Consider the following 72,089-nt stretch of genomic DNA (forward strand, 5'->3'; position numbering starts at 1 on the left):
ATATCACTGCTACTGTCCCCCATGTTGGTGAACCATCTATATCAATTGTTCATTGCAGAAACCCATCAGTTACAGCACTCTCGAACCTACATCAATGCATTGATGCATTCTTTTTTATGCATGAAAGATGCAAAATACAGGAATGGTGCAGGCAGAGTGAAATGCAAAATGTTTCTCATCAATGGAATGAAGCTGTTTGACTTCCCCCTGAAAACAATGTCTAACTTTTAATTCCCTGTATATTCTGAACACATACATTGATGACAATGTAATCACCTCTCAGTCAAATCCAGACATACTTGTCACAGGTAAGGCTTGCCTTTATTGAGACTAATAATAGATATTAAGATGTTTTGGATTGCGGAAAGTGAGGGGAAGGCTGAGATTTAAACTCAGGATTCCACTGACATTACACAAGCTATATTCTCAGGTTTTACGATGCTATCCGATCCCACAGAATAAATTGCAACCAGATTCCCTCTCACATTCCAATGGCAGCTTTTTATTGTGAATGGGTCACCGGCTTTGTGGTTAGTAAGATTCACAATGGGTCTGGGTGGATAGAAAAACAGAAAAAGCCTGTGGACATGTTTTCGTCACCTCCACTGTAGGGCTTTGCCACTCTCCAATCAGGGCAGAGGTCAAAGCTGCTTGGATGAAGATTGCGGAGAAAGGAATTTCCTCATTTTTACAAATCGAAGAACAAATGAGGAAACACTATATTGGTGTCAGGTTAGTCCACAGTGGTCAAAGCAAACTGGAAGAAGGTAGTATACGTAGCATAGCGATAATCCACTGCCTTTCTCTATGTATTCCTTAACTGCAGAGTAGCTGTAGGCAGCTGATTCTTCAGGACAAACTCAGGGTCCGCAGAGGACTAGAATCGTGAAAGGGAGGGAAATAGGAAAAGTCCATATCAGCCCAGAGGTCAGACTTGTTCCTACCTCTGGGCGTTTTTGCGAAGGCAGGTGCACAATAATGGAAATGGCTACCCGTGTGGTAGCAGCAGGTAGCCAATAACAAGGCACTGGGAGGATAGTGACAGGGGTGGCTCAACAGGAAACAGCCTCCTGCTGAAGGCTAAACACAGCAGCTCAGTTGAGGTAATCTTCCCAGCAGCAGGCTGAGTGATCATCGGATCCAAAGGCTCCATCCCTTAAAGTTGGGATGGCAGGAAAGGCCTCACTCATGGACCAAAATGGATCCACCAGAGGGCATCCCCTCAACTACCGACTTATCTCTTCAACATTTTAATTTTCTGCACACCTCCAAGGGCGCCTGCATTTTGCTGTCCTTGCTGCCTGAGGATCGCCCACCTCCTCCAGTGGGGCAGACAGCCTTCCAAAGCTGTGGGATCTCCAATTGGGCCTGCAGTCTCAGGAACCTACGCCCCTCATCCCTATTTGAATGGGGCACACAGCACCAGTTTTCTAACTGACAGCCTCCTGGAAGATCATGCAGGTTGGTGGGTCTCACAAACCATTGGGGACATGGCCTGCATTTGTTCCAGATGGAAGAATATTTTGAAAAGCATTAAGATATGAGTGGCACGGTGGTACAGTGGTTAGCACTGCTGCCTCACAGCGCCAGGGACCCAGGTTTGATTCCCAGCTTGGATCACTGTCTGTGCAGAGTCTGCACATTCTCCCCGTGTCTGCGTGGGTTTCCTCCGGGTGCTCCGGTTTCCTCCCACAGTCTGAAAGACATGCTGGTTAGTTGCATTGGCCGTGCTAAATTCTCCCTCAGTGTACCCGAACAGGCGCCGGAGTGTGGCAACTAGGGGATTTTCACAGTAACTTCATTGCAGTTTTAATGTAAGCCTACTTGTGGCGAATAAATAAACTTTAACTTTAATACTGTAGTAATCACTCTTGGGACATTTTATTGTGTTGACGATGCTATATAACTGAATACAGTTTGAAGCAGCAGTCACCAGAATTGGTATGCAGGCTACACTGGAATATACTGCAGCAATTCACCAAAGATCCTTAGACAGCATCTTCCAAACCCACCACCATCTAGAAGGACACGGGCAGCAGATACATGGGAACACCACCACCTGCAAGTTCACCTCCAAGCCACTCACCATCCTGACTTGGAAATATATCGTCATTCCTTCGCAGTCGCTGAGTCAAAATCTTGGAATTCCCTCCTGAATGGCATTGTGGGTCAGCCCACAGCATGTGGACTGCAGCATTTCAAGAAGGCAGCTCACCACCACCTTCTCAACGGCAAGCAGGGATGGGCAATAAATGCTGGCCAGCCAGCGACACCCATGTCCTATGAATGAATGAAAAAAAATACTGCCCTGATAATGAATACTGGAAAGGAATATTGGATTACTCGAAAATACAGCTGGCACATGTGTGACTGGCCGAATGGCCACCTTTGGTGCTGTATTATTCTACGATCCAATGATGAGTAAAATACCACAATGAAATCTTTTTTTGGGGTGGAGTCGACATTCTACAAGAATTCTGTGGAAATGTGTAGGAGAACCTTCTGCAAAGGCTGTGGGAGAGAGTGGAGAAGAGCACCCTGCAAAGGTTAGGAACAGGAAGGGGTCGGTAACGTTGCTGGGTGTTTTCTATAGGCCGCCCAATAGTAACAGAGATGTTGAGGAGCAGATGGGGAAACAGATCCTGGAGAGATGTAGGAATAACAGAGTTGTCATGATGGGAGATTTTAATTTCCCAAACATAGATTGGAATATCCCTAGGGCTAGGGGTTTGGATGGAGAGGAGTTTGTTAGGTGTGTCCAGGAGAGTTTCCTGACACAGTATGTGGATAAGCCTACTAGAGGAGAGGCTGTACTTGATCTGGTGCTGGCTAATGAACCTGGACAGGTGGAGGATCTCTCGGTGGGTGAGCATCTTGGGGATAGCGATCATAATTCTATCTCCTTCACGATAGCATTGGAAAGAGATAGGATCAGGCAGGCTAGGAAAGTGTTTCTCTGGAGTAAAGGGAAATACAGTGTCATCAGGGAGGAAATTAGACGGGTAAATTGGAAGGAGGCATTCTTGGGGAAAAGTACCGAAGGAAAGTGGAGGATTTTCAAGGAATGTTTGTCTGGAGCTCTGCATGACAACGTTCCGATGAGACAGGGGGGTGTTGGTAGGGTACGGGAACCGTGGTGCACGAAGGTTGTGATGAACCTGGTGAATAAGAAAAGAGAGGCGTACAGAAGGTTCAGAGAGCTAGGAGGTGTTAAGGATTTAGAGGAGTATACGGGATGTAGGAAGGAGCTTAAGAAGGAAATTAGGAGAGCGAGAAGGGGTCATGAGAAGGCCTTGGCGGGTAAGATTAAGGAGAATCCCAAGGCTTTCTACAAATATGTCAAGAGTAAAAGGATGAGATGTGAAGGCATAGGACCCTTAAAAGGTGAAGGGAGAAAAGTTTGTGCGGAACCGTTAGAAATGGCGGAGCTGCTTAATGAATACTTTACCTCGGTATTCACGGTGGAAAGGGATCTGGGTGGTTGTACTGCTGGTTTGCGGTGGACAGAAAGGATCGAGCATGTGGACATAAAGAAAGAGGATGTGTTGGAACTATTGAATGGCATCAAGGTTGGTAAGTCGCCGGGACCGGATGGGATGTACCCCAGGTTACTGTGGGAGGCGAGGGAGGAGATTGCGGAGCCTTTGGCGATGATCTTTGCATCGTCGATGGAGACGGGAGAGGTTCCGGAGGATTGGAGGATTGCAGATGTGGTCCCTATATTCAAGAAAGGGAACAGGGACAGCCCGGGAAATTACCGACCGGTGAGTCTAACCTCAGTGGTTGGTAAGTTGATGGAGAGGATCCTGAGAGACAGGATTTATGATCATCTAGAGAAGTTTAGTATGATCAAAAGTAGTCAGCACGGCTTTGTCAAGGGCAGGTCGTGCCTTACGAGCCTGGTTGAGTTCTTTGAAAATGTGACCAAACACATTGACGAAGGAAGAGCGGTGGATGTGGTCTATATGGACTTCAGCAAGGCGTTCGATAAGGTCCCCCATGCAAGACTTCTTGAGAAAGTGAGAGGGCATGGGATCCAAGGGGCTGTTGCCTTGTGGATCCAGAACTGGCTTGCCTGCAGAAGGCAGAGAGTGGCTGTGGAGGGGTCTTTCTCTGCATGGAGGTCAGTGACCAGTGGAGTGCCCCAGGGATCTGTTCTGGGACCCTTGCTGTTTGTCATTTTCATAAATGACCTGGATGAGGAAGTGGAGGGATGGGTTGGTAAGTTTGCTGACGACACCAAGGTAGGTGGTGTTGTGGATAGTTTGGAGGGATGTCAGAAGTTGCAGCGAGACATAGATAGAATGCAAGACTGGGCGGAGAAGTGGCAGATGGACTTCAACCCGGATAAGTGTGTGGTGATCCATTTTGGCAGATCCAATGGGATGAAGCAGCAGTATAATATGAAGGGTACCATTCTTAGCAGTGTAGAGGATCAGAAGGACCTTGGGGTCCGGGTCCATAGGACTCTTAAATCGGCCTCGCAGGTGGAGGATGCGGTCAAGAAGGCGTACGGCGTACTGGCCTTCATTAATCGAGGGATTGAGTTTAGGAGTCGGGAGATAATGCTGCAGCTTTATAGGACCCTGGTTAGACCCCACTTGGAGTACTGCGCGCAGTTCTGGTCACCTCATTACAGGAAAGATGTTGAAGCCATTGAAAGGGTGCAGAGGAGATTTACAAGGATGTTGCCTGGATTGGGGGGCATGCCTTATGAGGATAGGTTGAGGGAGCTTGGTCTCTTCTCCCTGGAGAGACGAAGGATGAGAGGTGACCTGATAGAGGTTTACAAGATGTTGAGAGGTCTGGATAGGGTAGACTCTCAGAGGCTATTTCCAAGGGCTGAAATGGTTGCTACGAGAGGACACAGGTTTAAGGTGCTGGGGGGTAGGTACAGAGGAGATGTCAGGGGTAAGTTTTTCACTCAGAGGGTGGTGGGTGAGTGGAATCGGCTGACGTCGGTGGTGGTGGAGGCAAACTCGTTGGGGTCTTTTAAGAGACTTCTGGATGAGTACATGGGATTTAATGGGATTGAGGGCTATAGATAGGCCTAGAGGTGGGGATGTGATCGGCGCAACTTGTGGGCCGAAGGGCCTGTTTGTGCTGTGGCTTTCTATGTTCTATGTTCAAAGAGATACAACACTTCACCAAGGATTGCAGCTCTGACCCCCTCAGCAGCAATGCACCAAGAATTCTGACATTAGTGCACAGCAGAGCACGTGATAACTTCACAACCATATGCAGGGAGCCTCAAGGAACAGGGATCAATATGCTTCCGGAGTAACAGGTATACTGCTAGGTTGGGGTTTGTCAAAGTGACTGAAGCAAGCACCAGAGTTAGCAGCTGCTTAGGTCCTGAAGCCATAACAGTGAACAGTTGTCAAGCACACTGATAGAAAAATGTGCAGTGACAATGTTTTTGCTACACTGACAGCATTTTCAGCTGACCTATGGAATCCTGTACCAAAAAACAATTATATGGTTCTGTTTCATGAAAATGTGTATGCAAAAATATGAAATCAAATGTCTTCGATAAGACTACTTCAACTTCTATATGTATGCGAGTCGTTCAGTAGCACAGAAGCAAATATCAGTGAAAGTCCATTTTAAATAAAAACAAACAATTTAAAAATGACATATCAAAGAATCCCTAAAGTGGAGAAGGAGGCCATTTGACCCATCGTGCCTGCACTGACTACAATTCCTGCTAATCCCCTGCCACAAAGGACAATTTAGCATGGCCAATCAACTTAACGCACACATCTTGGGAGTGTAGGAGGAAATCGGAGCAAACCCACACATAGACACGAGTCAACATGCAAACTCCACACCGACAGTCACCCAAGGTCGGAATTAAACCCAGGTCCCTGATGTTGTGAGGCAGCAGTGGTAACCACTGTGCTACCATGCCACCCGCTTTAATTGTTAAACTTTTTTGCCTGCCCCACTATAACATGGGTCTTTAAGCGTGTAAAAATATTGGTAATAAAATGGCACAGAACTCAAAATGTTCTCATTTATACTACATACATAATTCAGCTGTAATAATTGAATGTTTTATAACTTTATTATTCACAGCACAATAATCTGGCCGTCTTTGAACATTGCGAAGACACTCACAAGCTTTAAAGGTAGCTCCTGTCTATCAGACAGAATAGTACAAACTCTCGTGTTCATGTGGCATAACTCTTGCTGAAGCAGGTGATCTGATTTCTAACCCACAGTTACAAAAAATTACCAACTTGTTCCAAGATTTGATGGATGGATATCTTAGAGCTGGTTATCAGAGTAAGGTTGTCAATTCTCCAGGACTGACCCGGCGTCTCCCTGAATTGAAGATTAATCCATCTCCAGGACATTTGTATGAGTCACGGGGGAGGAAATCATTAATGGCTTTTTTTTAAGCATTCGTTGAACCTCTCCATTATTAAAGTATTGGTCATGGGGAAGGAAAAGCTGATTGAAGTGAGAGCCAGGAACCATCCAATCAGGTAACAAAGATTCTGATCCTTTTCCAATTGACAATGGAATGGGAGGGACCATGAAATGGTCATAATTTGATTTGATTTATTATTGTCACATATATTGAGATACAGTGAAAAGTATTGTTTCTTGCGTGCTGTACAGACAAAACATACTGATCATAGAGTACATGGAGAGAAGGAAAGGGGAGGGTGCTGAATATAGTGTTGCAGTTACATATAGGGTGAAGAGAAAGATCAACTTAATATGTAATAGGTCCATTTAAAAGTCTGATGGCACAGGGAAGAAGCTGCTCTTGAGTCGATTAATCCGTGTTCTCAGACTTTTGTATGTTTTTCCTGATGGGAGAAGGTGGAAGAGAGTATGACCAGGGTGTGTGGGAGCCTTGATTATGCTGGCTGCTTTTCTGAGGCAGCGGGAAGTGTAGACAGAGTCAATGGATGGGAGGCTGGTTTGTGTGATGGACTGGGCTACTTTCACAGTCCTCTGTAGTTTCTTGCGGTCTTGGTCAGAGCAGGTGCCATACCAAGCTGTGATACATCCGGGAAGTATGCATTCCATGATATTTCTATATAAATTGTTGAGAGTCATGGCAGACATGCCAAATTTCCTTAGCCTTCTGGAAAGTAGAGGCATTGGTGGGCTTTCTTAACTATAGGACTGGCATGGAGGGACCAGGACAGATTGTTGGTGATCTGAACACCTAGAAACTTGATGGGGAGCGATCGACAGTGGGAGAGTTGGCGTAGTGCAGTTAGAGACAGATCAGAGAAGGTTAAATGATGAAACCTCCAGGAATATGTCCAAACAGAATTAGCAATCTTAGCCTTAAGCCTTGGTAAGACCCTACCAAAAAAATTCTAATGAGCGTGAAAACAGGAGAGTTTTAGATTTATTTTTTGGGCGAGTATAAAAATGTAATAATACGCCGCTTTGTGGAAAAAATAATGTACATTCTGTTTCCCACCAGCAGAAGGAGGGGTCAGGGCCTATGTTCATCAGAAAGCCGGCTGCTTACATCAGAGGGCGCAATTTATTGATTTTTTCAACAACTTCATCACTCACATATAGACAAAGTCGGATGAGTCCAAAATTGCACCCGACCTTTCATATCTACTTAAATTAACTTATTTGTCATCATTGACTGCCAAAAACTCCATTATTTAACAATTTCACAACACATCAACAAGTGCCGTGCTCACTCTAAGTGCTATTTTCAGTTTACTTTGCATGCCCAGAGAGATCATTATGGATAACGGCCCACAATTTATCGGTAAGCTATTTCAGGATATGTGTGAGGAGTAGAATTTTGATCACTAACTTTCCTCCTCCTTACTCCAGATCTAATGATTTTACTGAACAAATGTTTTGCAGAGTGAAATCCCTCATTCCCAAATGTAGGTGGACCAAACAAGACCTACACATTGCAATGTTACATCTGAGAGCTAAACCTTTAAGTGCAACTGTTCCATCACTGGAGCTCATGTCTGGCAGACCAGTGTGTACCAATTTACCTACCATTCTACTCTCTCAGAAACTAGAGAGAAACTTTTAAAACTACAAAAGGTGAACAACGTGCACAGTAAGAAAATGCAGATGCAGAATTGCCAAGTTGGGACAAAAAATACAAATCTAGGATGCTATGAAAGATACACAGCAATCAACCGAGGTGACAAGGGTCTGTTCAGAACTAAGGTCCTTTGAAGTTATTACATGCAAAGGGATGGATGGGGGGGTGGTTATTGGCCTTTTATTGCAGGGAAGTGAAGCCACAATCATCAGAAGGTTTGTTTGTGGGATGGAAGAGTGAGAAGCACAGCACAATGGGAGACTGATTTAAACATTATAATGACAAGTTCCCCTTCTCAAGAGTGGGGTACGGCCATATCACATAATCCACCCACAAGCTTGTGTCATGTTTCATGAAGGTAGGGCACCCCAGTACAGTTTGGTTAATTACAGAAACTGTTTCCATTAGCCTCTCAGCATTGTGGTGGCAGGGGTGATGCCACACAGTAGAGAGATAGCTCATCAAATCACTCACAATTCTCAATTAAGTTTCTCTCACACATAATTGAATTACCACATAGACTTCATCAGATCAATGGAGGTGAAGAACTTGTTCCACTGGGAGCATTATACATGTAAAATGTAGCCTACCAGAAACCTTGGATACAAGATTAGTTGTGTATGGATGTAAATTAGAAAGGATTCTATGTAGTTAGAGCTACCTATCACTCAGCAGCATACATACTCCAGCATAGTACAACTCAAGAATAAATAGCCAACAAATATTTGCATCAGTGTCTAATACCACACTTTGATAAATATTTGTTACTCCAATGTGGGTCAAGGATATACAGTCAATGAAATGGGTGGCATAGTGGTTAGCACTGCTGCCTCACAGCGCCAGGGACCTGGGTTCAATTCCCCGCTTGGTCAGTGTCGATGTGGCGTTTGCACATTCTCCCCGTATCTGCGAGGGGTTTCCTCTGCGTGTTCCAGTTTCCTCCCACAGTCCATAGATGTGTTGGTTAGGTTGATTGGCCATGATAAATTGATCTTAGTGTCAGGGGGATTAGCAGGGTAAATATGTGGGGCTACAGGAATAGGGTCTGGGTGGGATTGGCCATGCTAAATTGCCCCTTGGTGTCAGGGGGTTAGTAGGACAATTAAGATAATTAGGTTATGTGGATAGGACCTGGGTGGGATTGTGGTCGGTGCAGACTCGATGGGCCAAATGGCCTCCTTCTGCACTGTAGGGATTCTATGAGTCCATGATTATATTAATCTATAGATCTTCAGCAGGCCAGTAATTATACAAAGTAGACAGTGCTAACTAACAGGCGACAGAACAGACAAGTTGGTAGAAGCTCACATTACACTGCTCTTGCTGTTTATGTGTAAGGATGCCAAGACACAGTTACATGATCAGTGTCTTATTGTCAATGGACAGATGACAGAGCAAGATACAAAACAAAATCAATGCCATCAGGAACAGAATCCTGCAGCTCGTGCCCACTGATTATCAAACAAATTCATGCTTCCCATTGGCCTGGACTGAGTTCTTTCAAACCAGCAAGTGATAGAAATCCAGAAAGCAATTATCTGAAATCTGTTTATTCAATACTGGATATCTAAAGAAAAGGCTTGTTGCTTTTAGAATCATAGAATCCTACAGTGCAGAAGGAGGCCATTCGGCCCATCGAGTCTGCACCAACCACAATCCCACCCAGGCCCTATTCCTGTAACCCCACATATTTACCCTGCTAATCCCCCTGACACTAAGGTCAATTTATCACGGCCAATCAACCTAATCCACACATCTTTGGACTGTGGGAGGAAACCGAGCACCCGGAGGAAACCCACGCAGACACGGGGAGAATGTGCAAACTCTACATAGACGGTGACCCGAGGCCGGAATTGAACCCGGGTTGCTGGCGCTGTGAAGCAGCAGTGCTAACTACTGTGCCACCGTGCTGCCCCATGCATTTCCTCTTGCTTTTTGTCGTTACTACTTAAATAAGTTATTCATGACTCATGGTTTTATACACTGATCATATTTTCCTTATTATCGGGTTGTGGGCACCACTGGCATTCATTATCATAGTTGTCATGAGAAGGTGGCTTGTTAAACCATTTCATAGAACAGTTAAAAGCCATTGGGGATTGGATTGCTACATAGGTCAAAGCAGCTGAGGATATAAGTTGGCTTTCTTTCCTTTTAAGGACATCAGAGAGGAGTTAGATTTTTATGACAATTCAACAGCTTCACAGCCATTTTATTTTTCAACTTGTGTCAACTTTTATTTTGGCATTTTTAAACACTCCTCTCAAACTGCCGTGGTGGCATTTGAACTCCCATTCTCTGGATTACTAGTTCATTAATATAAACAGGGCCAGGAAGAGAAATTAAGGACCTTGGTGCGTCCCTTGTTTCTGAGCCCCATTTTCCACACCATCACCCTCCACCCACCCTCATCCACCGTCCCTTTAACCCTCCCCTTTAATCATATCTGATGTTTTTTTCCCCTTTCCAGATTCGCCGAGCAGTTTACCAAACAATAACGAAAAGCTCCCAGTAGAATCATAATGTCTATCGTTCGCAGTCTGGTTGCAAATATTGGCCAATAAATATGCAACGGTGAGGAGAAACCTTAGACACAAGAGTAGTTGTGTATGGATGTAAATTAGAAAAGATGATATGTAATTAGAGGCCTTTTCTTGTATAAAAGCAAAATACAGTGAATGCTGGAAATTTCATGCCCAGTTTCCTATGTTCTTATAAATTAGTTGAATAACAGCAATGTTAACAACTTTTAATCGTTGGAATGAAAATTGCTGTTCAGCTTTGCACATTTAGTTATCATAGAATTATAGAATCTCTAAGTGCAGAAGGAGGTCATTTGGCCCATCGAGTCTCCACACACTCTCTGACAGAGTATCTTACCCAAGCCCTCACCCCCGCCCTATCCCCGTAACCCCACACATTTCCCATGTCTAATCCCCCTAACCTACACACCTTGAGACACTAAGGGGTAATTTAGCACGGCCAATCCACCTAATCTGCGCAAACTTGGATTGTGGGAGGAAACCGGAACACCCGGAGGAAACACACCCAGACACGGGGAGAACATGCAAACTCCACACAGTCACCCAAGGCCAGAATTGAACCCGGTCCCTGACGCTGTAAGGCAGAAGTGCTAACCACCATGCCGCCCGACTATGTAATGGAGCAGGTAGCTTCCACGACGTACCTGGGAGAGGATTTCTAATTTATATGGGCTTCTCCTAAAATCTCTGATGTTTGCCTAAAAGAATGTTCCATTTATATATTTTTTTCAATAAAGGGTATAGACGTCCTGCTGGGGTTGGCAGTATTCCAATGGCTGTAAAACACTGGGATATCCTGAGCTTGTGAATGGTGCTATATAAATACAGGCTCTATCTTTTATGTATTGGTGTTTCTTTTTGTTGCAATCCAATGTTCAGTCTCAATGAGGTGTCAGCTGGGAGCAACAACTGAAGCAATGAGGTATTGTTTTGTTCAGTTTGGGTTCAGTGCTATTCCTTTAAACCCAGTCGTAAACAGCTTTAATGTGCAAACAATTGCAGTTCAGGTTCCAGTACTAACAAGCTCCAGAAAGCACGACTGCAAGTGACTGACCATTGCCCTCTAACCTTTAGCAGCCACATTTTCAAAATCCCATTACACTTCTCTAGAATAGTTGCAGTTGTCTCATCAGCTTTTTAAAAATTTGATTTGATTTATTATTGTCACATGCATTAGTATATGGTGAAAAAGTATTGTTTCTTGCGCGCTATACAGACAAAGCATACCGTACATAGAGAAGGAAGGAGAGTCATAGAGTCATAGAGGTTTACAGCATGGAAACAAGCCTTTTGGCCCAACTTGTCCATGCCACCCTGCTTTTTCTAAACCTCTAAGCTAGTTCCAGTTGCCCGCATTTGGCCCATATCCCTCCAAACCCATTTTACCCAAGTAACTGTCTAAATGCTTTTTAAAAGACAAAATTGTATCCGCCTCTACTACTAACTCTGGCAGCTTGTTCCAGACACTTACCACCCTCTGTGTGAAATAATTGTCCCTCTGGACCTTTTGTATCTCTCCCCTCTCACCTTAAACCTATGCCCTCTAGTTTTAGACTCACCTACCTTTGGGAAAAGATATTGACTATCTAGCTGATCTATGCCCCTCATTATTTTATAGACCTCTATAAAGTCGCCCCTCAGCCTCCTACGCTTCAGAGAAAAAAGTCCCAGTCTATCGAGCCTCTCTTTATAACTCAAACTATCAAGTCCCGGTGGCATGTTAATAGAGGGTGCAGAATATAGTGTTACAGTTATAGCTAAGGTGTAGAGAAAGATCAACTTAGTACGGGGTAGGTCCATTCAAAAGTCTAATGGCAACAGGGAAGAAGCTGTTTTTGAGTTGGTTGGTACGTGACCTCAGACTTTTGTACCTTTTTCCTGACGGAAGAAGGTGGAAGAGAGTATGCCCGGGGTGTGTGGGGTAATTGATTATGCTGGCTGCTTTTCCGAGGCAGTGGGAAGTGTAGGCAGAGTCAATGGATGGGAGGCTGGTTTGTGTGATAGATTGGGCTATGTTCACAACCCTTTAGTTTCTTGCGTTGAGAATACCTAGGAGAAGAAAGCGTTCAACTTGGAGAATCTTTGAAAGAAGGAACCAATCAGTTTGAAATTTTTTGAAAGAAAAGAAAAATCAATTTGAAATTTCCAAGAAGCTGTTTAAATAACTAGAGTTTCCCACAGTGATAAGAAATTAAATACCAATCACTGTGTGTATTTGGGAGTTATTTGCAAAAGATTAGCTTCACTCTTAGAATTGTAATCGTTATAACAAGCGCAACAGTAGATATTTTACTGCAACAACATAAAAGCAAAATGATGCTGGAAATCTGAAATAAAATCACAAAGTGTTGGAAAAACTCAGCAGGTCTGGCAACATCTGTAGAGAGAGAAGCAGCGTCAACATTAAGAAGAATCCTGTTTCTCTCTCCACAGGTGCTGCCAGATCTGTTGCCTTTTTCCAACTGACTTTATTTGAGACTTCCTTCTGAAAATATTAACCACTATTTGTTTCTTCGCCTTTTGTTAAATACATTTGCATAATGGATTGAAACTAAGGGTGAACCTTACTGCAGATGTGATGGCTTGACCCCTAGCTTAAATGTTTGGGCTGAGTCGGCCTCTGTGTGGGGTCATGATGAGCCCAGGACAGGAGGGAAGGGAACACATGTAGCCAGGTGGGTGGGGGGAGGAGTAGGTGAGCAGAGATGGGAGAAGCATTGGGATGCCTGATCTGGAAAGGGGGCTGCCAAGGGTAGAAGGTTCAACCCCACCTCTTCCCAGCTAAGACCTGAGCTGGATAACCTTCCGGCCTTCCCCCACCCCAAGTGGCTGAACTTGTCCCACTGACCGGAAAACTGTGGCTCGACAATAACTGGTCATTAAAGGCCACAAATGGGACTGGCCTAGGACTTGCCAACCCCCATAAAACTGTGAAGAGGTCAGGGATGGGCAGGAGGGTGATGGGAAGGTTACTCAGGAGCTTTTACAGGCGCCTGTAAAATTCATAGTGCCCATGCATCAGCATATTTCCGTAGCTCACCCTATTAAATGTTCATTTGCCACAGCAGAACATGTGTGCAACTTTGCCCTCTGGTGAGCCAGCTCCTGTGCAACCCTTTCCACCTGTCATTCATGCCTGGTGTCTAACCAGGTGCCATTCCCATCTCTCAACTACCTCTCTATACTAAGGTTGGCACGGTGGTTAGCACTGCTGCCTTACAGTGCCAGGGACCTGGGTTCGATTCCTGGCTCGGGTCACTGTCTGTGTGGAATTTGCACGTTCTCCCCGCGTCTGCGTGGGTTTCCTCCGGGCGCTCCGGTTTCCTCCCACAGTCCGAAAAACGTGCCAGGTAAGTGAATTGACCTGAACAGGCACCGGAATGTGGCGACTAGGGGAATTTCACAGTAACTTCATTGCAGTGTTAATGTAAGCCGACTTGTGACGAATAAATTTAATTTAACTTTAACTTTACCCTGTAAATTACTTGCAGCAATTCATGCCCAGTGTCAGTATCTGGGCTGTGGGCTGCGGATGTGAAAACTAGCGGTGACATTTCTTGGTCATTAGTTTCTTCTTCCTCTTCTACCTGTTTCTTTTCTATGACTGCCTGGTCAGGTGGCCGGTCTTGAGTATCTGAAAGGAGGTATTCCCCGTCAGTCTGTCACTGGGGACCGCTGGCTGCCAATTAGCTCCTGCTGCCTTTGGGAGAATACCACAATGGCTCTATGAGATAGAGGGGAGTATGTGTCAGCGATTGTGGTACAATTCGTTTGGATGGTGTCATGATTGAATAGCTGGCAGTGTGTGCAAGCTGTGAGCTGTAGGTGTGAATTTGCAGCAGTGCTAAGTGTGTGTGAGGGTGATGGGAAGCTATAGAAGTTAGGTAAGAATCCTGACTGACAGGTTAGTGTGAGTGTGGCATATTAAGCAGTGTCTGAGGATAGTAGTGCAGTTGGGAAGGATAGAACATTTGAAGTTCAATTTACTCGCCTTGACTACTTGCGTGAGGTTGTTGAACTTTTTGTAGCACCATGTCCAGTTACTTGGGGATTAATTACTGCTGTATCCTCCCACTGCAATTGAGCGTTAGGGTGGGATTTTCTGGCTGCCAAGATCGGAAAATCCCACCCAACAAATCCCACCTTTGCATGGTCTGTGTCCCACCGGCATAACGGAAAATTCCACCCTAAATGTCTGCACAATCTTATGTCACCCTGTAAACACTGCACTTTTTTTCACCTCCTCCAACAAGGTCTCTGGTGCAGCATCTGAGAATCCATGGAGCATGCACTTTCCCATGTTGTGTCAATATTTAGACTTTTGCCACAGCAAAGCAAGGACTTCCACCGCTGCACCAGCCACAATGCACCTCCCTTTACGAGCTGTGGGCTGAGTAGTGCATGCTAGCTTTACCTCATGCTGGTTTTTAATGTTTCTGTGCTTTTTGATGAGTTATGCAGCCACTTAACAACACTCAATGTTGGCTGCACTCTACAATTATGGTAATGAAGAGGCAACGCAAAGTTGGTGTGCTACCGCATTACATTGAATGGAATCCCATTTTTGCTTCTATTTTCAGGGATTGTCCAATTTTTTTTTTTCATTCATGGGATCCGGGCATCACTGGGTGGGCCAGCATTTATTTTCCATCCCTTATTGCACTTGAACTTGTTTGGCCATTTCAGAGGGCATTTTAAGAGTCAACCACATTGCTGTGGCTCTGGAGTCACATAGAACATAGAACAGTACAGCACAGAACAGGCCCTTTGGCCCATGATGTTGTGCCGAGCTTTATCTGAAACCAAAATCAAGCTATCCCACTCCCTATCATCCTGGTGTGCTCCATGTGCCTATCCAATAACCGCTTAAATTTTCCTAAAGTGTCTGACTCCACTATCACTGCAGGCAGTCCATTCCACACCCCAACCACTCTCTGCGTAAAGAACCTACCTCTGATATCCTTCCTGTATCTCCCACGAACCCTATAGTTATGCCCCCTTGTAATAGCTCCATCCACCCGAGGAAATAGTCTTTGAACGTTCACTCTATCTATTCCCTTCATCATTTTATAAACCTCTATTAAGTCTCCCCTCAGCCTCCTCCGCTCCAGAGAGAACAGCCCTAGCTCCCTCAACCTTTCCTCATAAGACCTACCCTCCAAACCAGGCAGCATCCTGGTAAATCTCCTCTGCACTCTTTCCATCGCTTCCACATCCTTCTTATAGTGAGGTGACCAGAACTGCACACAATATTCCAAATGTGGTCTCACCAAGGTCCTGTACAGTTGCAGCATAACCCCACGGCTCTTAAACTCCAAACCCCTGTTAATAAAAGCTAACACACTCTAGGCCTTCTTCACAGCTCTATCCACTTGAGTGGCAACCTTCAGAGATCTGTGGATATGGACCCCAAGATCTCTCTGTTCCTCCACAGTCTTCAGAACCCTACCTTTGACCCTGTAATCCACATTTAAATTAGTCCTACCAAAATGAATCACCTCACATTTATCAGGGTTAAACTCCATTTGCCATTTTTCAGCCCAGCTTTGCATCCTATCTATGAATCTTTTCAGCCTACAACAGCCTTCCACCTCATCCACTACTCCACCAATCTTGGTGTCATCAGCAAATTTACTGATCCACCCTTCAGCCCCCTCCTCTAAGTCATTAATAAAAATCACAAAGAGCAGAGGACCAAGCACTGATCCCTGCAGCACTCCGCTAGCAACCTGCCTCCAATCTGAAAATTTTCCATCGACCACCACCCTCTGTCTTCGATCAGACAGCCAGTTACCTATCCAATCGGCCAACTTTCCCTCTATCCCACATGTAGGCCAAATCAGGTAAGGATGGCAGATTTCCTTCCCGAAAGCACATTAGTGAACCAGATGGGTTTTTATGACAATCAGCAATGGTTTCATGGTAATCATTTAGACTTTTAATTCCAGATTTTTATTGAATTCATATTCCCTCATCTGCCATGGTGAGATTCGAACCCAGAACATTACCTTGGGTGTCTGGATTACCCTTCCAGTGACAACACCATTGTATTAAACTTTGAACTGACTGTGCTGAAGCTAATCTAAATAGCAGAATTGAAACCTTCATAAATGATGCAAACAAAAATAAGTTACAAATACCGGAAAGGTGAAATCAAACACAAAATACTGGAAATACACAGCAGGGCCATCAGCACCTGAAAAGACAAAAAAGAGGTGAATGTTTTTGGGTGTAGGCTCCTTGTTAGCACGCACTGGGATCTGATGGTAAACAGGGGAGACTGCTGCAATCGATCATACTCTTTCCCTCTGTTCCATTGAGCTGGTGTTAATCAAAGCAGATAGCGGTGTATTGCTGAAAGAGATGTCAGTGAGCCAGGAGTTGTACACAGACAGAACAGGCAGGTGGTGAGGTAAGTGTCAGTCGACAGATGTTATGATCATTTGGTACTAAAGAAGCACTTCAGTAGCTGGCTTTATTTTCTTTGTAAAAAATACCAAAGGATTAGATAAGCAATTGATAAATGATTTAGGAGCGCTTCAAGAAATGACTCAAGGCTTTGATTTACTGAAGCCAACTAATCTTGCTTTCCCAGTGTTAATCTAAACAAAACTGGTCTACCACGTGTTTCCGTTTACTCCAGTTTCCATGCCTGGCATCATTTCCCACCTGAAAAACAGAGGAAAAGTACGAAAGAATGGCAGTGTCTGGGAATCTAAGGTAAGGTGGCATATTGGTTAAAACTGCTGCCTCACAGCGCCAGGGACCCGGGTTCGATTCCGGACTCAGGTGACTGTCTGTGTGGAGTCTGCACATTCTCCCCATGTCTGCGTGGGTTTCCTCCGGATGCTCCGGTTTCCTCCCACATTCCAAAGATGTGCGGGTGAGGTTAATTGAACGTGTTAAATTGCCCCTTAGTGTCAGGGGGAACGAGCAGGGGCGACGGGGATATGGCCTGGGTGGGATTGTAGTTGGTGCAGACTCAATGAACCAAAAGGCCTCCTTCTGCACTGTAGGGATTCTATGATTCCATGAATATAAAAACATCTCAGGATCAGATCCAAGGTATGGAAGTATAAACCTGAATAGATTTTGTGGAGGATAAGAGGTGACATAGTAGACACCTTTAACTGAAAATTTTAATAGGTTTGACATAGATTTTTATGCTTGTCGGGGAATCACAAAAAATAGGGACCAAGACTATAAGTTAGCTGTTAAGAAATCCACTGTAGAATTTAGAAAAAATGTCTTTACCCTTGGTTGTTAGAATGTGGAATTCGCCACCACAAGGAATAGTTCAGAAGATAAGTGTAGATACATTTACAGAGAAGCGAGCTGAATACCCGAGGGGAAACTAATAGAAAGTTATGCTGACAGGGTTAAATGATGTGGACGAGGCTTGTATGAAGCATAGACATCAATGTAGACTAGTTGGGCTGAATGGTCTGTTGCCGCACTGTAAATTCTATGGCCTGAATTTTTCGGATGACAAGGTCTCGCTTCCCACCATCGGAAGAGTCATGCATCACCACTAACTCCAAATGCCCTGCAGCCAGTTAACCCTCTAATTAACATTAAATGGCTGCAGGCAGAATTTCCACTCCTCACTTAGGAGGAAGTGGCAGCTGAGAGAGCAGCAGCAATCAGAAGAAGAAACGTAGGAGGAGACCTGAGCCTAATTCCGGGAACCCGAGGTCGAGGTAAGTTCAAGAGGTCCCATGGCGGGGGAGGATGGTGATGGTGCAAAAGGAGCGATCGGGGTCTCAGGGAAAATGCCAGGGGATGTGGGATGAGGGGTGGGAAGATGGTGTGGGGTGGGGAAAGAGGCCCAGAGGCCATCGGACCTTAAGGGGCATGCATGACTTCAGGAAGGGGCTTATGATGGAGGAACACTCAATTCCCACCTGAGATGTAACTTTGTTGTTTTTCGGCCTTCTCCCACAGAGATCAATTTTCCACCAGCCAAAAAATGAAGGCTGGGCAGGAAAGAACCCTCAAGTGCTCAATAAGTGGCCATTCAGAGGAGACAATGGCCTAGTAGCATTATCGCCAGACTATTAATCCAGAAACTCAACTAATGTTCTGGGGACCCAGGTTTAAATCCTGCCATGGCAGGTGGTGGAATTTGAATTCAATAAAAAATTTCCAGAAGAATCTACTGATGACCATGAAACCATTGTTGATTATCAGTAAAACCTATCGGGTTCACTAATGTCCTTTAGGGAAGGAAATCTGCCATCCTTACTTGATCTGGCCTACATGTGACTCCAGAGCCACACAGCAATGTGGTTGACTCTCAATTGTCCCTCTGGCAACGAGGGATGGGCAATAAATGCTGGCCAGTCAGCGACGCGCATGTCCCACGAATAAATAAAAGAAAGGAACTGAACTGGGATAAGGTCAGCCTTTCTATCCGGGTCCTTGCCCACCTCAGCTGTAAAATCATCTGTGTGTGTAGTGGCAGGCAAGTACCTAGAGAGAATCCCATCCCTTTAATTTCACACTCCCAGCCCCCTCCCCCCTAAAAACCCACTGTTGAAGAAAATAAAATTCTGGTCTATATGAATATATTCACCGCCCATCAACCAGTGGGATTCAACGATATCACTCCTTTCAATGGACTGGTTCACATCATGAGCTCACCGTCAGCCCACATGGATCTAATTGCCCCAGATGTCAGTGCCAAGGGTCCAATATGCAGCAAACGCCGGAGTAATACTTTTGTTTGAAGTTCCATTCATATAAACAATCATCTTTGTGACTGCACTAGAGCCAGATGTGGATGCCCTGGAGACTAAATCTGCCAACAGCGACAGTTCCCAAAAGGGTTCTGCTCACATTTTATAAGTGTTTTCTAATCTCTCCTTTGAGCCGATTTACAAACAATTGAATTCAGCTGGCTTTTCTCCCAGCCTGCATTTAATTTATGATGCGTTTGCTCCAATCTACCCAACAGAGATGGATAGGTAACAGGGCAAGGTCGCCATTTTATTTTTAATGCCGGCGTTTGGATTCCAGTTTCTCCAGGAGTAAAGATATTCATTTTCCCATTTCCCAACCGAGCCATCAATTTTAATTGGAAAAATAAAGGGGAAAAGAAAACATTAATAAATATAGATAAACATTTCTGGATAAAACTGAGAAATCCACTGCTCTAAAGTCTATGCCAATTGTTTCCATCTGTGCACCTAACATTATTGCAGAGGACATTAATCTCTTAACAGCTATGTACTGGATTTTCAAATGAGAAAGCACAATCTCTATTAACTTGCATCTGAAAAAAAAAACTATATATTCACATAGAAACTTAAGAACAGTAGGCTATTCAGCCCCTCAAGTTTCTTCCTTTTTTGATGAGTTCATGGCTAATTTTGTGGCATTATATCTCTTCATACCCTTGGGGAATTTCATTTGCTGAAGATAATTAAAACCCCTATTCCTCAAGGTACATTTAGAGTCTTGGATCATTAATTCATTCTTGAATATAAAGCGCAGTGGGCAGCAAGGTGGCACAGTGGATAGCACTGCTGCCTCACAGTGCCAGGGACCCAGGTTCCATTCCTGGCTTGAGTCACTGTCTGTGCGGAGTTTGCACGTTCTCCCCGTGTCTGCATGGGTTTCCTCTGGGTGCTCCGGTTTCCTCCCACAGTCCCAAAGATATGCTGGTTAGGTACATTGGCCATGTACTAAATTCTCTCTCAGTGTACCCGAACAGGCACTGGAGTGTGGCGACTGGGGGATTTTCACAGTAACTTCATTGCAGTGTTAATGTAAGCCTACCTGTGACACTAAGAAATAAACTTTAGACAATGGGTGAACCTGATGCACTATCAATAAGGCGAAAGACTACCGGTGTGCCAATACAAGTGTAGGCTTTTATTCACAACAGAATCAGGAGCAGATCCCAACAAATAACCGACCTGGACTGAACAAGGGGGAGGAGACAGCCACCTTTATACTAGGTGCCGAGGGGAGGAACCAAACTGGAAGGGGGTGTGTCCAGGTATGACAAGCACACACAACGGTGGTCCATATAGGACAAAGGCACAACTGAGGTCCACCACATTCACCCCTTCCTTTTAAAAAAAACAACACGGGGGTGAAGCGGAAACAATATTACAAGTCCAGACGAACTGGTGGCTTGATCCGCCGTCGCGATCATCGTAGTGCAGGTCGCAGAGTCGTCCGAGCAGGGAGCGATGTCGGCCCAGGCTCCGTACAGTGAGCGTCGAGAGAAGGCGCCAGATGGTGTGAAGTGGACCAATCCGTCGTCCCGTCCAGTCATCGGGTACTGCGTGGCGACGGCTCCGGCGACTCAAGCGAGCTGTACACAGGGGCGAGAGGAGCGAGCAGTGGCCCTGGTGGCGTATGGGGAACAGTGGGAACCGGAGCTAGGGGGTGGGGGGCCGCAACAGGCTCTGGGCGCACTACATTGGAGACAGGGATTGAGGGAGGAAGAGGCGCAGCAATCTCCGAGTGAACAACACCAGGGACCATGGGGCGGAAGGACGTTGTGACCTCAGGGGCACCCGCGGGTGCCAAGTCACGGACAGAAACTGTGTCCTCCCGCACATCAGGGTACGCTACATAAGCGTATTGAGGATTAGTGTGGAGCAATTGGACCTCCTCGACCAAGGGATCTGCCTTCTGGGTCCGGACATGCTTCCGAAGCAGGACGGGCCCTGGGGACATCAGCCAATCCGGGAGCGAAGTACCCGAGGAGGACTTCCTGGGAAACGAAAACATCCGCTCGTGAGGGGTTGTATTGGTCGCTGTGCACAAGAGTGACCTAATGGAATGTAATGCGTCCGGAAGGACGTCTTGCCAACGGCTGACTGGAAGGACCCTAGACCGCAGCGCTAATAGAATGGCCTTCCAGACGGTTGCGTTCTCCCACTCTACTTGACCATTTCCCCTGGGGTTATAGCTAGTGGTGCGGCTGGAGGCAACGCCTTTGGCGAGTAGGTACTGCCTCAGCTCATCACTCATGAAAGAGGACCCACAATCGCTATGGACATAGGCTGGGAAGCCGAACAGGGTGAAGAGCGAGGTCAGGGTCCAAATCACTGTAGCCGTGGTCATGTCCGAGCAGGGGAAGGCAAAAGGGAAACGTGAGTATTCATCAATGATATTCAGGAAATAAACATTGCAGTTAGAGGAGGGGAGAGGGCCTTTAAAGTCAATGCTAAGGCGCTCAAACGCGCGAGTGGCCTTTACAAGGTGCGCCCTACCTGGCCGGTAGAACTGCGGTTTGCACTCAACGCAGACCCTGCATTGCCTGGTAATCGTCCGAACTTCCTCGAGGAAGTAGGGCAGGTTACGGGACTTGACAAAGTGGAAAAATCTGGTGACACCCGGATGACAGAGGTCGTTATGGAGGGACTGTAGCTGGTCTAGTTGGGCGCTGGCACATGATCCAGAGGACAGGGCATCTGGGGGCTCATTGAGCTTCCCGGGCCTGTACATGATGTCATATCTGTAGGTGGAGAGCTCAATCCTCCACCGCAAGATCTTGTCATTCTTAATCTTGCCCTTTTGCCTGGTGTTAAACAAGAAGACAATGGACCGCTGGTCCGTAATTAAGGTGAATCGTTGGCCCGCAAGATAATGGCGCCAGTGCCGGACGGCTTCCACGATGGCCTGGGCCTCCTTCTCGACCGAGGAGTGTCGAATCTCAGGGCCTTGTAAGGTCTGGGAAAAGAAGGCCACCGGACGGCCCCTCTGGTTAAGGATGGCGGCTAGGGCAAAGTCAGACGCATCACTTTCCACTTGGAATGGGATGGATTCGTCCACAGCATGCATCGTGGCCTTCGCGATGTCCGCTTTGATGTCGTCGAAGGCCCGACGGGCCTCCTCCGCCAGGGGAAAAGAGGTCGATTTTAGGAGCGCACGGGCTTTATCCGTGTAACGGGGAACCCACTGGGCTTAGTAGGAGAAGAAGCCCAGGCATCTCCTCAGTGCTTTGAGGGTAGTAGGAAGGGGAAGCTGCATAAGGGGACGCATACGCGCTGGGTCGGGGCCAAGGACACCATTTTCTATCACGTACCCAAGGATGGCGAGGCAGCGTGTCCGGAAAACACACTTCGCCTCATTATATGTGAGGTTCAGGAGAGTGGCCGTACGAAGGAATTTTTGTAGGTTGGCATCGTGATCCTGCAGGTCATGGCCGCAGATGGTGACGTTATCCAGATACGGGAAAGTGGCCTGTAGTCCGTGCTGGTCTACCATTTGATCCATGGCCCGCTGGAAGACTGAGACCCCATTGGTGACACCAAAGGGGACTCGGAGGAACTGGTAGAGGCGGTCATCCGCCTCAAAGGCAGTATATGGGTGATCCTCCGAGCGGATAGGGAGCTGGTGGTAAGCCGATTTCAAATTGATCGTAGAGAAAACCCTATAGTGTGCGATGCAGTTGACTATGTCCAGGATACGCATCTAGTTGGGTATACCTGTTTATGGTCTGGCTGTAGTCAAACACCATGCGGTGTTTCTCCCCCGATTTAACTACGACCACTTGCGCCCTCCAGGGGCTGGTGCTGGCCTGGATAATCCCTTCCCGGAGCAAACGTTGTACCTCGGACCGAATGAAGGCCCGGTCATCCGCACTATAGCGCCTACTCTTGGTGGCTATAGGCCTACAATCCGGGGTGAGGTTATCAAATAAGCGGGGGGGGGGTGGGGGGGGGGGGGGTGATCTTGAGGGTCGAGAGACTGCAGGTGGTGCACGAGGGGCGCTGCAGTGACGGTGCCTTGCAGACGGAGAGCGGGGGATAAGGGCCATCATACTGCAGGGTGACGCTCCTATGATGGCTGAGGAAATCTAACCCCAGCAGTACAGCTGCGCAGAGTCGCGGCAGCACGAGGAGCCCAAAACGCTCGTAGACTGTGCCCTGTACCATCAGCGTCACCAAGCAGCACCCGAGGACCTCCACTGAGTGGGAATTCGAGGCCATGGAGATGGTCTGGCTCCAGGGTCGCACGGGAAGGGCATATTGACGCACTGTGCGTGGGTGTATAAAACTGTCTGTGCTCCCACAGTCGAACAGGCAGTTTTCTGCATGACCATTTACCTTGATCTCCATTATTGACTTGGAGAGTTGATGAGGTTGTGACTGGTCCAGGCAAATCGATGCCACCGTCGAATCCAAGAAGAATCCATCTTCGTCCCCGTCTGATGACGTCACGGATAAAGCTTCCTGCTCAGCGCGTCTTGATGCCAGTCTCAAAGATGGCGATTCCCGCGCTTCCAGTGACCGCATCAAAGATGGTGATTCCCGCACTTCCGGTGACCGCATTAAAGATGGCGATTCATGCGCAGCCGCCGCCTGCCTTAAAGATGGCTGCGCCCGCGGAACACACGTGGCGCCATGAGGCTTCGGAAGCGGCTTTGCCCGGCAGACTTTAGCGAAGTGGCCTAGCTTACCGCATCCGGAGCAAATCGCGTCCTTCGCCGGGCAGCGACGCCGAGGGTGCTTGGGTAGGCCGCAAAAGTAACATTTGGGCCCCGCCGGAACAGCCGTCGCGGTGGAGCCGTCGATAGAACAGGATGCAGGGTAGGACCCGAGTTTGTGAGAGGCCGCTTCTAACGTTTCAGCCATCGTGGCTGTTCTTTGGAGATCTAGGTCATCTTGTTCCACCAGGCGCTGCCGGATGTAAGTAGACTCAATGCCCGCAACGTAGGCGTCGCGGATCAGGTCCTCCGTGTTCTGAGCTGCTGTAACAGCCTTACAGTCACAAGCTCGAGCTAGGACCCGCAGGGCGCACAGAAATTGGGCGCACGATTCTCCTGGCTGCTGCTTGCGGGTAGTTAGGAGATGTCTGGCGTAGACCACGTTAGGGCTCTTTCGGAACTGCCCTTTTAGGAGTTCGATAGCGTCCGCGTATGTAGCAGCGTCCCGGAAGATACCGTAGACAGCTTCGCTTACCTGGGCGCGGAGCACGTGGAGTTTAGCGTCTTCAGTGTCGATGGCCGTAGCGGTGTCGACGAATGCTTCGAAGCAGTCCAGCCAATGATCGAATTTATCAGAGGCTCCAACCTCTTGAGGGTCTAATGCTAACTTGTCGGGTTTTAGAAACTGCTCCATGCTGGTCAACTGTTGTGAATAAAATTGATGCGCTATCAATAAGGCGAAAGACTACCAGTGTGCCAATACAAGTGTAGGCTTTTATTCACAACGGAACCAGGAGCAGATCCCAACAAATAATCGACCTGGACTCAACAAGGGGGAGGAGACAGCCACCTTTATACTAGGTGCCGAGGGGAGGAACCAAACTGGAAGGGGGTGTGTCCAGGTATGACAAACACACACAACGGTGGTCCATATAGGACAAAGGCACAACTGAGGTCCACCACAGAACCAAGTTTTGAGTCTGGTAGAGAATTGTTATTTTACTCTCAGCTATCTAATAGTGGGAAACCCTTTCAAGAGCAACATGTTCTACTGTATTGTTTCAGGAATAAATATTATAAGGGGAATCCCCCAGAATAATTATTCATGCCCCTTGTTGTCTTGCTTCATGCATTAGAACTGTTGGTTAGAGGCACCCTGGAGGCAAACTATTTGTGGACAACTACCCCTACTGTGGCAACATGAAATTTCGCGCCACCAGCTTAAGGTATTGGACATTTGATTGTGGGAAGGATGAAGACCTTTGTTCTTGTCCCTCTGAACTGGTTTTGAACTCCTGAAGTCACTGCCATTGTCAGACCAAATAATCCCTACAGTGTAGAAGGAAGCCATTCAGCCTAACGAGTTTGCATCCACTCTCAGAAAGAGCATATTACCCATCCCCCACCCACCCCCACCCCATCCTATCCCCACAACCCCACATATTTAACGTGGCCAATCAACCTAACCTGCCTATCTTTGGACTGTGGGGGGAGACCGGAGCACCCGGAGGAAACCCACGCACACACGGGGGGATCGAGCAAGCTACACACAGGGGTGGGCGAGGCGGTAAAATTCCAGTCTTTATCTCCAAACTGAGCATCAGCTGCCACCTGCATTTTGCATAGTGAACAATAGAATCAGCAATCCGTTTACCTTCCACTTGGCTGCACACTACACAAGATCAAAGTGCTACTCCCATCTGTCCATGATCATTCTAGCTTTATAGGGAAGATTGTGACCTGGGGCGGGATTTTCCAGCCTCGCTCGTCCCAAAGCCGTAAAATCCCGCCCGAGCTCAACGGACCTTTCCATTATCCGCCCCTCGCCCGCGACTATTCCCATGGCGGGTGGGGTGGTAAAATTCCAGCCTTGATCTCAGAATGGTGTCTTCTACCCTCCTCTCTCTGGCAAAGGGAAACACATTAGCGTTGTATCCAAGTAAGAATGCTAATCAATTATTTCTGATCCTAACTCTCCTTTCATCTTAAAGTTAAAGGGATAGTTGACAGCACAACTGTTTACAACTTAATATGGATACTCCATTTCTGGGACTTTGGTAGTCTACCATTGTAGATTTAGGAACAGTTGTCATTGTTCCCATGTGGTAATAGCTTGCACCTCCCTCTTAATAAAACAATTTGAGTCTGCCTCATATCATAGAATCACAGAATCCCTACAGTGCAAAAGGAGGCCATTTGGCCCATCAAGTCTGCACTAACCACAATCCTAACCAGGCCCTGTTCCCTTAACCCCACATATTTACCCTGCTAATACCCTTAACACTAGGGTCAATTTTGCATGGCCAATCAACCTAACCCACACATCTTTGGACTGTGGAAGGAAACCATATTTCTAACAATTAAACCACCCAAGCTTACTGTTAGACAGATTCCAGCACATGTCACATGACCACATACAGTCCCCCCTAACTTTAAACATACAAACTATAACACTCTTATCTACCAAAATATATTGTCCTGAAGTATAATACTCTGATAAATGTCATAATTGTAACAAAAGCAAGAATTTGCATTTATATATAACCTTTCATGACTTCAGGATATTCCGATACAGCTTAGAGCCAATACATTATTTTGTGAAGTGCAGTCACTGAAATAAAATGTAAGGAATGTGAAAGCTAATTTGCACACAGCAAGATCCCACAAACAGGAGTGTGATAATTCCCAGAAAATCTGTTCTGGTGATGTTAACTGAGGGTTAAGGTATTGACCAGGTCACCAATGGAAATTTTTCTGCTTGTCTTTGAGTAATGACATGTGATCTTTTACATCTGCCTGTGAGAGAAGACGGGACCAGTCCTCCCATCTGGACAGCAGCCCCCCGGCAGTGCAGGACTTTGTCAGTACGGCACTGAAGTGTCAGCCTGGATTATGTAATAAAGTCTGTGGAGTGGGACTTTCCAACACTGAGTCACAGCTAATGCTTGTCAGGTTTTCCCTGATTCTGGATATGTAATTCATGCGGCCCTCTGGGTTCCACACATCAACTCCAATACATATACCTAAACAAAAAGCTTGCTTATCATTCCATAAATCTGTGGATAACTTCCTACCACAGGAATGTGATGCTGTAGCAACATAAGCCATTTATCCCCTCAAACCTGTCCCATCAATCACTGAAATCTCTGACCTAACTCCATGGGTGGCACAGTGGTTAGCGCAGCTGCCTCACAGTGCCAGGGACCCAGGTTCGATTCCTGGCTTGGGTCACTGGCTGTGTGGCATTTGCATGTTTTCCCCATGTCTGTATGGGTTTCCTCCCACAGTCCAAAGGTGTAGGTTAAGGGGATTAGCCATGATAAATGCACAGGGTTACAGGGATGAGGTGGGGGAGATCTGGATAAGATACTGAGTCGGTGCAGACTCAATGGGCTGAATGGCCTTCTTCTGCACTGTAAGAATTCTATGATTCCAGAATTGTACCAACGGATTTCTTTAAATAAATTGCTTTAATTTACTACATGCTCGACATGCAATTAATACACCAGAACTGACCAACTGACCATCAAATCATATTCTCTGCCAAATAGCAATACAAATCCCTCTCAAATTTACCGAGGCGCTACACCCTGATCTAAAATATCTGATGAATTTTCATTAAAATCCTGGAATGTGAAGCTGGAGATTAAAATGGAGCAATTTCTCAACAGTATCTCAGACTGGTGAGATTGCAGGGACAATGAGATTATAAATGAACAAAAGCTGCCTGAGTCAGAGACAAAACCAAGCATACATTCAATGGATTTGACTTTTTGATCTTTTCCATTTTATCTATGTTATATCAGAGATCCAGCGACCCATCCTTTATGCATGTTGAAGGGTAGTGTATGATAGTGAATTGCCCAGTGAGACACTTTGCTACATTTATACCCTGAGGAGAAACGTGAGACCTCAAAGACGGCTGTAGATTGAACGTGCAAACTGCTTTGGAACAGAGACAAAATAAATGGGTCTCTGGATCAGGTGCTGGAGGCAGAAATCTAGGACTGGATTTTCCAGCCCCAGGGTGCCTGAATCCAGAAATTCCTGCCCGTGGCCAACGAATCTTTAAATAGTCTGTCGAATTTTCTGTCCCGCCTGCTATGATTCCCACTCCGGGGCGGGGAAATTTCTGGCCCTAGAATTGTTGAATAGACAATCTGGTATTCTGCAGCAGGCGTGAAGCTCTAATCCTTTGTTTCTGGTTGGATGAGCTAAAATGAGCTGTTTGTTTTTCCTTGATGGACGGCACGATGGCACAGTGGTTAGCACTGCAGGGACCTGGGTTCAATTCCTGGTTTGGGTCACTGTCTATGTGGAGGCTGCACGCGTTCCCCCTGTCTGTGTGGGTTTCCCCCGGGCGCTCCGGTTTCCTCCCATAGTCCGGAAGATGTGCTGGTTAGGCGCTTTGGCCATGCTAAATTCCCCCTCAGTGCACCCGAACAGGCACTGGAGTGTGGCAACTAGGGGATTTTCACAGTAACTTCATTGCAGTGTTAATGTAAGCCTACTTGTGACACTAATAAAATAAACTTTAAACTTTATAACTTATTTTCACCTAACTTATTAACAATGTCCTTGTTCTTGAGTACTGCAGGACAACATCTGAGTTTTGGAAATAGGTGGGCAATGCAATTTCCAGGCAATTTAAAATGGACCCTCCACATTCCTGTGACTCGGTGTCCAATGAGCCAGTCACATTAACTGTGAGAGTTATACAGTTCTGCTCAATTCCTTCATTGCTTCAAGGGATCTTCTGACAAGAGCTGGGATGAAACCAATTGCTCTGTGGTACCTGTTGCTGTAATATGCCTTGAAGGGATATCGGCATGTGAAACTTGAAGATAAATATGTCATGTGATCCTGTCTTAGTTTCATTTTTGCTTTGAGCAGAGGCCACACGCACAGCTCTGCTGGAAACCTGTTCCAGTTTCCTGGTTTGTTTGCTGAAAGAGTGTACTGCTCTGCTTTGCTGTTTTGTTTCAACCTGCCTTGGGACTCAAGCTGCCAGAAAGCCTGCTCCTGTGGCTGCTGCCTGATTAAAAGCTGGGGTTGCAGGGGCCTGAAGCCTGTGAGACCCAAGGCCTAATATCTGAGGATTTGGAGGAGAGGGAGAGGAACTGGAAGACAGGGAGAAAAAAGACTTTATAATTATAACAATCAGAGGTGGGTGTCTGGACCTTTCGCATGGGGTCCTTGAAGAATTGTATGTGCTTTGTGGGGGGAGGAAAACAATAAAGGGATGACCCTTTAGAACTGAGATGAGGAGGAATTTCTTCAGCCAGAAGGTGGTGAATCTATGGAATTCACTGCCACCAAAAGCCGTGGAGGCCAGGTCATTGCGCATATTTAAGACAGAGATAGATAGGCTCTTGATTGGTAAGGGGATCAAAGATAATGGGGAAAAGGTGGGAGAATGGGATTGAATAGGATAGAACTAAATACTTAATAATTTGTATTGTCTGAACTCGGTTGTCTGTATCTTGTCTTTGTATGAGTTTTCAATAAAATGGATTTTCAGAGTCACATACTGATTTAAAAATACAGAAGTTCACATGAGTGATTTTTTAAAGAAAGATATTAAACTAATATTATTTTACCCATATTCCTAAGTTGGAAAGAGGACTGAATGCATGATTTGTAGGACATCGTTGTTTTGCAAATCATGCTCGAAAAACTGTGCTTTATCAAGGGGCAGGACTCTAATGTCAGACATTCCACTTAGAGCCCTGGATGACATTACATGAAGCTCCTTACACAAATCAGTGTGAACAGCTAGGTTATAAACCAAGGTCACTCAGTACCAGCAAAGGCAAGGAGAAGATACATTACGACCTCATTGATTATAATGCCATTGTTAAAAAGAATGAATGGAATTTGCTTGTAATCTTTCTGCTCAGGAGGAAGCGCTGTCTTTTAAAATGATGGGCCAGAATTTACTGTCAAACTAACAGTAAGGTTAATTGCGCTCATCGTTATTTATGCAGAAATGGTATAATAGTTTCAGGCAGAAGACAGATAAATGTGAATATCCAAAAGTTGCTGCTTGACTTTCACCACTGTGCCATTGGCTTTACTGATGAGGTAGACAGAGTTTAAGAATGAAACCTATTGCAGATAGTCAGGATGAGCAATTATAAGCATAGATACCCTGAAATTTGAATTTAATAGAAAAGATTGAATTGCAAGGTCTCATGATGACCATGAAATTATTGTCGGCTGTTGTAAAAACTCAACTGCTTCACTAATGTCCTGATGTGGAGATACCGGCGTTGGACTGGGGTAAACACAGTAAGAAGTTTAACAACACCAGGTTAAAGTCCAACAGGTTTATTTGGTAGCAAAAGCCACACAAGCTTTCGGAGCTCCAAGCCCCTTCTTCAGGTGAGTGGGGATTCTGTTCACAAACAGGGCATATAAAGACATAGACTCAATTTACATGAATAATGGTTGGAATGCGAATACTTACAGCTAATCAAGTCTTTAAGAAACAAAACAACGTGAGTGGAGAGAGCATCAAGACAGGCTAAAAAGATGTGTATTGTCTCCAGACAAGACAGCCAGTGAAACTCTGCAGGTCCAGGCAACTGTGGGGGTTACAAATAGTGTGACATGAACCCAATATCCCGGTTGAGGCCGTCCTCGTGTGTGCGGAACTTGGCTATCAGTTTCTGCTCAGCGACTCTGCGCCGTCGTGTGTTGCGAAGGCCGCCTTGGAGAACGCTTACCCGAATATCAGAGGCCGAATCCCCGTGACCGCTGAAGTGTTCCCCAACTGGAAGAGAACAGTCTTGCCTGGTGATTGTCGAGCGGTGTTCATTCATCCGTTGTCGCAGCGTCTGCATAGTTTCCCCAATGTACCATGGCTCGGGACATCCTTTCCTGCAGCGTATCAGGTAGACAACGTTGGCCGAGTTGCAAGAGTATGTACCGTGTACCTGGTGGATGGTGTTCTCATGTGAGATGATGGCATCTGTGTCGATGATCCGGCACATCTTGCAGTGTAGAAACTTGATGTCTGTGTCGATATGCGCGATCTTCTTGGAGATCCTCTCCACTTGGAGCCGGCAGTTTGCGGTGTCGATGGTAGTCATGATGTGGAGATGCCGGCGTTGGACTGGTTGTAGAAACTTGATGTCTGTGTCGATATGCGCGATCTTCTTGGAGATCTGCAGAGACTTCTGGACCTGCAGAGTTTCACTGGCTGTCTTGTCTGGAGACAATACACATCTTTTTGGCCTGTCTTGATGCTCTCTCCACTCACGTTGTTTTGTTTCTTAAAGACTTGATTAGTTGTAAGTATTCGCATTCCAACCATTATTCATGTAAATTGAGTCTGTGTCTTTATATGCTCTGTTTGTGAACAGAATTCCCACTCACCTGAAGAAGGGGCTTGGAGCTCCGAAAGCTTGTGTGGCTTTTGCTACCAAATAAACCTGTTGGACTTTAACCTGGTGTTGTTAAACTTGTCACTAATGTCCTTCAGGGAAGAAAATCCGCAGTCTTTAACCGGTCTGGTCTACATATGACTCCAGACCTACAGCAATGTGGTTGACTCTCAAACTGCCCTCTCTGAATGGGAGGGCAATTAGGGATGGGCAATAAATGCCAGCCCAGCCAGCGATGCCCACATCCCGTAAATGATTTTTTTAAAAATGTGATAATTGTTAATTACTGCCAATTAATCTCTCTGGCACCTAAAATGAAGATTTTTTTAAAGTGTAGAGTCTCATTATTTCAGGCTGTGAATTGTTTTATGAGATTTTAAAATGACTGAATCAAATTTTAAATGGTTGCATTTTGTTCTTACATTTTATCTTTATTTCCCTCTCACTTTATCCAATCTTTCTTGCCCTATTTTCATTTGTCTTCCTGTACCCCATTTGACATTGCATTCATTGCTGGGGACAGCACGGTGGCACAATGGTTAGCTGCTGCCTTGCAGTGCCAAGCACTCGGATTCAATTTCAGCCTCACGTCACCATCTGTGTGGAGTTTGCATGTTCTCCCCATGTCTGCATGGATTTCCTCCGAGTGCTCCGGTTTCCTCCCACAGTCCCAAAGATGTGCAGGTTAGGTGGATTGGCCATGCTAAATTGACCCTTAGTGTCAGGGAAATTAGCAGAGTAAATACATGGAGTTACAGTATGGGCGGCACGGTAGCACAGTGGTTAGCACTGCTGCTTCACAGCTCCAGGGTCCCGGGTTCGATTCCCGGCTCGGGTCACTGTCTGTGTGGAGTTTGCACATTCTCCTCGTGTTTGCGTGGGTTTCCTCTGGGTGCTCCGGTTTCCTCCCACAGTCCAAAGATGTGCGGGTTAGGTTGATTGGCCAGGTTAAAATTGCCCCTGAGATGCGTAGGTTAAAGGGATTAGTGGGTAAATATGTGGGGGTAGGGCCTGGGTGGGATTGTGGTCGATGCGGACTCGATGGGCCGAATGGCCTCCTTCTGCACTGTAGGGTTTCTATGATTTCTATGATTAAAACAGTGATAGGACCTGGTTTGATGCAGGCTCGATGGGCTGAATGGCCTCCTTCTGCACTGTAGGGGTCCTATGATTAGCTTTAATCCCTTCTCAGTCCATCCACTGTTTATTTTCCAGTCTTTGGAACTGAATGTTTAAGGGACTCCTCCAATGGTTGCCCTGCTCACTTTCGTCCGAGATGCCCTGCTTCTCTTGCTATGCTGTTATTAGCTCACACTTCCAACAATTTAGTGGCAAATAATTTTGATAGATTCATGGATGTTTACAGCACAGATGGAGGCCATTCGGCTCATCATGCCCATGGCAGTCAACAAAGATCTGACTACACTAATCCCATTCTCCTGCACTTGGCACTTAGCCCTCGATGTTATGACAGCACAAGTAAATATCTAAATATTTCTTAAATGTTACAAGACTTTCTGACTAAACCACACTTTCAGGCAGTGAATTCCAGTCTCCCGCCAACTTGGATGAAAAAGTTTCTCCTTAACTCTCCTCTTGCCCCTGCCTCCTACTTTAAATCTATGCCCCCGGTTATTAACTGCTCTACTAATGGGAAACGTGCCTTCCTATCTACCCTATCTATGCCCCTCATAATCTTATTCACCTCTATCAGGTCCTCTCTCAACCTTCGCTACTGCCCTTCGCTGTGTGGAGTTTGCACATTCTCCTCGTGTCTGCGTGGGTTTCCTCCGGGTGCTCCGGTTTCCTCCCACAGTCCAAAGATGTGCGGGTTAGGTTGATTGGCCATGCTAAAAAAAATTGCCCTTAGTGTTCTGAGATGCATAGGTTAGAGGGATTAGTGGGTAAATATGTAGGGATATGGGGGTAAGGCCTGGGTGGGTTTGTGGTCGGTGCAGACTCGATGGGCCGAATGGCCTCTTTCTGTACTGTAGGGTTTCTATGTTTCTATGTTACTCCAAGGAAAACAGCCTTAGCCTATCCAATCTTTCCTCATAGCTTAGATCTTCCAGCCCATGCAGCATCCTGGTAAATCTCCTCTGCATCCTCTCCAGTACAATCACATCCTTCCTATAATATGTGATCAGAACTACACACAGTTGTGGCCTAACCAACATTTAATACAGTTCCAGTGTGACTTTCCTGCCCTTGTACCATATGCCACGACTAATAAAGGTCAGTATCCCAAATGCTTTCTTAACCACCTTATCTACCTGTCTTGCCACCTTCAGAGATCTATGAACATGCACTCCAAGATCACTCTCATCGTCATACTTTCCAGAGTGCTACCATTCACAGCATAATCTTTTGCCTTGTTAGCCTTCCTCAAGTGCATTACCTCACATTTTTTCTGGGTGAATTCCTATTGCTACTGCTCTGCCCACCTGACCAGTCCATTGACATCCTGTAATCTATGGCTATCCTCTTCACCATTTACCTCTCTACCAATTTTCATGTCATCTGTGGATTTCTTGATCATACACTTACATCCAAATTATTAAGGTACACCACAAGTAGCAAGGGCCCTAGAATCGAGCCCTGGAGAACCCCACTGGAAAAAGACTTCCAGTCACAAAAACGTCTCTCAACCATCACCCCCTGCTCCCTGCTTCTCAGCCAATTTTGGATCCAGTGTGCCATTTTGCCTTGGATCCCATGGGCCCTTACTTCCTCGACCAGTCTGCCATGAGGTACCTGATCAAAAAAACCTTTCTCAAGTCTATATAGACTACATCAAATGCATCATCTTCACCAACACTCCTGCTTACCTCTTCAAACAATTTGATTAAATTTAACAAATGCATATTGACTATCTCTGATTAATCCATCTCTATCCAAGATATATTCTGTCCTTCAGAAGTCTGTCTAATAACTTCCCCACCACCAAATGGGGCAAGTTCAATGAATGGCAAATGCTCCAACAAGCCGTGCTGCAGTAAGATCTGGCTCAACAGTGTCCCAGTATCTAAGTAGGTGAATGGGCTTCTTCGTGTCATAGTAATCCAAATAGGCTGCAGTAATCCATATTGGATACTTGATTAGTGCGGAGTTAGAACTAGGACAGCATTAAGCCTCTGCTCAATTGGAAAGGACCATGGAAAAGAGACAAAAGCTTTGACACTCTGATTCCTCCACTATGTTGGTGATGCTGGCTGGAAAACCCATAAGCACAAACGTCTGAGAGGATGTAATTGGGCCATCCTGCAATCACCAAATATCTTGTGCATTGGGAATAGCTACTTGCATATGAAGAGTTGATATGCTGATAACCATATCCAAGTGAGAAGCAAGAAGACGGAAAACTGAGGAAGGAACAGTCATCTCCGATCACAAAAAAAATGCTTTTCAGGAAAATCCAGTTATTTTTCAATCATTTCCTAACTGAATGAATAAAATATTTTCATTTCGTCGGAGCAGGTTTGACAGTTTGTTGTAATTGTGAATTAGTTGAGAAATAATACAATCGCTCTGTCGAATGTTGCAACCAGCAGCAACACGATCAATTAGTTATGCATAAAAGTTATGTTTATCTTTAATGCAGAGCATCAGCAGTAAGTTAATTTCCTCCAATAAAATTTTATGAGCTAGATAGCTGGTACCTTTAGAAATTAATTTGACGTGATGTGGAAGTAAGGCACAAAGGAAGAGCGTTTGCGAGGCTTTCATCAGTAATAAGCAATGTGGTTTGTTACACTACACCACAATCCTCTGCATCAGTACAGCCCCTGAACTTTTTCTCAAAGGAAACAAAGGAAGAAGAAACCAATGAAACACTGATACTCAGCAAAATTATTCCCTGTCACCATCACAATGCCTGTCTGCACATAATTGTATCTGTGAAGATGGCGCAGTACATACATAGAGGAACTTTTGTGAAATATTAATTTAGTGGAATCTAATTACTTTCAGAAGCGGTATGGTCCATTATTGCTTCAATGATAACACAAAGCAGCAGCTATTATGTGTAGCCCACCTTCTTCCTAATTTATACCAATGTTTCTCTATCATTGATTGTTCGGAGGTTCAACCAGTATTGACTTCCATTTCAACTTCCTTCCTCACCAACAGCAATGGGTAGAGCACAAGGTGAGGGTGGGTTAGGGGATTGAGTAGGTCAGGTACTGTGCCATGAGTGTAAATATATAGAGGCAAGTGATCTTCTGCAGTGCTCAGGTTATGGAGCTTCAGAAAAATGAGAGATAAAGAGGATCCTAAGCTTGCAAATGATCTTGTTGAACATGAGGTAGTTGCATGAGGAAGTGGGTGAGGGATGGCTAGAGAGAGAGAGAGCATTATATATTGGTGATTGACAAAATCAGTGACCCCAATGTTGAGCTGTTGGGCTATAAAAGCACACTCAAAAGCCATGCAGTGACTGCTTGCTCTAACAATCTAATTGAGCGGAAGCATTTATTTTTACATCATTTCACTGTCCACTCCTTTGAAATGAATGAGAACAGAGGAATGCTGCAAGTTAGATTTGCATCACAATAGTCACCTAGAAGAATGTCAATTTGTTGACTGCTTATCCTTTCGCTATTGCTCCTTGGAAAATGTATCTGGATGTAAAAAAATACTCATTGGAGGATGGAGACAATGTGTAATGTGAGCTTTGATCATTTGCTTTAGTGTCAAGTAATCGATTAGCTGCTGGGTTCTTTCAGAATAATGCCTGTCATGCAGCAGCCCCGATCGGCCATGGAGGGTTGGAATTGGAGGCAGTGATTGGAAGGGGGCCGCGTTCAGAGGGAGGGGGCATGAATGGAGAGGTCGGGGTGTGATGTCCAGGGGGTGGGGAGAGTTACCCCAGTGAAGTATGTGTGTGTACACAGTGCACTGGGAGATGCACCCTCTAGCAGTCTGCAGCCGGCTACCCGTTGCGAATAGACTCTGTCCACTTCCTCTACCAGTGAGAATCACATTTGCGATTTTTAAGTGCCATACGATAGCTTCTGGGATCTCGCCCAAAAAATGGATGCAATTCTCTCCCATTTTCTCGCTTGTTTGACACTTAGAATTTTTTTGGTAAGATCATCCCTGCAATCTCTTACTTCCACTTGTTGAGGAAGACTAGGCCGAGGAAGATATTTATCCTTCCAAAAAATTGCTACCTTGAAAAAGGGGATAGCATCTGGTTCCACTAGCTTTCTCCCCAAATTCTATTTGCCACCAGCTCAATGCCTCCATTTTCCAGTCTTAGTCCAAACTAACAATTTGACCCTTTCAATTTAAAAAAAATTAAGCTTAATTTATATAGTTCCACTGTGGATCCCTTGTAAAGTGCAAGGTTTCCAAGCAAAGAAAATTATTTAGTTCCTCTGTTGTGCTTGGGAAATGAATATATACAAACAGATTGGGTGAATGCCTTTAGAGACAAGGGATCCAGTTCACTTCAGTTCTCTCTATACGCTCCACATAAAGCTCAAACACAAGTTGCACAACAGCAAATAATCACTAACATTCACTAACAACTCACTAACTAGGGCCGAACAAGCTTCTCCACTGCCCAACCTACTACTCATTATAGGCCCAAAGATCCGTGGTGGTGACCTCCTTATTTTAGTGCTGGGATATATCCTCCGGGAAGGTAGAGTATATGGCAATAGTTTTACAGCTCTACTAATAAATTATGACTTGTATTTGGAAAGTGCCTTTCAGGATCTCAGGATGTTATAAAGTTCTTACATCTAATGCAGCGCTGTGTGTCATGTTCTAATGTAGAAAACATTGCAACTAATTTGCAAGCTCGCACAAGCAGCAATGCAATAATGACCAGATGCTCTGTTTTTAGTTACATTGATTAAGGGATAAATATTGGCCCAGACACCAGGAATTAGTCCCTTGGCTTTGTCTGAAATTGCTAGGGGATTGTTTTCATCAACCTGACAGAACCTCCAACACTCTCCCTGTACTGCACTGTAGTAAACTTTACCCCAGTCCAACGCCGGCATCTCCACATCTGCACTGTAGTGTCAGGCTAGATTTCTGTGTTTAAGTCTGTGGAATGGGATTTGAACCCACAACTTTCTAACTCAGAGTGATACTAACTGAGCCATGGCTGAAACAGTCAACAGAGTAACTATTTAGCCTTTCTTTCAGCAAGGTGTCAGTAAGTACTGAGGACACAACATTACATATGGAATAGGAGCAGGAGCAGGCCTGCTCTGCCATTCAATAAGATCATTGCTGATCTGACTGTAACCGCAAAACCTACATTCATGCCTCCCTACCCTCGATAACCCCTTTGTCAATCAAGAATCTATCTAGTCCAGCCTTAAAAATATTCAAAGGTTCTGCTTCCACTGTCTTTTGAGGAAGAGAGTTCCAGAAACTCAACCCTCTGAGAGGAACAAAATTTCCCTCATCTCTGTCTTAAATGGGCAACCCCTTAATCTGAAACTGGCTCCCTACTTCTAGATTCTCCTCTAGATTCTATATTCTCATTATTCACAAGTTTCCAAGACTATTCATGTCTCTGACGAAGGGTCATCCTGACTCAAAACATTGGCTCTATTCTCTCTCCACAGATGCTGTCAGATCTACTGAGATTTTCCAGCAATTTCTGTTTTTGATCTATGTCTCTTGTCCAGAATGACATAAAATAGATTTAAAACTTCATCTTTGAAGCTCATATTGCTTTAGCTATGTTGTGTTCTGACCAGCTCGTCATTGGGTTTGGTGGTAATGCCGTGGGACAAGTCAGAGACCCAGGCTAACATTCCTGAGGACATGGGTTCAAATCCCAGTATGGCAGCCAGTGGAATTTAAATTCAATTAACAAATCTGGAATATAAAGCTCATTCTGGGTGGCACAGTGGTTAGCACTGCTGCCTCACAGCGCCAGGGACCCAGGTTTGATTGCCTGCTTGGGTCACTGTCTGTATGGAGTTTGCACATTCTCCCCGTGTCTGTGTGGGTTTCCTTCCAAGTGCTCCAGTTTCCTCCCACAGTCCGAAAGACGTGCTGGTTAGGTGCATTGGTCAAGCTAAATTCTCCCTCAATGTACCTGAACAGGCGCCGGAGTGTGGCCGCTCAGGCGGTTCACAGTAACTTCATTGCAGTGTTAATGTAAGCCTACTTGTGATTGATAAATAAACTTTAAACTTTATCTCTGTAATGGGACCACAAGACTGCCATTGATTGTCGCGAAAACCCATCTGGTACACGAATGTCCTTTCGAGAAGGAAATCTGCCGTCCTTATCTGCTCTGGCCTACATGTGACTCCAGATTTTTTTCTTTTTATTCATTGGTGGGGTATGGACATTGCTGGCTGGCCAACATTTATTGCCCATCCCTAGTTGGCCTTCTTCAGACGGCAGTTGAAAGTCAACCACTTTGCTGTGGCTCTGGAGTCACATGTAGGCCAGACCAAGTCAGAAGATTTTCTTCCCTAAAGGACATTAGTGAACCAGATGGGTTTTCCCAACAATTGTTTCATGGTCATCAGTAGATTCTTAATTCCAGATTTTTAAAAATTGAATTCAAATTCCACCATCTGACGTGGCGGGATTCGAACCCAGGTCTCCAGAACATTAGCTGAGTTTCCAGATTAATAGTCTAGCGATAATACCGCTAGGCCATCACCTTCAGATCTACTGCAATGTGGTTGACAATTGCCCTCTGAAATGGCCGAACAAAGGCACTCAGTTCAAGGGCAATTAGGGATGGGCAATAAATGCTGCCAGTGACGCCCACAGCCCATGAAAGAATAAAAAAAAGAACATTCAGTGCTGACTCAGCAAGAGTATATCGGGAGAAGGGGAGGGACAAACACCAATGATAAAACAGAGCAATGGTAAGTGAATATTTTAGGATTAGTTCATGAATAATGCCAGTAGTGGTTTTCTGGCCCTGTAGCTACACGATCCAGAACACTGCACTGAGTCATACTGCAAAGTTCCAAGATCATTTATGTACATTTAAAAATAAATATTTTTTCACATTGCAATATAACACAAGCACAATTGTTTCGTAAGCTTAATTTGCGTCAGTTTTGTTTCAGTTCATGAACTCTTATAGACTGCTCTACTGAGTTCTCAGTACTTTGAGTAATGCAATCGACATGATTTCTCCCATGTAATGTTTTTTTTCAGCCCACGTAGCTTTCACATTTGATGTATTCCTTTCTGCGGACCACACTATACATTGGTGTGGACGTTCCATAAAAGTTCCTTGTAAAACGGATGATACATTCCATACAATTGCCCTTGTAATGGTTTGTTCTTTAAAGCTTTCCCATGTAATGTAATGCTACACTGTGATTGCCACAAGCCAACACTGTACTTCAGATATCTGAGGTCACTGATGTGGAAAAGTCAAAAGGGACTTAAAAGTGCCTCTGCGAAAATGCCGGAAGGATCTGAGAGTATTTAAGAGCACTTTCATGGACTCAAGACATAAATGGATCTTTAATCTCCACATCTACAAACTGAATGAGCAATAAAACTCAGTCTGAACTAAGCACGCTACATCACTCAGATCAATATGACCTTCGTACAAAAGAGGCCTATTTCTAAATATATTTTATGTCACTCAGAGCAGAGATATAGATAGCCTTGAAAACACGTAGGATAAAACTTTCATTTTCTATTCTCTATTTTCATATTTCTTAAACAAAGATAATAATAACCAGATTTGAACTGTAAAACTACTGTCGGTAAATTCCACCTTTGTCTTTGCGACTGAAGATATCATAGGGCCACGCACACTTACCTTCTGCTGATACTCCGGGTTGAATGTTCGCTTTGTGGGCAGGAAACAGGAGTCAGGACTGTTTCCGGGGTCTTGAGCCCATTCTAGGAGGATGGAAAGTACTTGTCGGGATTTTGACTGGGGCACGGCTCTCTTAATTGGCATGGAGGCAGGTTCCTTGTCCAATTAAGGGTGGCTGGCCAGCTCTCGAAGCTAGAGGGCCAATCGGAGGCCTTCCAGTTTCAGAAGCGCTCTGGCCTGGTGTGAAGTGTAAGTAAATGAGAGGATACTTCAATGTGAATGTGCTCTCTCTTCAACTTGCGATAAATTTCATACAAAAATAGGAAAAGCCACCACACCACTATTGTGAGGGTAAGGGGCGGGTGAAGGGGGTAGGGGGGAGCATTTCTGGTCGCAAATACTGCTAAAGGATGGCCTTTGGCTGCACCCATGTACAGGCAGAGTGGGAGGGTCTGTAGACCTGCCTAGATTGCTGGCACCCCAGCACTTGACCTGCCCCCACCCCCATCTTATTGGGAAGCCGGTGGTCATCTGAAAAATCCCAGACAGCATCCTTTACTTACAGTTAAAAAGGCTGTCAATGAGCTAAATTGGCTAGCCACTGGGCCCCACTGGAAATGGAGTTGGGAAATGAGCATTCCAGCGGATAATTTCAGGACTTATCCGTCCCCATTCCCAACTGTGTCCAGAAACCTTGCCCTCTGTCTATATTCATGTACAGTAAGAAGTCTCACAACACCAGGTTAAAGTCCAACAGGTTTATTTGGTAGCAAATGCCATAAGCTTTCGGAGCGCTGCTCCTTCGTCAGATGGAGTGGATATCTGTTCTCCAACTGTGCACAGAGACAGATTTATGTCACATTATCAGTAACCCCCACAGCCTTCCCCCCGATCCTGCAGAATCCCACCAGCTGCTGGGTCGCAGTTGGGTCGGAACATTGCTATGTTATTGGCTATTAGTCCAAATCCCATCATGATCCACTGCCTTGCAGAGACTAAAAGACTTTTATGGCGACAGTTGGAGGAGAAATAATGTAACAATTTCATTGCAAATTCTTGTTCTGCCCACTTCCCACAGCAGACAGGAAGAGAGTAATTTTAACACAACATATCTGGTACATTGTAACGATTTCAGTCAGGCAATTGAGGTTGGCCTGCTTGAATATGAGCTCCCTGATTAAGAGCCAAATTGATGGTCCAATCAGGGAGCGCCATGTTCTGTACTGAAACAGGAGTGTCAGTTCCTCTGGCACTCCGGATGGTGACTGCCTCCCAAGAGCACTCTGTATACACATCTAGGACAGGTTTAAGTCGAACATCAATCTCACAGCTTGTCTGATCATCCTCTCCATTGAAATCAATGCAGTGTAAAATCGGGGTCATGGTAAATTGGGCCTCTGACTCAAATACAAACCTGCTCCCTTCCATTGAGCACTTTAGGCTAAAATTAATTTCTAAGCAGCTTTGGAGCCCACACTGTTCTTGTTTTTGTATATATATATTATATTTATATAAACTACACATCAGCATTCAAAAATTAATCTTTACAGTCTTGAGTGAAAATTGGTGCTTGTAGGTGTCTTGTAAATCTTGCAGGTCATTTCTGGCCAGTGGAATTGCCATAATATTAAAAATAAATTACCATCACAGTTAGTCCAAAGAAAGGATTGAGTACTTGCATCGTTTTGGGTTTTGCCTTTGAAGATTTCATCCAGCAAACTCAAAAAGGTAACTGACCTCCAATTTTTTAAGAGCTTCTGGAGAATTTTAACTTTTTGACCTGTCGGGAGTGGGGTTGCCTCGTAATGTGTGGGATGCCCCAAGTGTATGCGTGATGTCACTGACGGATTCACCATCCATTACCATGGATGCTGGAAATCTGTAATAAAAATGGGAAAAGCTGGAAATACTTGGCAGATCTGGCAGCATACGTGAAGAGAGAAACTAAGTTTCTGGGAGAAATCTTACGGCCGTTCACACTGATAGGATTTTCTGGTCCCAATGCAATGAATGGAGATTTGGCTGGGCACCAAATTCTCTGCCCTCACTGCAGCAGCCGGTTTGGGGGGCGGGGGGGGGGGGGGGGGGGGGGGGAGGTGCATAAATCGCTGTTAAGATCGTGCCTAACATGTCCAATCCATATTCTTCAGAGCACCACCCAGACACCAGCCTGATTGGCAGGCTTGGCTTTATTTGGGCAGGAAAAGAGGCCACAGGACCAGGTAGGTGCTGGGGTGCTCTCAATCCGAGGGGGAAAGTGGAGGAGCCAATCTTTTGGAGGGTACGGTGGGGAGGAATGGGTGGAGTCGGTGTGGTCAAAGGCCTGAGGAGATGAACTGGAGGCAGCTTCTGGGTGAGGGCCAGTTAGGTGGGGAGACCAGAAGTGTCTGGGGATTGGAATGTTTGTAAAATCATGGGGGATTGAGGAAGTAAGCATGGTGAATCCAGCAGACAAACAGAAAGATATTTACCCCAACAGTCTTCATCTCTCTGTAGAATCATAGAATCATACAGTGCAAAAGGCGGCCATTCGGCCTACCAAGTCTGCACTGACCACAATCCCACCCAGGCCCTGTCCCTGTAACCCAACATATTTACCCTAGCTAGTCCCCTTACACTAAGGGGTAATTTAGCATGGCCAATCCACCTAACCCGCACATCTTTGGACTGTGGGAGGAAATCAGAGCACCCGGAGGAAACCCATGCAGACACGGGGAGAATGTGCAAACTCCACAAAGACAGTGACCCAAGCGTGGAATCAAACCCAGGCCACTGGTGCTGTGAGGCAGCAGTGCTAACCATTGTGCCACCGTGCTGCCCCTGTAGCTGTTGACGTTCCTGAGACTTGGGAAACCTGTCCATCGTGAATTATGGAACCTCATTATAATAGTTAAATTGCCAACCCATTTCCGGGGAGTGGATTGGCTACCACCCCGTCTCTATTAAAGTCAGAAGTTGGCAACTCAGAGTTAGAATTCCAAATTTGATCACTTTAACTTCTTACCAAACCCGGCCAACATTTTGGGATTAAAATTCTCCCCTTTCAGGGGAGAAGCGAACGGCATATAAAGTGCTGGAGCTAGACATTTCAGTAATTAATTAGCCTGTGATCTCCAGTTAGTACCTTGGCGTTTCAGAATGTGATATGTTATCCAGTAGCTCAGATTCCTTTTAAAGTCACATTTCTAGAGCTCATCAGTGTTAACTGGGAAGAATTCATTCGCGTTGCGAATGTAACATTTGTTACAAATAGCATTGTATCTCAAACATGCACAAGGTCAAGTATAACATGGATCACTGACAATGCTGACAACACATTTCAACCCTTATCTCAGAGTGGGCTCATGTTTCCATACTGCCATAATATTTACACCCTCAGCACATTTAGTCACAGGTCCTTAAGCCAGGCTAGGTTTAGCAACCTAAGAAATTACTGTTGAATTTTGTCATCAGACTGTGCTGCCAATTTACTGAAACTGCCAGGGCTCCATTTTGTTGGATATAGGAAATTATATTTGGCAGACCTAACAGCACAAAGAGGTGGTGGAAAATACACCAATGATGCATTAAGTAGCCAACTATGGGAAGGTGAAGGCCTAGTGGTATTATCGCTAGGCTATTAATCCAGAAACTCAGCTAATGTTCTGGGGACTCGGGTTCGAATCCCATCATGACAGATGGTGGAAAAAATATCTGGAATTAAGAATCTACTGATGACCATGAAATCATTGCCAATTGTCGGAAAAACCCATCTGGTTCACTAATGTCCTTTAGTGAAGGAAATCTGCCGTCCTTACCTGGTCTGGCCTACATGTGACTCCAGAGCCACAGCAACGTGGTTGACTCTCAGCTCCTCTCAGGCAACTAGGGATGGGCAATAAATGCTGGTCCAGCCAGCAACGCACCATGTCCCTCAAATGAATTTTTAAAAAAAATCTCTGCATACATAGGTTGGGAAAGTCTCTACATGTTGTCCGCTAATGAAATTCACTTAATAGCTGTAGAGAAAAGGTGCCTCTTTATCTCCCGTATTGAAGCTGAACTCCAAATTCTACTTAGTGACTGCCACTTTCCCTTTTATTCCAACAGTGATTACACTTCAGGAGTACTTAATTGGCCATGAAGCTCTTTGGGAAGTCCCGAGGATCTGAAAGACATTAAATAAATGTAAGCTATTCTTTCTTATTCTCAACCTTCTTGGATATAAACTGAGCCTATTATCTACCTACTGAATTAACGGCATAAAGCTTTTTAGATATATATGTATATATATTATAGCTATAACAATCAGATTAACCCAATTCCAAAGCTACAACCACCATTTTGACAAATTGGGATAAAATCCAAAGATCTGGATAATAAGCACAGGCTTTGGCACCAGATTTAGTAACAACGTACCTGATTATACATATGGGGAAGTGGGGAAGGGTTGGTTTGACAGGAAGAGACTACAGGAACGGTTGTGCTACTGAAACGTGAGAAGCCAGATTTCAGATTCAAAACAACATGAAGAGCCTCCGCTGTGACCTCCTAACAGCTTTACTCAGGCAATACCTTCATCAATTTTCCATTAGCAGTATTATCAGTAATAGAATATTCTATTAGTAGCACTTTGAGAAATAGAATAATTTATTTTTGCTATTTTTATTCTACAGACTTATTCCTATCCTGTTACTATTTTTAAGTGATTATATGGACTGACATCAAATTTAGTAACGAAAACGTAAAGAAAACCTCCTTCTAAATGTAGCATTACCAGCAAAAATTCACAAATGATTGTGTGGGCTGCAATTTTATATTTATTGCTCTGTACAACCTTTTGCTCCAGTAATTGGCCCTTCCCCCTCCTGATTATGTCGTAAGGTGCCCTCGCCATGGGCTAGGTCGGATCCAGATTTAGGTTAATCTCATATGAATGGGTTTTTTTGCATTTTTTTTCCACTTATAAATGTTTTGTGGGTTTGTACTGTCAGTAGAAATAATGAAATGGGTAAATTTTTGTTTGGTTATTTATTAGTCACAAGTAGGCTTACACTAACACTGCAATGAACTTACTGTGAAAATCCCCTAGTTGCCATACTGTTCGGGTACACTGAGGGAGAATTTAGCATGGCCAATGCATCTAACCAGCACGTCTTTCGGACTGTGGGAGGAAACCGGAGCACCCGGAGGAGACCCACACCGACGCGAGGAGAACGTGCAGACTCCGCACAGTGACCCAAGACGGGAATCGAACCCGGATCCCTGGTGCTGTGGGGCAGCAGTGCTAACCACTGTGCCACCGTGCCGCACCAAGTTGCTCATTCTCAAGATTCTTCAGTATGCCAGGGTCCATGAATGCATTGTTTAGCTTCTGCTAAAAGCATGCAGCATTCGTGCCTGTTGACTTCTTGTTGTGACCACCTTGTGGAATGAGATAGCTGAGATAGTCTTGAGATAAAGAAATGGGACGATAAGCTCAGTTACATCTCGTCCATGCAGCAACATTACCCTTAGCCAGAGTAAGGAATATTTTAGACAGGATCAAAAGAGACCTTATTGTTGGAGTTTGGTCGCTTTTAACATCGACAATCAGGATAATGTAATCGGCATCCACCGCTGTTAAAGGTAGGCACTTGCCAATCTGCAATAGATCTCACAACATTGGCAAGCGAGGAATTCAGCATTGTCACTGCAAATCAGGAAGATGTCTTTCTTCACATAAACCACTATGCGAATCCCAGAAGCTGTGTGACTGCTGCAACTTGTACAGAACATAATGGATTAGAGACAAATTCCACATCTCGGTGTCAGCCTGAGAATGTAGGTCAAGGAGACATCCAGTCATGATTTATTCAGTATCCTTGTTAGCAACTGCAATGACATAAACAGTGAGAAAACTAGAAACTTCCAGCCAGTCTAACAAGGTGGTGCCGGCTGTATTACATTAAAACCTGTGTTCAATCAGATGTTTCGAATATGACTGGCAAGCTGGAAGTTACTTATGAACACAAATCATACTCCGGGCAGCCTTATTGCTCCTGACGTGACAGAGCACCATCGTGAAATCGGAATAGATAATTTACCTGTAGGAGTTACCAACTGCTCACAGCATGCGATAATTGTAAACGATTTTCAACCCAACATAAATACCCATTAAATAAAATAATATTATGCAAATGCTGCCACTTTATTAATTTTCTGTCAATCAATGAAAATAATGGCACAATGCCTCTCAGTGCAATGTGCCTACAACAGGTTGGAGCTGCTCAGCTGATAAGTAAACAGTAGAACCATAAGTACTTTGTGCTGTACTGATACTGATTTTGTTTCATACTGTGTCTCTGCATGAATGTCCATTTATGTTCTGAGGACACAGGAAATGTCAGTATTTTCCTTGTACTGAAAGGTGCTTTTGAATAATAAGTTGTAAGATTATTTATTAGTATCACAAGTAGGCTTACAGTAATACTGCAATGAACTTACTGTGAAAATCCTTGAGTCAACGCACTCCGGCGCCCGTTTAGGTACAATGAGGGAGAATTTAGCACGGCCAATGCACCCAACTAGCACGTCTTTCAGACTGTGAGAGGAAACCGGAGCACCCGGAGGAAACCCATGCAGACACAGAAAGAACATGCAGACTCCACACAGGCCAGTGACCCAAGCCAGGAATTGAACCCAGTTCTCTGGCGCTGTGCGGCAGCAGTGCTAACCACTGTGCCACCGTGCCGCCCAGCTTTACAGGCAACACAGGAATGTCGTCACCCCCAAACATCTTGTAAGCTGTAGGATCATATGGACAATGTTATACCAATGTTATTGACAACTGAGCTCTGTTATCTCATCCACATCACCACAGGAATCTTGTATTTGAACTCTAGGTAAAAGTGACCTGTTTGATGAGTCCCCATCCAAGAAAAGTGGCCAAGTCAGGGTTACAACAGCAAATCAATAACTTGGCTGAAATAAGGAGGTAAACATGCACATCTTGGTCATTGTAAACCCACTCAGGGGCCCAGGCCAGAACTGGGGCCTGTAATAGAACCATAGAACCATAGAAAACTACAGCTCAGAAACAGGCCTTTTGGCCCTTCTTGTCTGTGCCGAACCATTTTTTGCCCAGTCCCACTGACCTGCACTTGGACCATATCCCTCCACACCCCTCTCATCCATGAACCCGTCCAAGTTTTTCTTAAATGTTAAAAGTGACCCCGCATTTACCACTTTATCCGGCAGCTCATTCCACACTCCCACCACTCTCTGCGTGAAGAAGCCCCCCCTAATATTCCCTTTAAACTTTTCTCCTTTCACCCTTAACCCATGCCCTCTGGTTTTTTTCTCCCCTAGCCTCAGCGGAACAAGCCTGCTTGCATTCACTCTATCTATACCCATCAAAATCTTATACACCTCTATCAAATCTCCCCTCAATCTTCTACGCTCCAGGGAATAAAGTCCCAACCTATTCAATCTCTCTCTGTAACTCAGCTTCTCAAGTCCCGGCAACATCCTTGTGAACCTTCTCTGCACTCTTTCAACCTTATTTACATCCTTCCTGTAACTAGGTGATCAAAACTGTACACAATACTCCAAATTCGGCCTCACCAATGCCTTATATAACCTTACCATAACACTCCAACTTTTATACTCGATACTCCGATTTATAAAGGCCTTTATAATTAAGATTTAAGAGGCAGTTTTCTTTTAAGTAAATGTTTGAAGCATCCAACTGCGCAGGAGAGCAGCATTATAATGTCTTCTAGAGGAGCGCAGGCATTGATCTCTGCACCTCCAACAGACTTGATTTATATCTCAGCTGCATAGCTGCATCCCCTATTAATGCAAGCACCCACTGCTGGTAGAATAATTAAGGGGCCTCCGTCTGATGCCTGTAAGTTCTTTGGGGAGAGGGACAGAGGATCCCCGACAACTTTGATCCTAGCACGAGTGCCAGGTTAACAGCCACATGGGTTCCTAGGGTGCCAGCCTTTGGTATGAGTTTTAAATAATTTCCCTTTCTCTTCCTACTGGAAACATTAGCAAGTCAGAGCAAATGGCACTGTGGACTGGGTATCTCCCAGCCAATTGTGTCAAGGCCTCTGTACAGATACTAACATCCCAGCAAATGTAGGCGCTAAGTTTGAGAAAGATAGAGCGGGTGCATTATAAATCAAATATGGAAAGAAGCAAGGTCGACATTATTGTGTATTGGAAAATTGACCTAAGAAGCACAGAGGTTAAAAATAATGGAGCTTTATTTACGGGGTGGTGATCACTACGTGGCTGCTTCTTCACTCTGGCAGTTTCCCGCACGAGCGACCTGTGACGCCACCTCCAGTGAATACATGAATATATTAATACACAATGCTAAGTGCAGCTACCAAGAATCAATATTAATACAAAACAGACATGACAAGAAAGGATGCGGGAAGTGTGGAAAAATGGATGAATGGTTATGGTAATGGTTATGTATACCATGATACAACAGTGACTGATCAGCAATCATGTGCTTGAGACTAAGAGAAGACGGAATAATCTATACAAGAGCGAGATGTACTTACTTCAGAGCTTAGAATGTCGAATAGTGTAAATAAAGGAGTTTTCGAACAAACTTACTGGAGTTAGACCAAAGTCAATGGTACGAAACCTTTCCAATCCAGAGCAGGCCACAATTAACCCGAAGAGAGATCCGAAGTGGCAACCAAACTACAAACCAAAAAATCTGGCCAACATATATTGACTGTATGGACAAGGAATGATGTGGAGATGCCGTGGAATAGAAAAAGGAATAGACATGCTATGGGGTTTCCTTCAAACAGGGGAGGTCAGGAACAGAAAACATTTGCCCATCTTCAGTTTCCAATGTTGAAAAAATGGCTAACGGAGAATTTGCTGTTGTGCTCCAATGACATCATTGCAGTCATTCCTGAAAGATGTACTCAAATGTTTTCGAGTATTTCTGACTTTTTGGGGGGGGGGGGGGCGATCATATCTCTGAGCACACCAATTACAGATGAGTGATGGGTTTGTATGTCTAAATGTCTCCCTCCACACATCCCAACCCAGCCTACATTCTCATGTGAGGTGAAGGATTTGGAATACTGCATCCAGTTCTGGTTGCCACACTACCAGAAGGACGTGGAGGCTTTGGAGAGAGTACAGAGGAGGTTTACCAGGATGTTGCCTGGTATGGAGGAGCTTAGTTATGAGGAGAAATTGGGTAAACTGGGGTTGTTCTCCCTGGAAAGACGGAGAATGAGGGGAGACCTAATAGAGGTGTATAAAATTATGAAAGGCATAGATAGGGTGAACGGTGTGAAGCTTTTCCCCAGGTCGATTGACGTTCACGAGGGGTCATAGGTTCAAGGTGAAGGGGGGGAGGTTTAACACAGATATCAGAAGGACATATTTTACACAGAGGGTGGTGGGGGCCTGGAATGCGCTGCCAGGCAAGGTGGTGGAGGCGGACACACTGGGAACGTTTAAGACTTATCTAGACAGCCACATGAACGAAGTGGGAATGGAGGGATACAAAAGAATGGTCTAGTTTGGACCAGGGAGCGGCACGGGCTTGGAAGGCTGAAGGGCCTGTTCCTGTGCTGTATTGTTCTTTGTTCTTTGAGGCTGAGAGGGAGATTGACTTGCCTGAAACCCATACGTATCCAATAAACAACTGGTTAGGGTGTACAAAGTGCGCATGACAGACTGATTGAGTGGTCTATATTTTTAATGGTAGTCAGCTAGGCTCAGGCTTGCGGTTCGGAATAAGTTCACCTCAGCTGTGACCTGTGCTCAGGCCTCTTTGATCGTGCATGGGAACCTTTCCCAGCCAATTGAAGACTATTTATTTCTTACACGCATACAGAAGATCAGTAATTGAGGCATCGCTGAACTTTGGGGATATCCTGTGTCCAAACTGTGACATCTCTTCAGCAAACACTTCTAAGTTAGAAATGAGACATGTGTAACAATTCCTCACTGGAATACTATTGATAAATATGCACAATTTTTGCTCCTCAATTTTGTCCTTGCAAACCCAGTTCCTCTTTGATCCACAGAAGCCTTCAGTTTAAATGGCCTTTAATACGCCGAATGCTGGTCTGGTTGACTTTTAAATATAGCACCAGCTCCAGTACTCATGCCAGCTGATGCATGGCACTCCTGCCCCCAGCACATGATCGGGTGGTGCACCCACAGCACTGCCGCTAATTGCCCACCTGACATGTGATCATGTTTGGTCGGCAGCTGGAGGCTGGCACCACATTGTCTCCACACTCCTGATCCAGCATCAGGAGCTGCGACACCATAACCAAATTCAGCAGGTAGCTGTGAGGCGTGTAGCTCCAGCAGTTAAGGGGGGCTGGGAAGATGTTGGTTGGCAAAGGATCCACTAGAGTTGAAGTCATAAATCTGCAAAGAGGTTTGTATGTTAGAGTGAGTTTGCTAAGCTAAAATCTCGAAGGACATCATGAGTCAAGAGACCAGGTTCATGGAACCAAGAAGAGAAGACTCCAAAAGTCCTGAGATCTTTGGGAAAGGCAAACTAACACATATAGAGCTCATGTATCATGCTACGCTTCGAGTAGTGAAATGTTAACTATCTTTATTGTCCAATGAAGCTTCGTAGTTTGCTTCTAAATTAGTGATTGCCTTTTTGTCAATACGGTTATTGGCAAAGCTTTCTTCCTCTGGTGCTTACTATGGAGTTCAGAACCTTACATTATGATGATCGGCACTGTCTCCTCCATGGTGGGTTAAAACAAACATATGTGCTTGTCCTCTTCCAGTTCATTTGGAGACCAGGACCAGATGAGATGCATCCAAGGATACTGAGAGAAGTAAGGCAGGAAATTGTAGAAACACTGGCCATAGTCCTACAATCCTCCTTTGATACCAGGCTGGTGTCGGAGGACTTGAGAATCACAAAGATCACACCCATGTTCAAAGAGCTGTTTAAAGATAAACTTAGCAACAACAAACATGTCAGTTTAACCACATTGGGAAAATGTATAGAAATGAGAATCTAGGACAAAAATTAAGTGTCACTTTGACATAGGTATGGTCTAATTAAGAAAAGCCAGCACAAATCTTTTGAGGACAAATTGTGTTCAACTAAGTTGATTGAGTTTTTGATAAGTTAAGGTTAAGGTAAGGTAAATGAGGTGTACATGGACTTCCAAAAATTTGATCAAGTGCCACATAACAGGCTTGCCAGCTAAGTTGAAGCTCTTGGAATGAAAGGGACAGCGGTAGTTTGGTTATGAAGTCGGCTGAGTGACAGATAGCAGTGGAGGATGGCTGTTTCTCAGAATTGAGGAAGGTATAGGGTTCCCTAGCACTAGAGCCACTTTGCTTATATTGACATATATCAATGACCTAGACTTGGGTGCACAAGGCACATTTTCAAAATTTGCAGGTGACATGAAAGTTGAAAGTATGTTGAGTTGTGACAAGGTTAATGATAGACTTCAAGAGGACCTAGACAGGGCATGTTGAATAGGTGCACACATGGCTGATGAAATTGAATGCAGAGAAATGTGAAGTGACACATTTTGGTAGGAAGAATGAGGGGACGCATCATACAATAAAAGGTGTAATTTTAATGGGGTGCAATAATATGGGGAGTAGTAGGTGCACATATCATTCAAGGTGGCAGGGAAGGTTGAACAAGCACTTAGCAAGGCATACAGGATTCTGGCCATTAGTAATAAAGGCTCATGGTACAGTTGGATGGATATGACATTTGAAGATTAATTCATTCACCTTGACTACTCATGGCAGATCTTTAAACCTCTTCCTGAGCCACATTCATGTTCTTTGAACATAGCATTGACTCTTGCTATTCCTTCGTCCTACTGTCTCCTGGGTAATTGGGGATCGTCCAGTCCCTGCGGACATTTCACTTCTTCCGCAAAAACCTCCAGCACAATTTCCGAAACATTTGTCCACACACTCTCGCATTTTCAGCTCTCCCATTTTCAGATGCCTCCTGCCCGTTCTTGTGGTTCCTAAGCACCTTTCCTTTAAGAGATGCCGGCTGCCTTAGCACTAGCCACTCATGTTATCAAAGCCCCCTGCTGATCCCTGCAACCTACCATGGTCTCTGCTCCCACTTTTTCAGCTTTAGCCAATTTCTCCCCCGGCAAATTAATAATCAGTTGCAGTAATTACAGGTTTAATTATCCGTCCTCAGAACGAACAGTCACTTCTGCTACATTAAACTTCTAAAATGAACTGAAATGTGGTTTTGTTGAAGTGGTCTCTGTGTAGCAATGTCATTTTAGTCAACACTTCTCTACAATCGATATTTCCTAAAAATCATAAAATGCTTACATGATTGTATCAATAAAAATGAATCTATCTTGTAAGTCACAGCAGTTTCACAAATTATATCTGACAGATCTATGACTAAGCTGTTTTCTGGCAAAGGGAGGCATCAGGCTGATTTCAGATGTTGCTCTAAGCAGACAGGCTTAAGTGAAATTTTGACCTTCAAGGATTGGGGGGCAGTTAGGAGGTAAAAAGGTAAACGTTCTTAAACTCAATCATCACCTGCCTTCAACCTGCCCAATTCTGCTTCTGCAGTGTAGCACTGCTGCTTCACAGCGCCAGGGACCCGAGTTCGATTCTCGGCTTGGGTCATTGCCTGTGTGGAGTCTGCACATTCTCTCCGTGTCTGCGTGTGTTTCCTCTGGGTGCTCCGGTTTCCTCCCACATTCTGAAAGGCGTGCTGGTTAGGTGCATTGACCCGAACAAGCGCCAGACTGTGGCGATGAGGGGAATTTCACAGTAACTTCATTGTAGTGTTAATGTAAGCCTTACTTGTGACTTATAAATAAACTTTAACTTTACAATGGCAAGTCAGGGGTGGGGGGTGTTGAGAATGTGACCAACTTGCTCTCAGGATGTGTGCAAGCCAGTGAAAGCTTTTAAGGAGTTACTCTGAAGTAACTTTATTGTTTCAAAATGTCAGTTGTTGCTAGGTTGGTTGCACTCTCATCTTAGAATCAGAAAGTTGTGGATTATATGGATTTTAGTCTATATGGATTTTAGTAAAGCGTTTGACAAGGTCCCTCATGGCAGGCTGGTGCAAAAGGTTAAATCTCACGGGATAAAAGGTGAGCTAGCTAGATGGGTGGAGAACTGGCTTAGACATAGAAGACAAGAGGATAGCAGTGGAGGGGTCTTTTTCCAGTTGGAGGTCTGTGACTAGTGGAGTTCCGCAGGGCTCTGGACTGGGACCTCTGCTGTTTGTGATATATATAAATGATTTGGAGGAAGATGTAGCTGGTGTGATCAGTAAGTTTGCGGACGACTCGAAGATTGCTGGAGTTGCGGATAGTGATGAACATTGCCAGAGAATACAGCAGGATATAGATAGGCGGGAACATTGGGCGGAGAAATGGCAGATGAAATCGGCCCCTGGTCGATCTTTACAGCCCACCACCAACTGAGGTCCGTAAGTGGCCAACTTAGGATCATTTAAGGGCCTCATCCTGATGTAACTGGGATGAACCTAGCCGTTGCTGGGTCTGTCGCCCTGTATAATAATTACTACCTTGCGGGCAGCTTGTCCCCTCTGGGCTTACAAGATGTTTGGGTGTGACGACATTCCTGTGTAGCCTGCGCCGTAATGAGTAAAGCTGGGCAGCACAATGGCACAGTTGTTAGCCTCACAGCGCCAAGTGGCGATAGCTAATTATTCCTGTTGCCAGGGGCTTGCAGTTCGAGGAGCACAACACCACATGAAGCATAGCCACACTCACACACAAACTAAGGGACAATTTAGCATGGCCAATCCACCTAATCCGTATATTTTTGGAGTGTGGGAGGAAACCGGAGCACTCGACAAAAACTCACGCAGACACAGGGAGAACCTGCAACCTCCACACAGACCGACAACCAAGGCCGAAATCGAACCCCGGCCCCTGGCGCTGTGAGGCAGCAATGCTAACCACTGTGCCACTGAGTGTTTATTCAGTGCAGTTAATTGATTGAAAGTGTACGGCATTGCAGCTCAAGAAGTAAATCCCCAGGTAAACCAATTATTATGAGATGAACCTAATCAAAGAAATCCAATCAGCAATTTTACCCATTTAGGGGTCATTTTTACCTCGCCTATGCATCTTAAAATTGATGATATTGGATCAGCCCCCACTTACCCTCTGCTCTGTTTCATTTTTGATCCAATCTTATGAATTTCCCTTCAGCTGGTTATGCTATTACTGTCCCTTCAATTCAAATTAGTTTTAAAGTGTTACAATCAAAATTGTGTTACATATTTATTTGGAACTGAGTGCCAATTGCTGAGAATTTCCAAGGACTACTCCTGGGTGGGTGGCACGATGGCACGTTGGTTAGCACTGCTGCCTCACAGCACCAGGGAACCGGGTTTGATTCCCCGCTTGGGCCACTGTCTGTATGGAGTTTACACATTCTCCCCGTGTCTGCGAGGGTTTCCTCCAGGGGCTCCAGTTTCCTCCTACAGCCTGAAAGACATGCTGGTAGGTGCTCTAACCAGGCTAAATTCTCCCTCCATGTACCTGAACAAGCGCCGGAGTGACTAGGGGACTAAGGGATTTTCACAGTAACCTCATTGCAGTGTTAGTGTGCGCCTAATAAATAAACACTAATAAATAAACTTTAAACTTGATTTCTTGCTGGAACTTTGGCAGAAGGTGTAAGGAAATAGTTAAAATTTGTCATTCATACAATTTCTCCAGTTAACTGCCAAAAGTTAAGGCAAGAGATCAGAAGAAAAACCGTCCCAAATGATCTACCGTAGCTTCTTGAACTGACAGAGGGGGTAGAAATTGCTTAGTAGTGGTAGGTCGGGACAAAATCAGCTGGGCAAAAGGAATAGTTCCTGTACTGGAATAGTTAGGCCTGGAGCCCTAGTCAAATTTGGCCGTTTGCCTCCCTTTAATTAAAACAATTTTTAAAATGGCCTCACAAAGTTAGAAATGGGACCAAAGCCAGTGCAGACTGGGCAAAATCCCATTGTTTTTGGTGTGCTTAGCTACTATTTTACACATGAAAAGTGGACACAACGCATGCCAATTTCTGTGCCAACTTGTTTTTATGTGCAGACATCTTGGAAAAGAGTAGATGTGCGACCATTAACAATACAAGGCTGCTCTCAACTCAATCGAAGTGAGTCAACTGTGTGAGTTAATGCTTTGATCGCAGTTGTCACTAGATTGTGCCAATGGCCCAGAGAGATTGCATATTTTACAATAGGCCTGTAGTGCTGTGTGTTTCTATTGTCAGTCTTCAATTAGTTTATAAAGATCCCATAGATTTCAGCTATCGTCAGTGGGTCTTGTCTGGCTGTGTGCTCAATAAATATGTGGCTCAACAGGGAAAGGCCGCTGCCTGCAAGTGCACCAAGAGACTGGAAACCCCAGTGAAACTGGGATGATACTGCATAACAGTATAAAAGCAAAATACTGTGGATGTTGGAAATTTGACATAAAAACAGAATATGCACTGCTGAAGAGAAGTCATGATGTGGAGATGCCGGCGTTGGACTGGGGTAAACACAGTAAGAAGTCTAACAACACCAGGTTAAAGTCCAACAGGTTTATTTGGTAGCAAAAGCCACTAGCTTTCGGAACAGGCTGTCCCTTCATCAGGTGGGTGGGAGTTATGATCACAAACAGGGCACAAAGACACAAACTCAATTTACATGAATAATTATTGGAATGTGAGCCTTTACAACTAATCAAGTCTTAAAGGTACAGACAATGTGAGTGGAGGGAGCATTAAGCACAGGTTAAAGAGATGTGTATTGTCTCCAGACAGGACAGCTAGCGAGATTTTGCACATCCAGGCAGGTTGTGGGGGTTACAGATAGTGTGACATGAACCCAATATCCCGGTTGAGGCCGTCCTCATGTGTGCGGAACTCGGCTATCAGTCTCTGCTCAGTGACTCTGTGCTGTCGTGTGTCGTGAAGGCCGCCTTGGAGAATGCTTACCCGGAGGTCAGAGGCTGAATGCCCGGATGTACAACCTGCCTGGATGTGCAAAATCTCACTAGCTGTCCTGTCTGGAGACAATACACATCTCTTTAACCTGTGCTTAATGCTCCCTCCACTCACATTGTCTGTACCCTTAAGACTTGATTAGCTGTAAAGACTCACATTCCAATCATTATTCATGTAAATTGAGTTTGTGTCTTTGTGCCCTGTTTGTGATCAGAACTCCCACCCACCTGCGAAGGGACAGCCTGTTCCGAAAGCTAGTGGCTTTTGCTACCAAATAAACCTGTTGGACTTTAACCTGGTGTTGTCAGACTTCTTACTGAAGAGAAGTCACACAGACTAGAGATGTTAGCTCTGTTTCTGTCTCCACACCTGCTGCCAGACTCTGTTCTGAAGAAGAGACTCGAAACATTTGCCGGGGTTTTCCTTGGGCACAAATAGCGAAGTGGGTGCAAAATCCAGTGAGAAACCAGAAATGAGAATCTTGCTGATGAGATCTCGTGACATTATTGTCCTCACCCCTGTCACCATTGACACAATGAGCTTCCTGTGGGTAGTTCGGGAACCTCAGTTAAATACAATTAAGTGTCATTATCGGATTTCCCCGCAGTATCATCTCCCCACTTTAGGATGTCCCGTCAGCGAGGTTTACAAAATGCCTGGAGCAACGTGAACCAGGCAAAGGGTTTCCATTGGGGGTGCATAGGTAAGTACAGTCCCCAGGGTGATGGGGGGGGTTGGGGAGAGGGATATGTCCCGGCAGTACCCTGGCAGTGCCAGGCGGCAGTGTCGGAAATCAGTGCCAGGTGGTTCCCCATGTCCATGGGGGCTAGAGGTGGGGAGGGGGGTTGGGGGGGAGTGGTGGGTTAAATTTTAGTCATGATGTGGAGATCTTGCAACTCGGCCAACGTTGTCTACCTGATACGCTGCAAGAAAGGATGTCCCGAGGCATGGTACATTGGGGAAACTATGCAGACGCTGCGACAACGGATGAATGAACACCGCTCGACAATCACCAGGCAAGACTGTTCTCTTCCTGTTGGGGAGCACTTCAGCGGTCACGGGCATTCGGCCTCTGATATTCGGGTAAGCGTTCTCCAAGGCGGCCTTCGCGACACACGACAGCGCAGAGTCGCGGAGCAGAAACTGATAGCCAGGTTCCGCACACACAAGGACGGCCTCAACCGGGATATTGGGTTTATGTCACACTATTTCACATAAATATTTCTGCTTTTTTCCTCCTGAGTCTTTATCATGCAATCCTAGAATCAGAATTTATGTCACACTATTTGTAACTCCCACAGTTGCGTGGACCTGCAGAGTTTCACTGGCTGTCTTGTCTGGAGACAATACACATCTTTTTAGCCTGTCTTGATGCTCTCTCCACTCCCATTGTTTTGTTTCTTAAAGACTGGATTAGTTGTAAGTATTCGCATTCCAACCATTATTCATGTAAATTGAGTCTGTGTCTTATAAGTTCTGTTTGTGAACAGAATTCCCACTCACCTGAAGAAGGGGCTCAGAGCCTCGAAAGCTTGTGTGGCTTTTGCTACCAAATAAACCTGTTGGACTTTAACATGGTGTTGTTAAACTTCTTACTGTTATTAAATTTTAGTGCCAGAAATCAAGCAATCCTTTAAAAAGAGTGCCCGGTCTCTGTAAAGCCAACATTGCTGGCGGGGCACACTCTACATGGGACGCGCCTCCAGCACATTTTTTCTAAACTGTGCTGCCAGCATGCTGCACATCGCTTTTCTCACCCAAGCCGGCACTTAGAAAAAAAGAACAGAAAATTCCGTCCATTAACTCTGTTTCTCTCTCCACAGATGCTGCCAGACCTGCTGAGTTTACCTCCAGTACAGTTCATGTCCAGTACCATTATCTGCTGAATTTTATGCCTATTTTTGTTGCCACACAATTATTACACGTCTGCACATTTTTAACCTATTTGCTTCGGGGGTGATTCTCCAGCCCTGTTAAATCCAGATGCAGCGGCCTCTCAGTATGTGCCTCCCCCTTCCCTACAATGGGACGTCACCCAGCCACCAATCACTACAGGTCTCTAAAAGTAGGGACCAGGCGCCGTGGACTCTGAGGGGGAGCAAGGAGGTGAGTACCTGATGCACATCAATTTAGACACGAGGCTCGAAGCTTCAGTAAATGAAGGCTTTTATTTACTATTAATGAAGCTATCAGAACTTATATACACTATCCCAGACTGAAGGGGTCCCGGCCAGAGCAGGGACTCTTATCCCTCTCCCAGGAGGCGGAGCCCGACTGGGATGTGCCACAACACTATCATACAAAGGTGTAACAACCCCACCCTAACCCAACAGCAACAATAGCACAATCCAACAGTAACATATGTACATCCTTGTAGTCCTGGCCAGCCCCTGGCTCAGCACTATCCAGTGGGAACCAACGATGGTTCACCACTGTACCGCTCTCCACTTATCCCCAGGATTCCCAAGAGCAAAGCATCTGCTGCCAAGATGCAGAAAGGGCTCCTTTTGGGGTTTGGGAGCCGGATGGGGGGAGCTCGGGTTTGGCTGGAGGGTTCAGGTTGGGGGTCTCCCCCGGGATGGGGGTCAGGTGGCTAATCCTCTCTCTGTTGCTTTTAAAAGCTTTAAACTATTTCTCAGCATGTCAATTTCAAAGAGCTCTGAGGTTGCAGGGGCCAGTCTTCTCCCTAATGCTTTTAAAAGCTTTGAAGTGCTTTGCTATCATTCCATTTCACACCCCATTAACCTTTTCAGCCTGCTTGAGAGAGGAGGGGGTGGTGTCTGAAGCATTATTCTGAGATCAGGGGACCATTTTAAAAGAGTGCCCCGATCTCTGAGGAGCCAGTCTTGCCGACAACTTGAAGTCCCACACATCTCATTCACTGTACAAATCATCTCAGGCTCCCCAAAACGTCTGAGTGCGGGTGGATTGTGATCAGGATCATGCCAACCCACCCAGCAGGAATCGCATTGTGCTTCGGGCCGGAGATCACACTTAGAAACCTCTCGGGAGAATTGTGCCCTTAGTCTTTTCCCGATTTGTTTGGTGTAAGTTAGACTGAAAATCAGCCTTCGGGCAGCAAGCATATTTCTTGAAGAAAATACTATTTAATTTTTTTTTTGCTTCACTGCCCCCACTGAGTGCCACGTACGATAATGAAAGAAAGATTGAATTTCATGGAATATCAAATTTGAACTATTATGTAATGTACTTTTACAAATTTTATGAATACTTTGGGGGAAGAAAGCCTCTTTGGATAAGGTACTGGCATCAGAGCTGCAAACACTCTATTCTGTACTTCACTAAGCAGTCAAATTGCTTTATTCCAAAAATATTTGTTTTCCTCAAGGCCTGCAGGATTGTTTCAAATGATGCCATCTAATGAGGAGGAACAGTTGTCTCATTAACACAGCTTGAACTACCTCTCGGTTGCCATTTTAGAACCAATTCAAGGGGTTATGTTTTTCTCCGCTATATCTCCAAATTTGGGATGGGATCATATGGGAAAATCTAGCCCAATGTCTCCGTTGCTTTCCTGTTTCTAAATAACTCTAATATGAGTCCGTTGATTTAACCGTTTGGTTTGTCACAAAAAAATTGTCCACAAGGGGAGGCACGGTAGCACAGTGGTTAGCACTGCTGTTTCACAGCGCCAAGGACAACTGGGTGCAATTCCTGGCTTGGGTCACTGTCGAGTTGTGGAGTGTGGAGTTTGCACGTTCCCCCTGTATCTGTGTGGGTTTCCTCTGGGTGCTCCGGTTTCCTCCCACAGTCCAAAGATATGCGGGTTAGGTTAATTGGCCAAGCTAAATTGACCCTAGTGTCACAGGATTAAGCAGGGTAAATGTGTGGGGTTACGGGAATGGGGCCTGGGTGGGATTGTGGTCGGTGCAGACTCGATGGGCTGAATGACCTCCTTCTGCACTGTAGGGATTCTATGATTCTATGAAGGTGACATTAACCACCTTCTAAGACATGAGGCAAAGTGGTATTCCTCTGTGCTACCCAGTAGCAATAATGGGTTCATTGTTCATCTGTGACATGCTATCGAAGATCAGTCCTTAATGTCTCGGAGAGTGAATGTTCTCCCGTGACCACCTGAGGGCTTCAATATCCTCCGGGCCCTCCGGCGGCACGGTGGCACAGTGATTAGCACTGCTGTCTCACAGCGCCAGGGACCCGGGTTTGATTCCCGGCTTGAGTCACTGTCTATGTGGAGTTTGCATGTTCTCCCCGTGTCTTTGTGAGGTTTCCTCCGGGTTTCCTGCCACAGTCCAAAGATGTGCGGTTTAGGTTGACTGGCCAATGCTAAATTACCCCTTAGCGTCAGGGGGACTAGCAGGGTAAATATGTGGAGCTAAGGGGCTAGGGCCTGGATGGGATTGTTGTCAGTGTAAGCTCGATGGGTCTAATGGCCTCCATCAGTACTATAGGGATTCTATGAAAAGATACTTGCTTGTGTTAAACATGAAGGGAATGTTTCTAGCTTGGACTCAAATTGTAATGATGGCAGCTACAGCACTAAGGAAGTCATAGGTCTTCGTTACCCAACAGTAAAGCCATGAAAGAATTTAGTGACTTCAACACTTACACTTGTCTTAAATCTTCTGGAATAATTAGTCTCTGCCTGTAGTGTATCTGCATCGCAGTAATCTTTTCAACAACATGAATCTCGTGCCAAGAGGCAAAAATCCCTGCACATCCACATATTGTATTTAATAAAGATCTCCTATCAGAATTACATTGCCAGAAACATCAGAGGATTCTGTGTAAATCTGAATTAATCTTTATGGTGACAAACATGACCTATGTAGCATTTCAATTACAACATTCTAAGACTGATGCAGTAAGATGTGGAATGGAGCACGGGATATCATTTAATTTTATACATTCTCACAGCCCTTCTGAACAGGACGAGTGATATCTTTGCTAAATAAATTCAAAGATAGTGGCAACGTATGTTTTTTCCAAATAAAAAAGTTATAATCATTTTCTAAAGCATCCATCTTCCGATATCTAAAATCTTAATATCATTGAAATGGGATGCATGATACGACAATAATCTTTCATTAAATTAAATGAATAATTCCTGTCTCTCAATGTTCCCCTGATGTAAATGTAGGTCACTTCATTCTCTCCAGTGTATTTCTTAATTACTTATTTTTAAAATAAGATTGGACCACAATGGGACTCTTGGGGATAATGCGAGATTCGGCTTGTGATGTGTTTCTGTATCCATTGTACTCTGAAAGAGGTGTCTTATACAGGGGTAGAGTTTCACAGGAATAGTACCTTTTATTTATTAATTTACGGGTTGTGGACATTGCAGGCTAGGCCAGCATTTATTGCCCATCCCTTGTTGCCCTTCAGAAGGTGGTGATGAGCTGTCTTCTTGAGCCAATGCAGTCCCTGAGGTATAGGGACACTCATAGTGCTGTTTCGGAGGGAATTCCAGGATCGTGACTCAGCGGCAGTGAAGGAATAGCAATATACTTTCAAGTCAAGATGATGAATAACTTGGAGGGGAATTTCCAGGTGATAGTGTTCCCACATATGTACTGCTCTTGCCCTTCTAGATGGGAAAGGACATGGTTTTGGAAGATGTTGCCTGAGGAACCTTGGTGCGTTCCTGCAGTGCATCTTGCAGATGATACACACGGCTGCCACTGTTCATGAGTGGTGGAGGGACTGAATGCTTGTGGAAGGGGTTACAAGTGATCAGCTGTACAAAGCCAGTGTTAATAGTCTGTCCAACTATTGAAGATCACGTGCATGTTTTGTAGAGAACTACAGCTATCTCTCCATGTAACAGTGGATTGGAAATATGAGGGTTCCTCCATTCCTATTTCACTGCTGCTTCACAATGTGTTGGCACAGCTTTGCTGAAGCTTTTATAATGATGTTGGTACACTCCAAAAACAATTAGTGTAAAACTAAAGGCCATATTTTCATTTGCAAATAAAGTGTTGACTACTCTTACAAACATCAATTATAATGGGCCTAAATGCCAGTGGCAGGTGCAGATAGTTTCAGCAATATGAATCTATTATTGCAGACAAAAGAAAACTGGTCAATCAAAATGCACCTATAATAACTGTCCTTTCACACTTCTCAAGCAGCCAAATTGCCACTTGATGAGTAAAGCTGGCTGTAGGCCACAGTAGAATTTTCCCACAATTGTTACATGAAATATAAAAAAAACAGATTAACCACAAGCCTCAGTGTTTATAAAAAAAAGAATTACAGGTTCAAGATCCCAGTAAAGAAAGAGAAATCTATACCTCGGGCAGGAGGTTACATTGCACTTGTCAAAACCTGCAAACTCCAAAGATCCAGTGATGCACAAGCCACACTTGTTTAATAACTTTTAAATCTACAGTGGCAAATGTCATGATTTCATTATATAATGATTAATGGCACTGGGATTCTTGAATGGCTACATTGTAGAACAGATTCCAACAGTTAAGTTACAAGAAGATTAAACGTTACAAGGTGATTGGAAATGAATTTTCAAATTAAATCTGACCAAAGCCCGCATGGAATTGCAGGAGATGCATTTTACTTTACTGGATTTCCCTATGTAATGTATTGGAAAGCAGTGTTGGGTGGGCTGAATTCCCTCTGATGGCTGTGGGTTCAAGCCCCATTTCAGAATGTGAGCGCACGATCTAGACTGATACTTCACATTAATATTGCAGCAGTGCCCATTGGCACAGGAGCCTGAGCTGCTCATCGACGCCTCTATCTGCCTTCCCAATTGGCTATTAAAGACCGAGTGCTATTATTTGAAGGATTTCAGTGGAGTTCCCCGACACCATCAGAAACAGATTATCATGGTTATCTTCCAGCTAGGCACTTCACAGTCTCCTGGACTCAACACAGAGTTCAGCAATTTCAAACCACCAACTCAGTCTCACATTTTGATTTTTGTTTTTCTTTGCCATGTCATTTTCTCACCTTCTTGTTTTTCAGACAGATCTGTTCGTTATGGTGCTGTTCACACTCTGGACAAATGCTTTGGTCAGGATTTTTCAGCCTCATTTGCAGCAGTGTGGAATTGAGATTAATGGTTGTTCACTTGTTTGCAATGTCACCCTGCCCCCCCCACCACCCCCCACAACCCCCCCCCCCCCACCACCCCCCACAACCCCCCCCCCCCCCCACCACCCCCACCGCCCCTGCCCCTTTATAAAACAGACATCCCAACGGGCTGATGTGGAAAATATCGGGAGGAGGCCTAAAATTGTTTTTTTTGTCATTCATTCATGGGACATGGCCGTCACCGTCTAGCCAGTATTTATTGCCCATCCCTAGTTGGCCAAGGACAGTTGAGTGTCAACCACATTGCTGTGGCTCTGGAGTCACGTGTAGGCCAGACCAGGTAAAGACAGCAGATTTCCTTCCCTAAAGGACATTAGTGAACCAGAATGGGTTTTTCCGACAATCGACAATAATTTCATAATCTTCAGTAGATTCTTAATTCCAGGTATTTTTTATTGAATTCAAATTCCACCATCTGCCGCGGTGAGATTCGAACCCAGTCCCCAGGACATTAGTTGAGTTTCTGGATTAATGGTCTAGTGATAATGCCACTAGACCATTGCTTCCCCTTTTATGCTGTTGTAAAACCAGTTTGCAATCGTCCGCTCCACCCATCAATGGTGGGCCTCATTTTCTGCCTCAGCACACCGGGAATGTCGCTTCAATATATTTGCATCTTATTATAAGAACTGGAATCATTCCCCATGCTGGATCGTCCAGGCATTTTAATGTTCAATTAGAACAACTTGTTTCACAATGGTAAATAAGTGATGTGCACCAGGTGGCCTGCACTTCACTCACGACTTTGAAGTTCATTCGCATGACTTGCATCATGCAGTGCTCACAGGATTCGGTGCCAGGCTTTCCAGGCAGCACTAAGTCCCCTTCAGGAGATTGGCACAGGCTAGTATCTACCAGCCAGGCCAGTGCCAAGGCAGGTGTGGTCTTTCAGGGATTGCAGAGTTAAAGTTATACTGGGGAAGTGGGGGGACCAGCCTCAGGCAGGAGAAGGTGCTGCACAGCTAGTATTTGGAGGGTACCAGAGGGGGAGGTTGAACCCAGACACATGCTAGGGGAGAGGCGGGTGCCAGGGATTAACATCCTCAGCACCAGGATGGGGAGAGAATGAATGTTATAGATTGGCATAAACTACTTGCGACCAGAATGCAAGGAGTGCTAAGTGAAGAAGCACTTCAGTTTCAACTTATCTAGGTTCAACCCATTTCTCACGCCACTGCTTTCACCCCTTACCCTCCCTTCCAGAACCATGACAGGGCCCCCCTTGTCCTCACTTTCACCCCACCAGCCTCCGCATTCAAAGGATCATCCTTCGCCATTTCCGCCAAATCCAGGCACAATGCCACCACGAAACACATTTTCCCCTCACCCACCCTGTCAGCATCCTGCAGGGACCACCCTCTCCATGACACCCTGATACACTCCTCCATCACCACCCAACTCCCCAACCGCTTCCCATGGCACCTTCCTTTGCAATGACAGAAGAGGAAACACCTGCCCTTTTACCTCCTCCCTCCTAACCATTCAAGGCCCTAAACACTCCTTTCAGGTTAAGCAGCATTTCACTTGCACTCCCTTCAATTTGGTTTATTGTATTCACTGCTCTCAATGCGGTCTCCTCTACAATAGGGAGACGAAATTACAACAGGGTGACCACTTCTGCTCAGTCTGCAAGCATGACCTCAACTTTCCTGTTGCTTGCTATTTTAACTCAACATCTTGCTGTCCTGCCCACATGTCTGTTCTTGGCCTGCTGCAATGCTCCAGTGAAGTCCAACACAAACTGAAGGAGCAGCATTTCATCTTGCTGTTTAGGCATGTTGCAGCTCTCAGGACTCTACAATGAGTTCAGCAACTTTAGACTGCAACCATTCTCCTCCATCTTAACCCTTTTTATTATCCCAAACATTTTTTGTCTCAGTGCATAAACCTTTCCTTCCCCCCTCTCTCACCCGGCTATCTGTCATTTTTTTTAATTCATTCGTGGAACATGGCTGACCAGCATTTATTGCCCATCCTTAGTTGCCCTTGGGAAGGTGGTGGTGAGCTGTCTTCTTGAATCTCTGCAGTCCATGTTCTGTGGGTTGACCCACAATGCCATTAGGGAGAGAATTCCAGGATTTAGACCCAGCGACTGTGAAGGAACGGCGATATATTTCCAAGTCAGGCTGGTGAGTGGCTTGGAGGGGAACTTGCAGGTAGTGGTGTTCCCATGTATCTGTTGGCATTGTTCTTCAAGATGAAATGGTCGTGGGTTTGGAAGGTGCTGTCTAAAGATCTTTGGTGAATTGCTGTATGGCATCTTGTAGATAGTACACACTGCTGCTACTGAGCACTGGTGGTGGAGGGAGTGGATGTTTGTGAATGTGATGCCAATTAAATGGGCTGTTTTGTCCTGGATGGTGTAAAGCTTCTTGAGTGTTGTTGGAACTCTATGCATCCAGGCAAGTGGGGAGTATTCCATCACACTCCTGACTTGTGCCTTGTAGATGGTGGACAGGTTTTAGGGAGTCAGGAGATGAGTTACGCGCTGCAGTATTCCTAGCCTCTGACCTGCTCTTGTAGCCACTGTGTTTATGTGGTGAGCCCAGTTGAGTTTCTGGTCAATGGTAACCCCAAGGATGTTGACAGTGGGGGATTCAATGGTAGCAACACTGCCCATACCACCCCCTCCCCTCCAATTGCTGCCCCCACTGATCAACATCCCCTCTGTAGAGTTCCCCCTTCCCCTCTTCCCCATGGAGATTCCCCCCACCTCTCTATCAGGCTCCACCCCTTCTTAGGCTCCTCCCCAGGCCCCACCCCCTCGAGCCCCACCCTCTAAGGCCCTGTCCCCCTGGCATTGCCAGGGTGCCTGATAGGCACTAGCAGGGTGTTCTGTGGGCAATGCCAGGGTACCAGGCTGGCAGTGCTCTGTTGGCACTGACCCGTGGGCACTGCCTGGCCCTTCCCCTGACCACCCAGGGGGGCTTCAATGGCCTCCACACCCACCGGCGAAGTCACCATGTCTGGTCCCTGTTGGTGGTGGCCATCTGTGATGCTTGCAGGTGAGGACCTCGACCGGCTAGGGGGTTAGGATGATAGCATCTGGGACTCATCAATGGTTTATTAATCATGCCTTTAATATTGTAATTATTAAGGGCGCGACTCTGATTTTACCGGCAAAACAATGGCGGCAAGTTCGCGAGAAACCAAGCGCCCACCCAATTTTCTGCCTCTCGCCCTACCTTACCGGCTCGCCACGCCAGTAGACCAGTAAGACCGTACCCATTGACTCTGTTTCTTCCTCCACAGATGCTGCCAGGCCTGCTGTGTATTTCCAGCACTTTCTATTTTTATTTCAGATTTCCATGCAGTGTTTTGCTTTAATCTCATCATCCATTCACTTGACGTTGGTGGCATTTTGCTGAGGCTTAAATCGACTGCTGCATTTTTCTCCAACCAAGAAATCATGACAATCTGTAGCTGTGACATACGGTGGGATGTCCTGAAGTGGTGGAAAGCGCCAGACAAATGGGAGCTTTTTCTTTAAAGTGTAGGCCTGTCTTGTGGTTTCATGCTCATTTTGAGTTGAAGAACACAGCGAACAAATTGGGAAACAGAGCTGACAGTGCAGAATTCTACAGCTATGGTAATCTTATATTGATATATTCATCACCAGTAACATTAGCAAGAGGAAAATAATAGGATCCAATATTTTTAAGAATGTTTCCAATATGTGAAGAGAATCGTTAAAATAATAAAATCAAAATAAAATACTCAGTCATCCAACATATGATCCAGATAAATTGTCAGTGTCAAATTAGGTACCAGCAGTTTTTTGAATCAATACATGTTTTGTTTCTTTGTTGATTTGCTTTAATTCACGGCAGTAATCATTTAATGTTCCCAGTACAATGCAATAATGAACAGAGAAATCAATGCTGAAATGTATTATAGCTGTGGTATAGGAATTAAGTAAAATTGGAGAAAATAAATAAAAGATATAATGTCAATAAAACATTTTAACAATGATGCAGAATGCAAATTGTGTGTATTGAATAGGCAGTATTTCTGGGAAGCGATGGCCTAGTGTTATTATTGCTCGACTATTAATCCAGAAACTCAGCTATTGTTCTGGAGGCCCAGGTTCGAATCCTGCCATGGCAGATGGTGGATTATGAATTCAATAATCTGGAAATAAGAACCTACTGATGATCATGAAACCATTGCCGATTGTCGTAAAAACCCATCTGGTTCACTAATGTCCTTTAGGGAAGGAAATGCCGTCCTTACCTGGTCTGGCCTACATGTGACTCCAGAGCCACAGCAAGTGGTTGACCCTCCACTAACCTTGGGCAACCAAGGGTGGGCAATAAATGCTGATGTGGAGATGCCAGCGTTGGACTGGGGTAAACACAGTAAGAAGTCTCACAACACCAGGTTAAAGTCCAACAGGTTTATTTGGGAGCAAAAGCCACTAGCTTTCGGAGCACTGCTCCTTCATCAGGTGAGTGGGAGTTCTGTTCACAAACAGGGCATATAAAGACACAAACTCAATTTACAAAATAATGGTTGGAATGCGAGTCTTTACAGGTAATCAAGTCTTAAAGGTACAGACAATGTGAGTGGAGAGAGTGTTGAGCACAGGTTAAAGAGATGTGTATTGTCTCCAGGCAGGACAGTTAGTGAGATTTAGCAAGTCCAGGCAAGTCGTGGGGGTTACAGATAGTGTGACATGAACCCAAGATCCCAGTTGAGGCCGTCCTCATGTGTGCGGAACTTGGCTACCAGTCGCTGCTCAGCGACTCTGCGCTGTCATGTGTCGTGAAGGCCGCCTTGGAGAACGCTTACCCGAAGATCAGAGGCCGAATGCCCGTGACCGCTGAAGTGTTCCCCAACAGGAAGAGAACACTCTTGCCTGGTGATTGTCCAGCGGTGTTCATTCATCGATTGTCGTAGCATCTGCATGGTCTCCCCACTGTACCATGCCTCGGGACATCCTTTCCTGCAGCATATCAGGTAGACAACGTCCATTCACATTGTCTGTACCTTTAAGACTTGATTACCTGTAAAGACTTGCATTCCAATCATTATTTTGTAAATTGAGTTTGTGTCTTTATATGCCCTGTTTATGAATAGAACTCCCACTCACCTGACGAAGGGGCAGCGCTCCGAAAGCTAGTGGCTTTTGCTACCAAATAAACCTGTTGGACTTTAACCTGGTGTTGTGAGACTTCTTATAATAAATGCTGGCCAGCCAAGTCCCACGAATGGATAAAAAAAATTGTTTCCACGAAGTAAAATGAAGTGAAAACCCATAAAGCATTGAAATTATTGAATGGTGTGGTGATTGCCCCTTTTTAGGGTTAATCTGCAGAGTAAGGGTCACATGACCACAGGAAACCAATTGGGGAGTAGGGGTGGGTGATCACTCTGGTAAGCATGGGCTCCTGTACTCAGAGTCATCTCGGGAGCTGATTGCAACCACAAAGCTACAAGCCCCTGTATAGTTTTAACCTGTAAATAAACGAGTTGTGTTTTCCCTCAACTGATGAATGAGCAACTTCACAAATGGCTTTTTCATTTTAGACGAATATTTCCCCATCCTAACAGAATTGTGATTTTTGGACAGCATTACCCAACTTCAGTCCTTCCAGTGGGAGAAGAAGGAATTGGATACTGTAGATTTATTCCAATAAACCGATCGTTTATTGAGGGAGGGATTCTTCGGACCTCTCATTGTTGGGGGTGGGGCTGTTAACTGCAGAGAGCCATTCAAAACCCCATTGACTTTGGCGGGACAGTAAAGTCCCACTGGGGTAAAATTCCACCGTTAAATTCCATTCAGTTATATAGTGAACGGGTGGGATATTCCGGCCATGCTCGCCCCAAGACTGGAAAATCCCGCCTGAGGTCAACAGACCTTTGCATGGTTCTGTCCCACCCACTATGATTCCCATGGTGGATGGGATGGAAAAATTCTGCCCTATGACTCAGTGTAAAAAAATGAAAAAAAGTACTTTGTCTTTCTACTGGACCCATTCATCAATTAGGCAAATGTAGTGTTATGTTAACATTTGCACTCCAAGGAAATTACGGCTCTAAGTGCCATCCAATACTAATTTAAAATAGTCTGTGATGTACGATATGATTGCTGTACTCCTAAGGTATGCTGTTTGAAATTTTGAACCCATCAGTTAGAAACTTTCGAATCAATAGTTTTTCACTTGGGCCCTGCATTGCAGTGATTAAATTACTTTCTTATTTCTTTGGAAGATGATACCCACATATAGGTCATTCCTTGTTAGGTGTTAACTGTAACTCAGTGGTTGCACTGTTCCACCCAAGTCAGAGGCCATGGGTTCAAGACTCCGGAGACTTGAGCACATAATCTGTGCGGTTGTTTTTTTAAGGTCCCATCTGCTTTCTCAGCTTGGTTGTTAAACAAAATGGTATTTTTTGAAGAAGAGCTGGAAGTTTTCCCGGTCTCCTGAACACTATTAATCATTCAACAAACTTGACTGAAACTAAAGGCTGAATCTTCCATTTGAGAGTTTGAGCTGGAAAGCAGGAGCAGAAGTGAGGGCGATTTCTGCTCGGGGGTGGGAAGGCTGGCCATCTTTGGCTGGTTTACATTCCTATCGATGCACAAAGTGCACGGCAAATCTTGCAATGGGATGGACCAGAGGCCACTCTGAAGTGGGGTCATACAGACTTGAAATATTAATTCTGTTTCTCTCTTCACAGATGCTACCAGACCTGCTGAGTTTTTGTTGCATTTTCTGTTTTTATTTCAGATTTGACAGCACCCTTTTATTTCAGATTTACAGCATCTGCAGAATTTTGCTTTTATTATTTAACTATTCTCGTGTGCGTAGTCTTAATAAATGAACCCACAGTACATTTATCCAATCCTTTATGAATGATTGGTGCCTTGTGTCTTAGACAACAAATAAGCTCAAAGATTTATATCACTGTAAGAACACAGCACCACATGCCTCATTATCAGCCATGACCATCTACTTGAGACTCCTGAGGTTTTAAACTGGCACATTGTTGTTGCCCCCACCCCAGGTCCCCTGCCCCTATCTCCCTCCTCCAACCCTCCTTCCATTTCCACCCTCCCCACTGCATTGGCCAACTGAATTGCCCTTCAGCACAGATTTTTCTGCAGCTTGGACCTTTGCTGGAATCGCAATGTTATGAGACCCATGAGTCAGGAAGAAAACCTAGTCCAGTGTGGGCTACCATAGGAAGGAGAACACACCTGTGCATGGTTCTCATGCAGTTTACTCATAATTATTAGAGTGTCGCTTTGGTCAGTAATTGGGTTCACCTTTAGCTTCACCCCCCAAAATAATCCTCTTCCCTCTTTGAGGATTTGCGTCAATTTCCTTATCTCTCGACTTTGAAATTATAATTTCTATAACCCATTGTGTTCTCTAGTCACATACATAAAATACTTGTTTTTCACTGATAGACTAATTCGCATCTTATCATTTCTCCAACTGTCTGCCTCTAATCAACTCCCTGTTTTACTTTGTTTTTTCAAATCTTAATCTTCCTCAATTCTTAACACAAGCACAAAGAGATGGTAAATGATTGACCAGCTTATGTCTCAAAATCACTCAAGAAGACAGGAAAAAGATATGGTACAATTGAGAAGGAAGGGTTGATAGCAACATGGGTGTGCAAGAAGTTCTCAGACTATGTGATGGGACTGTAGTTTAAAATTCAAACAAACCATAAGCCATTCGTCACCCTTGTGAACATGAAGGAGATTGCAAAGGTGCTGCCTCCAATTCAACACTTCAGACTGAACCTAATGATGAATGATTCAGTGACTGAGTATGTTTAAGGGAAGCATTGGATAACAGCAGATACATTAAAAAGCAGCCAAAGTAAAGGATTTGAATTTCATTGAGATGGTGGGAGTGCATTTAATACTAATTGCCAAACACCTACTGGCTACTGCAAAGAAGTTGTTGGAGACAAACAAGCACAACGACGAGATCATGAATGTGTTCAGAAAAAGGAATACTGTCTGGAAAGATGGCCAGACTATATTCTTACCAACCCAGTACTATGGTGGCACTACAAATAGAGAAAGGACCTCACAATCATTGATGATCTCCTCATTTTTAATGGCAGAATATTCATTCTGAGAACATATCAGTTTGATACTTTCCAAAAAATTCATCAAGGTCACTTGGGAATAGCAAACATTGAGCAAGAGCCCAGCAATCGGTCTGGTGGCTAGACATTACTTGTTTTATTGAAGAACTAATTTTGAATTGCCTTATGTGTGCAGTGAACAGCCAAGAGCAAAGAGAACCTCTGACACCCTTCACTTTTTCATCAAGGCCGTGGCAGTGCTTGGGAATGGATTTATATGATTTTAAAGGCAAGATATTTCTTACTGTCGCTTATTACTACTCCAGATGGATTGATGTGATCAGATTTTATAACATTATGATGGAAGCAGGCATTTATTCATTCATTCATTCCCTGAAGAGTAACTACGAAATACACAGCATCCCAGATATTGTAGTGTCAGACAATGGACCATAATTTACGAATGAATTATTCCACAACTTTGAGAAGGAATAGGGATCCATTCACATCCCAAGCTCACTACCTCAAGCAAATGAAGAAGCTGAGAGAAATGCTCAAACCAGCAAAGACTTGATGAAGGAGAATGAAGTTCTCGACATAGCCCTTCTTAGTTATTGGACCTCAGCGCGACAAAATGGATTCTCACCATTAGGCTTGTTCATGGGAAGATGACTGTGAACAGAATCTTCAGTGCTGCAATAAAAACTAGAATAAAATATTATCTTGAATGACCATGAGAGAATTGAAAAGTGTGAGGAGGAAGAGAAACACAAAAAGGCTCATAACTTCAACTTCAGGTGCAGACCATGGGCAAAACTTT

Source organism: Mustelus asterias, chromosome 12 (genome assembly GCF_964213995.1).
Source record: "Mustelus asterias chromosome 12, sMusAst1.hap1.1, whole genome shotgun sequence".
NCBI classification, from domain to species: domain Eukaryota; kingdom Metazoa; phylum Chordata; class Chondrichthyes; order Carcharhiniformes; family Triakidae; genus Mustelus; species Mustelus asterias.